A 72,089-nucleotide genomic window follows, 5' to 3' on the forward strand; every position below is an offset into this window, starting at 1 on the left:
CGAGTCTATCTTCTTTGTCTAAGACTAATATTTCAAAATCGCTAGACTCTAAAACAATATTCTCTAAAGAAACTCGTTCCTTTAAACCATTATTGGCTTTGTAATCAAAAGGAAATACTACATCGTCTAAAACGGGGGTATCTCTATTCAAATCCTCGTCTTTTTGAATAGGTGAATAATCATTAAAATTATTTGGATTTGAACTAGAAATAACATTATTTCCGTGAAGGTCGATATTTGAAGTAACACGTTCCTGATTATTATACCTACGTATTTCAGATTCTTCATCAACGCTATCCTCGTCATAATCATCTTAATAACATGAAAATGGTCAAACCTCGTCTAAACAAGTAGTATTACCAATTATAACCTCGTCATCTTGATTATGTGAATAACTATCTCCATTTTCAAGGGTACTATTAGAAACACTATATTGGAAATTAAGATTATTTCGAGCAGTTCTGTTCTGGGCCTCTAACAAAAGCTTCTGAGTTGACTCACATGACTTCCTTATAGTATCGTGTATAGAAGGTTCACTTATGGGTGCAGTTTTTTTATTCATTTCTAACACAAACCTATTTGTATTCTCAGTTAATTGTTTGAGAGACTCTTCAAGAGGAAGAATAGGAGCCTAAGGATCATAATAAGGACTAGTTTTAAACAGTTTTATTGTATTGTCCAAAGACAAGGAACTAGTACCATAACATTCCTTATTTTCTTGCTCGTATGACCGGTGCGCGTGTGGATAGTAATTGGGTTCACCATGGTATGAGCCATAACCTTGAAAAGGTTGATGTTCCCTACCACTATTCACACTATGGTCAAAGTAGCAATGTCCATTTCGAAACTCAGGCGGATATTCATTGTATTGGCTATTGTAATACCAACTCGACATTATATTGTGCACGTGCAAATGCAAGGTTGACTAAAATAGGTAAGCTCGGGTTACCACAGAAAAATATACCTACAGTCAAAGACTGGTCAAAGGTACAAGGCTGAGGTTTGTGGACTTTTAGCTGGTAACTCCCATAAGTCCCAAGGCACGCGTTCAGCTTAATAACCCACGAGTTTTCCTAAACTCAGTAGTCTGATGATGCAGTTGGTGTGTGCACGTGTTTGTGTGTGTTTCCACAAAATAAAACCCACTGACAGGGGATTCGTGGGTGGATAGAGTCTTACCTCCCGTAACAGACGGGGGATGAACCGTTGAAGTCGACTTAGGCCGACGACTCCTATATCAGTGTATGAAGCTGAGGGGCCAAGATAGTAGCGTAACTGTCGTCCTTCCCTGCAACAGTATTATTTAAATTAACCATTCTTTAGGGTTTAAAAATAATAAAGTCCAAAAGTCTCAAAAAAATAAAGTGCAAAAAGTGTCGAAAAATAAAAAGAAAAATTATAACAAACACAACAAACCAATGTAAAATCTTCTTCACTCCTTTTGGACTCCTTTTTTCTTTTCTTCTTTGACGATGCTTTCCTTTTATAGCGTTTTCCCTTTCCTTGTAGCTTCACTCCAAATCTGAAAAAGAATCGAAAAATACCAAAGGCGTAAAAGAGAATAAAAAATCTAAAAAAATAAATAAACCTAAAACCTAAAAACAAATCCCGTCGGCGGCGCCAAAAATTGATGTTGTTTTTATAATGGTAAGAAATATGTCGTTCACTCGGACTTGTTGAAATTGGTTTAAGACTTAATAAAAGAAACACTAAATATAAAAAATATATATATATATATATATACACAATATTGTCACAAAGTTGAGAGAAACTGGGACTCAAGATTCCACCATTAATCACATTCAATTGGTTCATATACTTATTCATAACAATTCTAACTCTTTTATAGACTCTATTTCTTTGTCAAAAGTAGATTTTATAAAGCGTTAGATGTAAATCACAAGCATGACGCATCTAGTGACACCATGTTGGAAAATTGGGTTAAACTATAGGATGAAAACAGAAACAGAAGAATGGTGTACCCCTGACTTCAAGGCTCTTTCGATTCTTTTAGACAATAATTCGACCTTTCCCAATTAATTTGGCGAGTACAACAGGTCTCTAGAATTATGCCTCCAGGATTCAATGAAGCCCTAACACCGTAATCGAATTCAAGGATTGTACTTTCTTGACCCCACCAAGAAACACATTGTATAAGGTTCTGATGATGCTATTAGAGAAGAAGAAAACAAATTGATTTGATGTGTTGGAATATGAGAAAATCTTCGCTATTTAAAGAGGATTTCATGTCTTTTGGAGATGTCTCTTGATTCTTCATCTCCAACGGACGCTTTCAACAGGCATCCATTAATGGTATATCTTCCGAGAAATTCTATGGGAAAAGACATGATTGTATAAATTTCTGAAAACCAGAAAAAAAAATTACAAGACGCTGTCACGCACATAGCCGGGATGGGTTATGCCCTCCGGACGCCCAAATAACGACAAACATTTATGAAAATATCCAACACCCGGATGGTTAACTTCATCTAGATCGAGTACCTCGGCAGTCGTGTTCTCGTTATTTCGTGTTTATGATTTCTTCCATCTTCCCATGATGTTAAGAACTTCACTCCTGTGCATTTAGAGGATAAATAAATCATTTAACCCAAACATCGAGCCGTATTGATGAGTCCATGTTATTTTAGGCTTTAAGTCATGTCAAATATTACTCCTGGGTTAGCAATATCTTTCTTTATACGGCGACCATACAGCGACACTCAATTTAGATATTTTAGATGCATATTAGAAGATGGATACAAGTGGTGTAGTCTCTAGACTCTATAGACAGACTCTAGAGATAGATATACATAGGAATTACTCTCCATCTTGTCAATGATTTTTACTTTTACACGTCAATCTTTTTCTTTATTCATCTCTCGGTTTCCGTTGCAGTTTAAACCTGGGAAAGAAAAGGTCTTCTTTCTACTGTTCATCCCCTCCCTTCTGCTTTAACTCTTGTCTTTATCTCTTCATATTCGTTGAATCAAATATCAATGCCTCATTTACTTTTGTAACTTTGCAAGTGTTTTATTGTTTCTCTTTATCTTTTGAATCATTAGGTGCTTTTATTTTTAGAAGCAAAATCATACATGAACATAATCCATGTTTTACATTTATCTTAGCCCCCGAAAGATATGCACATTTTCACGTCTTGACGAAATTCTTCACCCAAAAGGAAACAAAAAAAAAACAATAACAAACTAGATTTAGTTAGAAAAATTCGATTGAATATGGTCCCCCAAGTAAAATCCTTCACTAGGAGCGCCATTTGTAAACAACTGGTGAACCGTGAATTGGTCCCCTACACTTGAATGAAAGAATAAATTGATGAATGTGGTGTGCTAAGGAATGCGACGTTTGCTCATCCCTTCTTGATGAAAGGGCTGGCCATACTACTTACTAATTAGTGTGTGACTACGTTGTGTGTACCCTCTTGGCTTTTCTAACTTAAGGCAGTTTATCTCTCTGTCAGGTCTCTATGTTTTACATAGGTAGAACAAGAAAAACGTGATCCTTGACATAGGTTGCATAGCATTGACCAGCCGAGAACATCTTCGCCTCACCAAAATTGATATCTGACCGATTCTGCTTTGTGTAACATAAACTTATAGCAAGTTTAGATACAAATCTGCTTCTGACTCTGCTTTTTCAGAAGTAGAGAAGCAAAACAAATTTATTTTGTAAAAAGTCATATTTTTCGATTTTTAAAAGTCGTTTTAAAATTCGAAATCCGAATTAATTTCTGAATTTTCGACTTTTAGAAATCAATTATTCCTGATGTGCCATCCAAACAGTCTATTAGTTCCCCATTCACGTCAATTGGATGTCCCATGAGGCTGGCTCGACCTCACAATTTATCATAGGAAGCAAAAGTATAAGAACCAAGGTGCATGCCCTGAACTTGAACATTCGTACGGATAATATTTTCAACTAAGGTGGGTTATGGCTTAAACAGTACTTCGGGCTGGAACAGCTCGAAAACAATTAAGCATGCATAATTATTGAGAAAAGATATGATACTAGATTACCGTGTCTGTGCCCCCACAGCTTTGATTTTTTAAATACCATGCGAAATGGTTAAGTGCAGCCATCATCCTTCCTCATCATCTCACATTTTGATGTCCGCCGGACCTACCTTATCTGGAAAATAACTTCCTCCAACTCCCAAGGTGTTGTTGATTACTCATCGGGACTTTAAGACTGAACGAGTTTTTGAAGAATAGATCTCCAAAACACAGTCCATGTTTGGAGGTATATTCTCTTATCCAGGAGAAATCCACGAGAATTTCAAAATTGAATAACAAGGAATGTGGAGTGCATGCGTTTTCTTCCCTCGGGGCAAAAGTAGATCTGGATATAGACTTCCAGATTTTGTCTTATGTATATTTTTCATTTCATGAGGAACAAAAGTACATAGGATCTTGTTTTGATCATTGTACATGTGTGCAACACATTGTTGTGGATGACACATGGGCGAAAAGGAGTGATCAACATCCACTAACCATTAGCCCCTACCCACTTAAATGATGCTGCACAAAACCGAACCTAAACCGTGAATCGAACTGAAACCGTTGGATTATAAACCGAACCGAAGTGAAACCGAATCCAATGATTTAGGTTTTAGTTGTCAGTTTCACAAAACCGACACTCCCGGTTTCAGTTACGGTTTTCAATAAAAACCATACCGAGAAAACCGATGAAACCGAATCCAATATACGTTAACTAATCCTATCCATCTATGTTTATAAATCAATCATAGTCGTCAATTTTTAGGGTTATTAAGTCTTATTAAGTCCTTTCTTATCTTTCCAAAAGAAAAAAATCATTATCGTTCTTTCTCTTACGCTTCTTCTCCTTTCTCTTCTACACAGGGATTCACCGATCACGTTATTCTTGTTCTTCTTCAACTAATTCAACACCATTTGGTTTCATTAAAGGATTTGTGTTTCCTATTTTGTAAAGGGCGTCTCTCGATTTTGAAGGTGATTGTTCTAAAATCTAAAATCCGATCAAGTGTTAAGGTTCGGGATTATTCTAAAACTGTAAGTATCTTTCTCTTTTTCTTGGATATCACTGAATAGGTTTCTAGATATCATTGAATAGGTATTTGTATGATTTTCTCTCTTTATTTTTATTTGATTATGATGTTATTTGTTAGAGTGATACAAAATTGAAACTAGGGTTTATGAAATCGAAAATATATGGGTGTTTTTGTGTCGGAAATTCGGCTTAATCATGTTGATTCATAATCGAAAATGATATGTTAAATCGATGATCGCATGTTTGGGGGTTATTTTCGATAATTATGTTCTGATTGCATGTGTTGAATATGTAAAATGAGTATTGAACCTAGAAATCTAGGTTCATTAATCGCCATGTTATTTGACTATCTTAGTTATTTTTGGAGCAAGCTCTCTGTTTTGCAGTTAACTAATGCTTGTTTGATGTCATCAGGGAGTGGAATTTCGATGAAAATTGGCAGTTAACCAATGTATGTTTGTAGCCTGTATTGGTCTAGGTTTTGATGGGTTTGCCCTAATTTATTTGATTAAGTGTAATAAGTATGTGTCTATAATTTAGGGAAACATGGGAATTCTGGTATTATTATCAGTTCTTGAGTGTATTAATTAACATGAATCAATGGGTGAATAAGTTCAGATCTTTATGTGTATGCATGTAAACACTTGTCCATCTAATTTTGTTGCATAATACTTAAAGTGTTTCTAAAAATTGAAATTTAATAGGTCTGTTTGAACCTTATTTGACATGGTTTTCAGGCAATATTGAAGCAAATCAGATCATGTTCAAGTAACTCAACTAACTTTTGCGTACGTGTAGGTACTATTGAACCTTATATGGAAAACACAACACCACTTGGCAGGCAACGTCAAACTAGGGATGCAATATGGGATCAATTTAACATGGAAGAGTCACCTTCAAAACACGCAAAGTGTCGGTATTGTAACTCAAGATTCGCTGCTCATCCTGTGAAGAATGGAACCTCTGCTTTGACTAATCATCTAAAGAGATGTAGGTTCATGACTTAATGTTTACTTAGCACGAATGATGTGTGCTTTGTATTAGTATTAGTATATCTTTGATTTCTCAAGTTAAAGGAATGAATTTAGAGGTATGAACATATCTAGGTATTTTGTGTGTGTTTCAACTTTAAACAGTAAACAGTTCAACAAACAAATTTGAATTTCTTTTTTTCTGTTAAAATAGTGCCAGTTAATCGAAACCGGGAGGTTTTAAACCGAAACCGAGAGGTTAAAAACCGAATGAAACCGAGTAGGCTAAATGGTTTCATCGGTTTTCAATATTGGAAAACCGAGTACTTCGGTTTAGGTTGTTTTTTTGCCAAAAACCGTACCGAACCGAACCATGTGCAGCTCTAGTAGCATCCCTCATTAAGTATGTGATAACAGTGCCCAAGTTTAGGCGCCTCTAGCTTACCCATCATTCTAGTCTAATCACTAATGACTCTAATGCTCTTGAACACAATTATATGAGAGGTATTCTTTAGTTAGCAAAAACAAAATCAAATTTAATCTCAAATATATAATAATTTTTCTCACGAGGATAATTTATAGAAATTTGACTGTTTTTTTTTTGTGCTTTTCAAATTTAAGCCTTTTTTCTTTCTTATAAAACTAGATCTGTTTTGACGGTTTTTTGAAGAAAAAAAATATAATAAATGTTAGGCAAGTTAAGTGGACTTCAAAAGACATAATAGTCCTTTGAATCGGTGATTTAAATCTGTATCGCTAATTTGACTCTGCGCGCGTGGAATCAAATATGCCACGTCCACAATTACAATGTCATCATTTTAGACACGTGACACTTGATGTGACACTTCCTAAATGGTTCCTACCACAACTTTCATCTTAGATTCTTTTCCATGAATGATAACTTTCACCATCACAAAATCAACTTTTTTTTTTGACTTAAAAATGGGTGGTGATTTGAATTATTCAGCAAGTTCTAATATTAGAAGATCTATGATAATGTGTTCAATGTGTGACAAAGAAGATCATGACACAAAGGCTTGTCCCTGGATTTATTCAAGATGCAAACATGTATCTTGTAATGGAGTGAGAGCTTTGTTGAAATCTAAAATAGATGGAACTAATGGAAGGTTGTTCTTCAAATTCTTGAATCTCACCTGGAACTACTTTGAGTGGTTTGATCTTGCTTCTTCTCATACTTCTGCACTTCCAATCAAGCTTTCGTCACCACAGAGTTGTATTGCATGCGGAGGAGACAATCACAGTGTTAAAAAAATTTCACTAGACAATCAGCAATGCTTCAAAGACAATCGCAATCCTCAATTAGTACTGAAGGTATGTAAAAATCAACTTAATTTCAACATAGCCTACCTGGTGTGCGAGAAGAAAGGTTGTGATGCATTCAGATGGGCTTCAAATGAGTTTCAAATCACGACGTCGATATTTATAATATTTGCAGTTTAACTCGTATACATCTCGATGTTTGCAGAAACCCGAACATAACAACCATATCAAAAATGTAAAACCAATTTAAACATCGGTCCTAGAACCGATCCTGAATTCATATTTCAACAGCGAAACAAGTTTCACAACTCCACATCATGACACTATGTATTCTGAATTTACTTTCAAATATAATTCCAAGACTTGAATTCATCCGTAAATTCAACAGACTAAATAATAATAAATTACCAATTAGTGCAATGTCGATAACACGAAGTTCATAGATAAACTATACCTCGTAACTCCATATACTCAAGTTGTAAACATAACTAGTATATCAATCTTTATTGATACATTGATCATAATATAATATCCAAGTCACCAATACTAAAGTTATTTTCAACAAACCTCGCTTCATATGTTATGTTTTAATGAATATATACCTGAAAGAACAAAGGATAAAAATGAAACAAGTCAAGTATGTTTATTAATCTCGAACTGATTGGTGATGTCTTCATTACCTTCGGTACGTCTTCAGGTCATCGTGAGTAACCAGAGCAAGCCTCAGCATTTTCATGTTCCTAATCTAACCAAACAAAGTTTACTCTAGCAAATCAAGTGACTATGAGTTTTGGAACTAAACTTGACAACCAAACTTGACATACCAACGCTTGGTGGGTTCAACGGAACAATGCTCTAACACCATCTATCTACCATCAATGTCAAAATGAGCCAAAACGATATTTACTTATGTGTTTTCCTAGAGCCAACACTGTGAAACCTTATACTCACCCATCTATCCAATTACCCCGATTTTTTTAAACAATATTTGCATCAGAAATTGAATTCAGTAACCACCATCTCACAAATTCCCAGTCCAAAAATCCATTATTGATATATATATATATATATATATATATGTTTTCTCTTTTTAGTCTTTATTTTGGTCGGCTTCGAATTAATAGAAGGTTGGTCACCCTCGAATACAATCACATAGAAATGCATTTTGGACACTGATCGCAGAAGGGGAGAGATAAAACAACTTGAAAGACAAAGGGAAACTTAACTAGAAGTGACAATGAAACTATCAATTTTATGGTTTACATTTTTGATTTGGTTATTTTCCCGCTAATAAGTACCACGTAGAGAGGAAGACCAATGAAATTATATTTTATAGGGAACCGATTAATTCGTTGCGTTTTATTGGCGGTTATATTGTTATAAATTCTTTCATTCTAATCAGGAATTTTTTTTACTCTAACACTGCTAAATTATTTTAGATCTAGCAGCACAGTGGCCAAGTATCAAGTAGCCGGTGACATCACCTAACTGGTAAATCATAGTTGACTTTTTTTTCCTTTAAGTAGCCGCATGTTACAGATAACTTTATTATTCTTGCCGTAAAAATATAAGGATTTTCATTGTGAAAATCTTAAGGTATTATACTGATTAGGTTTGACAATGGTATCCAAATATGTGTTCTCTTAATATGAACAAGAAAAAAAAATTCTTTTACTTCTGGAAATTTGAAGAAACCATAGTTACTGCAAACTGTGTACTTTTTATACGATCCAAATCATAGAAGTTTGAAGCTGTTAGAAGTGTGTGGGCTTCCAATACAAAACCAATTGGCAGATATTTGATTGAATTTATGATGATGATTAAGAAGGATTTTGATCATGAAGGAGTGGGAAACTAATAGTTTCTACTCACTCCATTTTCTTTGATTTGTTTCTTCATAATAATTTCTCTCTCTACACATGGTCAATATAAGACCATAGAGATAAGATGACATGTGGACATCTATTGTCCATACAATTCTACTACTACTTATATTCTTACACTCCTATTACATCTGAACATTACATTAATACTCAACAATCTCCTCCTTAATGTGATGTTCTACAACTCCAAGTAATTCCCTAAAGTTTTGGAACTTGCCTTTGGGAAGTGCCTTGGTGAATATGTCCGCCAATTGGTCTTCCGTCTTGCAATACTTGAGTTCTGTCTCACCATCTTCAACCGCTTCTCGAATGAAGTGATACTTGAGTTTGATGTACCTTGCTCTACAATACTCAACCAAATTTTTGTACATAGCAATTGCGGATTTGTTGTCACAAAAAATTTCGGTGCATCCTTCTTGCTTCTCTTGAATATCTTCCATGATTCTTCTTGGCCATACAACATGAGATGTAGCTATTGATGCCGAAATGTACTCCGCTTTCGCCGTGGATAGAGATACGGTTTCTTGCTTCTTCGATGCCCAAGTAAATATGCCCGAACCAAGAGAAAAATCATACTCCGATGTACTCTTCATGTCATCAATACACCCTCCCAAATCGCTATCACAATAGCCAACTAATTTGGCATCCAAATTTCTTGAATACATGATTCCAAAATTCATTGTTTCTTATATGTACCTCAACAACCTCTTTGCCGCGCCAAGATGTAAATGACTAGGTGAACTCATGAACGTAGAAAGCATACTTGAAGCAAACATGATGGGGTCTTGTATGTGTAAGATACAACAAGTTTCCAATAAGACCTTTATAGTAAGTCTCTTCAACTTTTCTTACTCCATCATCTTTCTTGAGTTTCTCATTCACTACAAGTCGTGTAGATGTGGGGTTACAACCAAGCATACCAAATTTCTTGAACACCTTTTTGGCATACTTGCTTTGAGAAATGAACACTCCATCTTCACTCATGTATGGTCTTACGTCTCATACAGGACCTAGCTCTGATACCATGATAGAAGTGTGTGGGCTTCCAACTCAAAACCAATTGGAAATGAGTGGAGTGGCTCCACACCTTATATATTAAGATCTAGGCTAAGGAGTTAGCTATGTGGGACTATCTTATAGTTTCTCCAACAGAAACTATCTCAAATCCTGAAAGAAGACTATTTTTTCTTTGCAAACGTTTGATTTGATTGGGTGGGATTTTGGTGTCTTAACATTCTTTACAGTCATTCCTGATCATTTGAGTCTTTTGTCGAGGCATCAAACAAAAAAGGAGAAACGAAAGGCCTGAACAGGATGCGGACTGGCTTACAGGTTGAGATTGGTTGAGAGGTTGTAAAATGCTTAGCATGTCACATTTTATCAATTTATTTCCCCATAAACATTTAATTGTATATTAGTTTCAAATACAAAATATACGTAGACACTAAAGAAAAACAAACGTTAAAAAAAGTTAAATAGGGTTTGACTTTCAAGTTCTCTGAGACTCGAAACATGAAAATGAATCGCGTGGTGCAATTGGACCTTGGTGAAGAAGATTTTAGACTCTCTAAAATATACCAGCAACTTAAAAAATGGGTATAACAAAATCAACTAAAACCCGTAGGATCTCCTAGTTAGGAGACATCACCAATAGTTAAATGCTTGATTTTTTCCCCTTCAAATCACCACAAATGACCAAGGGAAGTTTCCAAACCCTCTTAGCTCTTATATTTCACGACAAAGACCTTACAAATAGTTAAACGAACCACAAAAACCCGTGAAGAGCCCTTCTAGATCTTCATTCATCATAGTTCCTTTCATATATGTAAAACTAAAGAATCAACAACCTTAAACTTTTTCCCATCCCAAAAACAGATACCACCACACCTTCTTTGCGAGGGAACATCACGCAACCTTATACTTCTTTTTTCCTGAAACTTGTTTAGCTATCTTATATTCTTAATTTTAATTTCAGTAATGCTTTACCCCATAAATAGTGATATTTGTTTTCTCAATAACAAATAATTTAGAATTTTCAAAACAACTAGCAAAACCCAAATAACGAAAAACCCACTAATTTGAAAACCTATATTCCATTGCAGAACGATAATGAAAATATGAACCAATTATTCTCATACTATCTCACAATTTTGACACTAATACTTTTATAAATTCCGGATGATAATGAAAATATGAAACTAGTTTTTGGTAATATGTTATTATTAGCATGTTTAACTTTGCTTCGAAAGAAAGAAAAAAAAATTACAAAAATTCATCATATATCAATTTTTTATTTCAAATGTTAATTTTAATGACTAGTTTCCAAAGCGATAGACAGACAAGGCTTTTATACGTCTCAGATTATGTTTATTTTTATTTTTTTTTGTAGAAACATAGAATAACGTAATAAATGTACTATCTAAAAAGTAACTTCAAATCTTTTATCGCTAATGTTTTACTAAAATAATTATGCCGAAACTGTAAAATAATGTAAAAGTAATCGTGTCAATGGATTCTTTTCCTGTTCTTATTAGTAACTTCAGACTTCGTTTCCTGTTCTTATTACTAACTACGTACTCCCGACATCGACAAACTTCAACGAAAAAAGAAGAAAAGAAGGGGACGACTGGATGAGTTGATGGCGCATTGAAATATCATATTTTACACAAGCCCCGTCATATGAACTAGCAATACTTTAATTCCTTTGGTATACATGCGCTTAGATTTATTGAGTGGCTCATCGTAATGAGAGTTCCATTGAATATCTGCACAATCGAAAGAATCCGGCCCATGGTGGGGTATTTGAGGTTTACTGGTGTATGCATCCATGTCATCATCCGCATAGATAATACTCCAATGGTAAGGAATTGTCCATTTTTCTTATATGGAGCAAATTGTGTGGATATAACTTGAACTATATGCTCATTTACACCGTGGGATAGTGGTCGTTGAAGTGCCATTGTTATGATCACTGCAAGGGACCCAAATGGATTCTACGTTTAGTGTTGTTAATTTTGCTTAAATGCACTAGTGACAAGTATATATATCCTTGTGTTTAGTGTTTGTAGCACTACCACTAGAATACACATCAAGACCCTAATGATTTGTTCATTATTCATCATTAAGCTAATCTCATCATGGCATTTTCTTTTTAAGAATGATATTGCTATAAAAGTGATATTCTTGATTTAAGTATCAGCTAGTTTTCAACTATCATCATCATTGTCCACTAAACTAGGCATGGGGAGTGAAAATGATTTCTTTCGAACTCGTGGCAGTGAATTTAATCTAACATTAGATGCGAGCAACTGCAGGTACTCTAGAATGATTGACATTTCTGACTATGGAGAAATTTAATAATAAAACATACTAATTAGAAATTGATGCACTAGACTAACTGGTTGCTACTATATAGACTATAGAATAGTACTAGACCTGCGAAACCCGCCGTCCATCTGTGTTAATCTTAATCCAATTCAAGTTTGGAGTGGACCATCCTACCGAAATTGTTGATATCTTTTTGGTCTTTCTTGAGTGGTTTGGTACCGGTGAATCTCATGGCAATACAAGAGGTAAGGATTCTATTACCACGAAATATTCCTGACCAACCATAAGGTCCAGAATAGAAAACAGCCAGAAGAGATGACATACACTGATGCTGATTGTAGTAGAATTCGGGAAAAGAGAATGTGTTATTGGAGACAGAAATCAAATTTCAAAGACATGACATGAAACATTTTTAAGAGTTTCAAATGAAAAAAAGAAAGTGAAAAGGAATCAATTCAGTTATTGTTATGCATGGAAGGAAGAGTAATAACAGTAGAGAAATAACGAATGATCACTCGAAAAAAAGAGAGCATACATTTTCAGAGCAATTTTCATTCTTTAAAGCTTCGCGCTGCTACAGCAAGCACTAGACACATTCCAAGTTTCTCTCTCACTCTATTTTAATACTAGTTCTACATTACCTCAATTCCCATCTTTATGTATAGTGCTAATGCTGGCTTGTTATCCCGACAGACATGTAAGTATAACTGCTTTGTACCTGAATCATCAAATTCAAGATAATCAGTTGCATTAATTTTCCACCTTACGGCTAAGCATGCAATTTAGATGAATGGAAGAGAACTTAAGCAGTACTCACCTTGTTGACGTGCACTTTTGGCAACAATCATGTTTGAGATTATGCCATGTTTCTGAGGTCCCCTTCTTTTGAAGGTGCTAAACATATTCACAGCTGGCTATAAAAATTCCTGGGAAAGATTCAAATCTTAATTAGGTGATTCTCAACATCAAAAAGCTAACTTAAATTAGATAAGTATCCATGTATAATGCACCTCAGGATAAGTCTCCCCCTGTAACATGTACTTGAAACGAAAATCAAGAGTTCCAATGACATTTTTAAGCATGCCACCAAGCGCATTCTCGCCTTCCTTTCTCACAGCAATGACGCGCACATGAACGGTTCTAAATAACGCATCGTACATCGCCTCATTATCACATTAAACTCCTACATCGATAGCATGTAAGACAATAAGCACCACCATTATCATGTGATGCATTATCATATATAATGCTCAGACTACTATTTCCATATGACAAGACAAAGATAAAAGAAAATACAGCTCAACAAAGAATCTTTAGGAACGAAATAATAGCTGGCCATAAGATGGAGGTTCACTACCCTGCCAAGGGAGTGAGGAAAGTATGCCCTATTAGCAAACAAACAAGCAATTGTCAGGATATTCAAGTACACTTAACAAGGGTAGACAAGTTGACCTCTTGGAATTAAAATTTCACTTCTGGAAAGGAAGATTAAGCTTTTAAACAGCAATATCACTGATTCCCATTCCATGAGAAAGGTTTAATGAGCAAAAACTTCATGATATCAGTATCTGTGAATGTAGTATGTATGCCTTTAGTACCTACACTAATTGTAATCTTTGGGTATGTACGAAACACTAATCGATTGTGAGATGTACTGCTTTACAAGGTTACTAAACTTAATGTTCATCAGCAAGATTATCTATCTCAAACTAATCTGCTAGGATCAGCTGCCTCTGTTTCTTCCTAGTTATCATAGTTCACTCTTCTGAAGACTGTTGATAATGATCCTAATTCATCAGACTCTCTTTTTTTAATCCAAAAATTTAAGGACCAGCTGCCCGAGCCAGCTAGTACCTCTCGCCTTTGTCTCTGATGATCAGTGACAATAATCTGGCAAGTGAAAAGGAAAGAAAACAAAGTTTCAAGGATAATATTGTCAGTTTTGTTAGGATTATTTTATAGACTTGTGATTTTTGGTCGGACAGGAATGGTGCAAATACCTGCTGAGCCTGCCTGGGAAGAGGGGAGACGTTTGTATTGTATGAGAAAACACAATCACTATACTCACTAGTTTCTCTTCACTACATTCCCAATTCCCACTTAGCCAGTCCCAGTGACTGTAAAAGTAACAACATATGGTGTGTTATTGTCAAGCTGTATACATGGCATTCTTTTCAAGGGCAAAGTTGTTGTTGATGGACTCCCTTAGCCATGCACTAAGATGCTGCTGCAAAGGAATAAAAATTACTATAAGAAAACAAAACTATGGTCTTTGGGATGGGGGAGACTTTAAGTACTTGGCTACACAACGGAGATCGATAAATCAGATATAGATATACCTCTTTTTCTCTTTATATGATCGATCTGAGGGCCTCTCTTTTTGCTTTTCTAGCAGTTCTTTTGCTTTTATCTTCACTTTGTCTAAATTGCCCTTAAATTCAAATCAAATCTACTCTCTTTTTTAGGGCCTTTAGTAAAACCAAATTAACATGGTTGGCAACTAAAAGTTGTTGTCAAAATACGAAAATTTTGTGTGGGTGAGGTAGATATCTTGCAGGTGGATAATTTGTACCACAGTTTCGCCAAAGGTTAAAACCTGTCCACCAAAAACTGTCTGCCAAATAAATTAGACCAAGCATTAAACCAATGAATCTATGAAATGACGGGATGTTTGCTAGTTACGATTCTTTTTCCTCAAACTCAATAAATTTGAAGCCGCCAGATCGCCATGTACCAATGGTCTACACTGCTTTATCCACTTTTTAGAATTGTTACACGTAAATTCACCACATGTTACTTGTTAACTGGGTTCGGTTGTACGATCTGTTTTTTACATCAACAGAGGCTCATGTCAATTCTTATGCAGTTCGCAAACTCCTCCCTCTGCCAATTTTTACCCATTATGGAATATGCAAAGTGGTAAACGTGATGGGTAAACATATAAATTTACAAAAATGATTGGTGCACCCTGGTGTACGTGCACCGTGTGAGAGGAGAGTGGGGCCCACTCCTGCCCCACTCCCTATCCCAATGTTGAGAGGGAATCCTGGACTGTCTGATTCCCTCTCGGTGCACATCATGATGCACAAGCTCGGTAAGTCTATCACGGCTGATAAATTTATAAGTTTACTCATCTTTCTTTTTTTCCTTACAGTAACTCTAATGGGACGTGTATATTTTGCTTATTATGTCCATGTGAACGGACAAATATTTTTTTTCGCTAGTAGGTCCGTGTATATATAAACAAATATTTATTTTGGTTTAATGGGACTGGTTAGATATAAAAATATATCAAAGTAATTAACATAACTAACTTAACTAACATTCGGGAGTTTTGTTATTATTTTTCCGCGGTGATATTTGAGACAGTCAGTGTAGATGGAATTGATCGTCTCAGATTGAGTCGATCCGACACACGATGAACAAAAACCTTTTAATTGGGGGTTTGCCTATCCGTTTTAGTGATTTGTCAGTCCCGTTGTAATGGTAAACTGGCAAATCTGCATATATACTAGTCCCACTGGACTTGCTCTTAAAAAAGACAAACCTGATGAAGTCGATTCGAGATAGAGAATAAAGTAAGTTTGATCAGAAATCTGATTACAGACATCATATCTAGGATAGCTCCACAAAATTATGAGAACAAATTCCCTAATTTACCATTACAATTGTTCTAACTGCCCTCAAAGAAAATAACAATTATGTATCAAGACTAAAATGTTATACTCCCTCAGTCCCTAAATAGACGACTTTAAATTTTGTCCCAGAATAGATGACCTATATGAGATATTTCTAAAATTACCCTTTTAATGGATTATTGTTATTTTTAAATTTTCCTAATAATTATCTATAAGGGTGTAATTGTAAAACATACTTAAAAAATCTCCTCTCTCCTCCTTACCTTAAGAATTGTGCAAACTTGAACTACGTCATCTATTTAGTGACGGAGGGAGTATTTGTTTTGTTGGATATAAATTTGCACAATGGTGAGATTGTCAAAAATCCAACCAGAGTTTTAACAAAGGATTTTAAATCACTTGGTAATGAAGGGTTTGAATCCACCAAGGTTTTTGTAACACTAACAATAACAAAGGTTTTTGATCAACCAAAGGTTTTCAGTCGCTCGGAGATAAAAGTAATAAAAGTAACGGATATTTGTCAAAATCGCTAGAGATCGTTCGGAATAGTTAGCGAATCTTGAGAACAATTATTGTGGGAGTAGATGATATTGTTGACAACGATCTTCATCTTGGTATTGTGATAGTTGTATTTGTTTTGTCGATGATGATGACGTTGTTTCGTTATTGTTGTAGCATTAGTAAAGCTTTTTACACGACCATGTATCAATTGCATACATGCTAATGGAATAAACTACTTTATTTACCTTTTAGAATTTTTTTACACATAAATTAAACATGAGTTACATATCAACTATTTTTTTTATTTATTGTACTATCTATTTCCTAAAAGAACAGAGTGTAAGGACAATTATTATGGAGTTGGCGAACTCCTCATTCTACTAATTTTTACTAACTATGGAGTGGAAAAAGTGGTAAATTCGATGTGCAAACATGTAAATTACAAGTTTGCTCATCGTGGTCAAGTTCTACCGGGAGCGAAAGACTCGACCGCTTGGTCAGGTTTCTATCGCCAACGCCATAAATTATGTCGCTCGATTTTACCTAAACGGCCATATGGCTTTCCACTTCTCATAATTTCATTTTGAAACATTGTACTTTATTAACACCAACAAAATGGTGGCTCACTTCACTTGAGAAGAAAATTTGGGTCTTGTTCATGCCTGAATATCATTTGCAATTGATGTTGGTAATAGTGAGATCAATCATAATTACTGAGACATGGTATATCTAAGCTTCGTGGTGTTAGTCAGTAACAATCAAAATGCAAGAACAAGTAGCATCTTAAGTTAGATTTTGTTACCTCAAGAGTGAGGTGAGAACTTATATTGCCATGTTGTACAAGGTTAACCAAGATCCCCATGGATTCCCCATTGAAGAACAAGTGAGCATTATATTAACTTTTAAATCATATTGGACGACTAATCATATACTAATTTGTTATTCGTTTGTATTCTCATAAAACTATGGCTCCTACCCAATGTTTTGCAGTCAAGAACAAATTGTTCAGTCAAGGAAAGTGCTTCATGATTCAATGTTAATTAAATATTTGAACCTGAAGTGTGGTTCTTCAATGTAATTCTATGTTATGTAACGTTATGTTACATACTAGATTATGTCGTTGTGTTTTCTTTCAATTAAGTGTTAGTTTATGTGGTTAAAATCGTTCCTCGGGGCTGAATTAATAGAATGTTCGTCTATGTGATTTCTATTAACACGAGTTACATGTTACACTATTGATATTCTATCCAAGAAGGTAATCGCTAGGTTGCCGAGTTAATATTCAATTCCTTACCGGTTTCGAGTTTTGGCGAGTTCTAAGTCTGATATTTGAATTTTATAGTACGATTTTTCCAAGTTTTGATTAACACGGCCGATTTTTCTAGTTTAAATATTAGTATATATAAGTAGCGAGACTCTAAGTCTAAATAAGTATACTCGGATATTGTAAAATTCCAATCTTGAACTCACGACTCCTCGTTCCCCAACCGATTAGATCCAAGGAGAGAATTAACCATTTTTCTTTTAGTCAAAATCAAAATTTAATTAAATGTAAAACTTATTTGGATTTTAACTTTAATTATAAAAATAATTTTCATTAATTAGAAGCCGAGGAACATGGAAGAATCCCCATACTCTTCTTCTCATTGCAAAAGATGAAAAACTTAAACCAAAAAAAAAAAGTAATTATAACAACTCGATCAATGCATTCAATGAGATATATTTAGTGGAGAAACTTGTAATAGAAAAGGGTTGAATTTTATCAATTCCTTAAGGACATATAAATGAGCTCCACAACAAATATTTGATCCTTGAAAAATTCCTTCATCCCTCTCGAGATCTGGCTACAACTTCAGGATCAGTTTTACCCTCAATTAGAACTCGATCAAAGTTAGCGGTTAAATATACAAATTGGTTAAATTATTTTCTTATTGCTACATATCAACAGATTAACCCACCTACATCATGGTTATTCGGGGTACTGGTGTTAGTGTAGAAGTTTTCATGAACGTTCTTCCAATAATTCACACTGGGCCGCCGTTATTTTCCCCTTGATGGATAATACACTACAAAATTTCTGCAAAGAGATAAATCTTCATCCAGCATAAACTTAATGCTCGGTTGGACCATTATTCAAGAGATTGGGATGAGAATAAAAAGTTTGTTGGAAATAATTGGTGTAAAATGTGTGATTTCGAAATGGGGATGAATGGCATATAAGGGCAATAGAAGCAGTCGATGGAAACTAAGGCTTGGCCCTCAAATATGGATTCCCCGCCAACGAATATTTTATATCCCTGGAAACATATCCGTCCAATTGTATCATCTTTAATCTAATTTGAATGTTTTCGATTAAGTGATAATTTGTTATTACTTTAATGTGATTGTGGTTTCTTTTAATTCAAATTGATTTGGATTTGATATTTAATTATAAAATAAATTAAATATATAAAATATAACTCATACAATGAATAACAATAACAAAATTATATATAATACACTGTTGTTGATGAGCAAAGTCTCATACTGGTAAGTATGCGTAATTTTTGTTTAATAACTGAGAGATACCAATTGGTTGAGTATGATGAGTACCCGGTAGGATGGAAATTCCAACTTCATCTCCATATATCCTACGATTGTGAGTTGTGCGGTAAATATAGTTTGATGTCAAGTTGTTGTTAAATTCTAGGTCTTGTACTGCTTGACTATCTCGCGTTTCAGAAGTAGACAATTCTGAAGTCATGTCAAATAACACAATATTAACCCTCAATTAATTTGTTCATCCCTTCCACTTGGAATGAATGAAATTTCTACATGGATGGTGCTAATGTTACACATAGCATGTCATTCCATATCAGTACCTTGTACCCCCTATTCCAATAGAGACTGTCCAAAGATAATGGAACTGTAGTAAGATCCCCTTATGAAGGTATACTTTGCATCTTCCAATGAAATGGCAACATAAATGATGATGATGAACCTCTTTGACTGGGATACATGCATGTATAAGCTACGGGTTTCTCAAATTGGTTGGAAAGGAAGAAAATCGGGATAAAGTGTCATCCATCCAAATGGTGTTTTGAGTCCATATCCATGGTGGGATTCACAATTGTATGGAACCAAACCAAATATTCACTTTTTGGTTAATGTTTTTGACTAGTTTTTCATCGGCTTACCAAGGTTGACCATTTTGTAACAATTCTAAAGTTGGCATATGAAACCTGGCCTTGCGGAAGTAGGTTGATGGCTTTCACTATTTTGTTTTATAGCAGAAGCATTCTACTAAAGTACCAACCCCTTTATCCTGTCATAAGATTGAATAACACATGTCGAGTCAAGCTTTGTCTAAGATCCTCACGGCTTTAGGAGTTCCATACTCTTTAAATTCACTAAACGATATGGTTGCAAGATTGTGACTACTTCTACAAAGTTATTGAATTCTATGACTCATGGAAGATTTGTGACCATCATGCATAAACTTAACCAGACTGTTAAATTTCTGTTTCAGAGTTTTATATTACTAGAAAAACAAAACCATTATTGAAAAGGTTGGTGCACCATTATGGAAGTAACTATACAACGAATACTGAAAGTAGTAACTGTTTTTTAGTATATTACTATTTTTAACATAAAAACATCGATAATGCGATGGATTGTGGTTTTTCCCTCCATGATACCCTAAAAACCATTGAAACTTCTTTCTTTAAAAGTGCAATCATTGAGAGCTATGTGTAGTTTGGCTAAAAGTGCATACCCCAATCATAAATTTGTGTTTTTCTCAAATCTTTCGACGCTTCGAGCCAAGCAATTTTTGGCATTTCCGGGAAATGCAATCCATAACACAAACACTCTTTCGAGATCACCAAAATAATTTGGTGTGTTGTCATGACTTTATAGCGTCTTAGAAAAATTCTTTAACCCAGAAACATATAATTTATTGGACTTCAAAATTTCATGAAATGGGAGCACTCATTCAAATTCTTATTACAAGACAATTAGGCATTTTTTCCATCACTAACCTGACAAACAATTCACATTGGTCGAATAGAACTATATCTCCCTCACAAAGTATTCTTGTAAGAATTACAATCTAATAGTGTAACTCCTATAAGGAACAAGTTGATAATTTAAATTGTGCACATTGTAAAATGTATATAAAGTATAAATTTGAATCCAAAAATTGAGTTAGAAAATAAACAAATTTTTTGCATTCAAGATTCTTGAAACTGATAATATCTGTAGTACTCTATTAACGTTCCAATATTACTTGAACACCTTTTTACCTATAATTCGTATGACGTATTAAATTGAAACTACACTAAAGATATTTTCAGACCATTTCTTGGCAACTTCAGAAGGTCTCGCATACCTCAAGCATTTCTGACCACCCAACTCTTACTTTGGTATAATAACTCATGCTTCAATTCGAGATATATGATCATGGAATATAACTTCGCCATCCACTTTTTTAATATTACGGAACTCCTAAACTCGATTCTGGGTCCAATTTAACTGATTTCAGGGTTTCCCGATGATATCCAACTCTTTTTCTTTTTTACATTGTGAGAAAATTTTAGAGAAAGAATTGTGTAGAGTTTTGAAAGAACCTGTTTATATAGAGGAAATGAGAAAGAGCCCTTGTGAATTTGAAAACTAGTCGGTAAAAAAATAGTCTCGCATAGAAACTCCTACAGTAAATGGCTAATACCACAGTGCAAGAACACAATTTCCCGTCCACTTTGCTAGGAAAATTGATGTTTTTTTCTTTCTTTCTAATGCTCGTAGGAATTGGCGTTACTCACTCGAATTGCAAGGTCGTCACTTTAGCTTGAGAATAAAAGACTTTTAAAATCTCAAGCTAAAAAAAAGTTGTTTGGTGAGAATAAACGACTTAGGTTTAAGCCCGTTCTATTTCTTCCCCTTCTCCATATCACCGCCAATAATGTATGACATTTGTTATCGTATTAAGTTATACTCATGTTCAAAAAATTAAAAAATCTAGATAGAGCATGATATGCGAAAATGCTAATTATCTTTTATTTTCTTCCCTAAAATAGGTATGATACAACCATTAGTGGTCATGATATTCAAGTGGAACCTCCCACTTCCAGAACTCTCAAATTTAGGATTTGAATGGATGCTACTCAATGGGGGGAAAATTTAGAGAGGAAATCGGGGAACACCAAGCAAAGTCGGTACAAATGAACATTCCAAAGATTATCTTTCCATTTTGAGATTTTTTGTGCATCTCACTTCCATGTTTTTTTTATCTTTAATTTTCCATATGATTAGTGACATCTGTGTGTAAGTTTATTAATTTCTTAGTTAGAGATTTGGGTTTGGGAGGAATTTTCTTCGGTGTTTATTTAGAGGGACTTTTCAACGAAAATTTTGTTTCACATTAATTTAAGTTAGTTTTTCAGATCAATTTTTTCCTCTTAGGTTTATATTTTTTAATTTTTTGTTTTAACAAATTCTATAAGACACACGATAATGCAAATGGGAGAATAAACATATGTGGTTTTGGTGTCATGTTATTAGTTATATCACATAAAATAACGTGGTATAATTTTATTGGCTGCTATAAAGGATTACTAAATTCTACATGAACAAAAACCACCCTTCAATCACCTGGAGTTTGAATTTATGTGGAATCTGACAACCTCCTGTATAACTTTGTAATTTTATTTTATCGTTAAAGTAAGCACAAGTCTTCATATGATTAGGCCTAGATTATATGTCAAGTGGTATTCAAGGCAAACCAAGTGGACACTTCACAATCAATTAATATAAGATACAAGAAGGATTGGAAACAAAGATACAAGCGTACAACCAGAAAATCTGCCGATCTTGCACTAAAATTTCATAAAGACATTTTTATGATACGCGCATGGTAATGATTTAATTCCACCGTAACGCCTGAGCTTATCGTTCATCCACTGACGGACCTACAGCTGGGCTAAAAAGGGCTTTAACCCGGATAGCCTTCCCAATCCACAAGCCAAAAAAATAAATTCTGCTCGACCAAGGCTTCTAGCTCAAGACTTACATGCAAATCTATCCTTCCTGAGCCCGTCCCTGTGTTCATCCAATAAGCAAAGAGGTATACAAATATCCAAACAAAAACACATTATGTGAAATCATTCTTTACTTTACATCCTTAATGATTAGTTCTCTCCTTCTGTAAACATTTGTGGTATAACCTTTTCAATCCAATCCAATCCAATCCAATGCTGCTTCAACGGCACTAGCTTAACTAAAACCAAGGTAGTCAATTTCGGATTTCGGATTGTCTCGGTTGACACCGAGATACTGGTACAACTTTGTCTTGGGGAAATTCTGTTTTAAAATCTCGGTTTCATATTTTATATCCTCGTATCGATAATCACTTAAAAGAAACATAGTATTAGTAAATCTGGTTGCTCACCTTCTTCATCATCAACACAAATAATAATTTTAGCTCAAGAAATTCAAACACAACAACAAGCAATAATACTAGTGAGTGAATTAATCTTTTTAATTTTTGTACAGGAGATTAGTCCACTCAATTTAAAAAGAAAAGAAAAATCCGGCCAAGACAAATCAATTCCGACCGAAAAACGCGTTTCCGGCCAAAATTTTCGCAAAGATTTCGTCCGACCGAAATTAACAAAATCGTGTCTTCTTGGACCGAAATCCGGAATTTCGCCGAAATGACCGAAATCGACTACATAGACTAAAACCCAACCGGAATCAACAAGCCTTGGTATGCATGCAAGTTGTATGCATCTTGACACTCCAAGCCTTGGTTGTTGAATGATGTACGTTTTTGAGATGAACGCAATAAGCTCCCATATATGTCTAGCAGCAACACATAATTAAATTCAATGCTTAAACTGCGATTAATCTAAAGACCAATTAAGAAGCATAATCAATAATGATATTTGGATATGGATATTATTGTGGCACAGTGGCAGTAGTGAAAATTATGAAAAAGTATGTACAGAAAACCGTCTAAATCAAGAGTCGTATAGAGTCAATATTTTTTCTTCACAAAATCCTTAGACTGACATTCCGGCCGATTTTGTCCCTCTCCACCACTCCATCTCCAAGTCCCAACTCTAGTCTCTCCCTCTAAAACCCACACACTCTTCCTCTTCTTCTTCTTCTTCTTCTCTTCCTGCCTCTATAAAATCGCCACCCTTCACCTACCTCTTCCCTCTTAAACCACTTATCCTGCGCACTCATCACACTCTCTCACGCTTCCTTTCTCTCTGTACAAAACCCCATCACTCAGTTTACACAACTCTAGACTGTGATAGTAGTAGAAATGGAAGAAATTGTTGGGTGTACTTGGAGACCGGAATCAGTATCACTAACTGGATTCCGACCACCTGAAACCCCAAAGGAACCCATGGAGTTTCTTTCACGTTCTTGGAGTGCTTCAGCTATGGAAGTTTCTAAAGCTGTTACTCCTTCTCCTAATACTCCTAGTTCTCTTTTGAAATCCTTTAATGGTTGTTCTATTGTTAATGGTGGTGGCGGTGGGGGTGGGGGTTGTGCTATTCCTGAAGAAGAAGATATTGGTATTGAGTTAGAAGCTGCTATTGTTTCTGGAAATCCTTTCTCTTTTGCTTCTTCTGCTACTTCTCAACTCGTCATGGAACGCATCATGTCTCAATCCGTAAGTGAATGGGTTTTCCTCTGTTTTTCTTAATCAAATTTGAAGAACAGGGGGGAATTCATTTGGAATTCTTCTTAGTAGTGTTTTTCTGATTAATAATTTATTTGTCTTTTTATGAATAAGAACAGAAATTTCCAAAAAGCAGACTTGTCTCTCTCAAATAATTTAATTTTTTTTTAATATTCGTTTATTGTGTTTCTTCTACTAGGTGAAAAAAATAAATCAGACAATGTTTTTGTAGTAAGGTTATTTCAACATTTCTCTGTACTGAAAACAGAGAGAAGGATTCTACACTATTGATCTTACAAATCATTGACTTCACAAAGTTTATACTGTTCTTTACTGTTACTTTCTTTTGTCATACCATGACTATTGAACAACGGAATTGAAATTTTCATGTTATAATTTCTTACTTAAATGGGTTTGTTTGATTTGTTTTTCAGCAAGATGTATCTCCTCGTACTTCTGGTAGGCTATCTCACAGTAGCGGTCCATTAACTGGTCCTCAAAGTTGTGGCTCTTTAACTGATAGTCCTCCTGTTTCTCCCACAGATATTGATGATTCTAAGGTAAAAAAACAATGAACCCTCTCTTTTGGTTTTGCAATTTGGGTTTGTTTTTTGTTTTGGACTCTTGGTTTTCTCTGATTTTTTTGGTTTCTTTCTTTCATTCACTGTTAAATTTCAGTTCCCAAAGAAGAAACCCATTGTTTTCCATGCCTAATCACATTAATGAACTACTTAGTAAATAGTGTAAATTTATTACTGGTACTCTGTTTTTCGTTTCCGGATTTCCATGGGAAGGGAGGAAGAGCATTCAATTTTTTGTTATTTACACAACTTACGACAATAGCTAAAGTTTACATTAAATGGACTGAACTATCCTTACAGAAAACTTAGAAAGACCCATTTTTGTCCCATCATATTCAAAGCTTAGTTTCATCTGGATGAAACCCAAGTACCAAATTTGGTTTTGGTTATGGATTTTTATTTTTCTGTTTGTTTCTTTGTTCTCAAGATTAGTATCTTTTGACAAATTTGTAAATTTTTACTGAAGTAAAGAAAAAGTGTGAAAGTCTTGAAACAGAGTTTCTGTTGGTAGCTTGCTGTTGGATGTCGTCAGTAGTCATGTCTCTTTAAAATCACTGCAATGTTTTCTTTTTTTAGCTTTAAAACAGTGACTGATTTATCACAGTAATAAATGTGGACTGAAAGGAATCCCTCAGTGATATGGCCTATGGGTGTGAAATGTGAACTGTACTCTTTCTACCCTCTCTTGTCTTTTTACTCTTTTGAAGTACCAAAGGGTATTATCGTCATTAGATTTTACTTTTTAGGATATTGTTCTTGGTTTAATAAACAAACTGCTTAGTTTAGACAAAATCTTACTTTACCTACTATATAATACACTTAGTTGTTATGCATACCTAACTCTGTTCAACTGTATGTCTGTGTCTGTATCTTTGTTATTACTAAATTATTACTGTTCCTCCACTGAATTTGCCGGAAAGAATCTTCTTCTCTTGTCTTGGACGCAGTGCTTTCTGCACCTGATTGCAGTTTAGAATTTCCATATGCCAGTTTAGGAGTCTTTGATTCTTTTGATTAGTAACTAATCCCCGCATCCTATGCTTGTTTGCATTGACCGTGGTGCAGAATGCTGTATGCCTTCTGTATTCATTAGTATTTATCATTCACATAATAATATATGTTTCTGTACGTTTCTCAAGTTTGCCGTATGAAGTATGCCACAACATTGTTTAAAATATATGTTTGTATTGATTTTCGTGTAAAAAAATATCCGTTCTTCTACGCCTTCTCAGTTGTTGCCGTAGGAACAATGCTATGACATTGTTTAATGGTACTATTTTATTGATCATTGTGTTATGATGTTTGTTTTACAGTTCTACCGTACAAACAACGCTATGCCATCACATTATAGAAATAGCAATGGTGGTGGTAGTAATGCTGGAGGTGTTGAAAGAGGAGTCGGTGGTGGTGGAAGTAAGACGGTGGGAAGGTGGTTGAAAGATAGAAAGGAGAAAAAGAAAGAAGAAACCCGAGCTCACAGTGCCCAACTTCATGCTGCGGTTTCCGTTGCTGCCGTTGCTGCTGCAGTTGCCGCTATAGCTGCAGCCACAGCAGCATCTTCGGGTTCAGGAAAAGATGAGCAAATGGCCAAAACAGATACGGCAGTGGCTTCAGCTGCGACATTAGTGGCTGCACAATGTGTAGAGGCTGCCGAAGTCATGGGTGCAGAACGTGAACACCTTGCCTCTGTAGTTAGCTCTGCTGTTAATGTGCGATCACCTGGAGATATAATGACACTAACAGCTGCTGCCGCCACTGGTGAGTGATTACCACTAAAGGTTATTAGGTAATCTAGATATAGACATTTTTGTCAACGACTGGCTTGCTTGATAACTATTGGAGACAATTTTTGACTCGTGGTTTCTTTGTGTAGCTTTGCGTGGGGCTGCAACGTTAAAGGCAAGGGCATTAAAGGAAGTATGGAATGTAGCTGCAGTAATACCATTAGAGAGAGGCATGGGTATGGGGATAAGTAATGGTAATAATACTTGTCATTCTAGTGGTAGTTACAGTGGCGAGCTTGTTCCAGAGGAAACTTTTCTTGGTACTTGCAGTCAAGAACTTCTTGCCAAGGGCTGTGAACTTCTCAAACGTACTCGTAAAGGTACACTTTTGTTATAGCTAAGCATGTGGCACACATTCTAGCTTTAGTGTGATGTAAATCGACTATAGTAGCTCTTTAACTAATCCATATTTGATTTGAAAACTTCTTGTCATTTTTGTTTACTTATGAATTTTCGATATGTTTTGCAGGGGATCTTCACTGGAAAATTGTCTCTGTTTATATCAATCGGTTGGGTCAGGTTGGTAGTTCTAAAATCCCTTGAGTTCTTTTCGGTTAGCTAGAGATACAATTGTCTGTAAAACTTCCTGTTTCCAAACATGCCTGATAATGTTTTTGAAAATTGATGTGTGGGGACAATGTATAAGAGCATTGCAATCATAATTCTAACTTTTTCTTTTTGCAGGTAATGCTGAAAATGAAGAGTAGACATGTTGCAGGGACCATCACCAAAAAGAAAAAGAGTAAAAATCTTCAAACTTACTCTTTAATACTCTTAATGTGAATACTAAAGAATGAAGTGTTCCTTTGCTTCCTAGGGATCAGTGAAAGCGGGAAAAAAAAAAGTAAAGTAGAAAACTGAAAAGAAAAAGAAGTGGTGTTGATCACTCATTTATGTTTCGTGATTTGTGCAGATATGGTGTTGGAGGTTTGCAAAGATATGCCAGCTTGGCCGGGTCGTCATTTGCTCGAGGGTGGAGAATATAGACGGTATTTCGGGTTGAGGACTGCGCAGCGAGGCTTAGTAGAATTCGAGTGCAGGAACCAAAGGGAGTATGACATTTGGACTCAAGGTGTATCTAGGCTTCTCTCCATCGCCACAGAGAGGAAAACTAGACATCGATGATTCTAGCTCTGTTGCACTTATGGAAAATTTGCTGTTCAGGCATTTTCTTTTGTGTGCCCATAGGGCTCTTGAGTCTTGACAATATATCTTTTGTGAACTTGGTGGGGGGGAGTTCTTTTTGGCTGTTATCTATTGTAAAAAGGAAATGGAGGGCAACAAAGTATATGATAAATCATCTATAGAGGTAGTTTAGAGCTACCTTTAAGTAGTACTCTTGGAATATTTCGGGTTTTTATTTTGTACAATGAGGGAAGAAGAAAAGTGAACCCAGGGTAGCCTAAAAAAGAAGAAAAACCATGTGGGTTTGGACAAGAAATGGAGAATCTTGGACTGCTATGGTCAAAAGGAGGAGCAAGGAAAACCGATTAAGGTTTAGAAAATGCAAACTAAAAAGAAGTATTTTGTTTATTTAATGTGATATTTGAAATCCTTAATGTAGAGTTTGTCTCTGTTTGTCTCTTCTAAAGGGTTTATAACCTAGTGGGGGTTGAGCTTTAGAATCTTGAAAGTGAAGACATCAATAATATATTGCAGGCATGATGATTGTTTTTGGATAACAAAGGGTTCACTTAAACATGCTTATCGTTACTTTCTTTGAATAAGTGATTGCTTTTCTAAGAGCAACTGCAGTGGTGCGATCAAAACCAAAGATCAAAGATCAAAAAAAAGACCAAAATTTGGGTTTAGTCCGTGTTGTGACGCAACGGTACATGATTAAAATTTCGTCAAGCGGACTTTAAAAGTCCGCCCCACTTTTATTTTGTAAAATTTCATCAGACGGATTTTAAAAGTCCGCCCCATTTTTTGTAAATTTCATCAGGCGGACTTTAAAAGTCCGCCCCATTAAAATTTCATCAGGCGGACTTTAAAAGTCCGCCCCATTCTTTGTAAATTTTAACAGGCGGACTTTAAAAGTCCGCCTCATTCTTTTTTTTTTATTTAATTAAAATTTCATCGGGCGTAATTTAAATCTCCGCCCGTTAACAAGCGTACTTTAAATTTACGCCCAGCAACAAGCGTACTTTAAATTTACGCCCGACTATATTAGAATTTGGGATTTGGTCGCGACCATATTTGGTCTGGAATTTGATCTTTGGTTGGGATTTGATCTTTACTCCGTCCCACTGTGTTACGATCTCATCCCAAATTTTTGGTTATACTCGCCCACTGTGGATGCTCTAAAGGGAATATATGATTAAGGCCTGAAACCTAGATTCTTTCTTAAGAAAAAGTGATTGTTTTCTGATCCAGGTTTCATTTCCAACTTCGATCATGTTACATATTCAAGGGTTCAAAACCAATACTAATATCTAACATCAAAAGAAAACTAAGCATGTTAGTAAGATACATTTGAATTTTTAATCTTAGGGTAAGTTACCTTTCTATAAGTTTGGAGTTTGTTAAAGAATGAAATAAAATATTGTTTTCTGCCATCAACCGTCGGCAGCGCCCAAGATGGTAAGTAAAGCCGTGAAGAGGTTGATGATGTCCAGATAAAGCGAGACTGAAGCCCAAATGTAGTCGTCATACGTGAAGCGCTTAATAAGGTTGTCTGTGTCGTAGATGATATACCCAGAGAAAATAATGGCAGCCAAGCAACCGTATATCATGACGGACAACTTTCCCAAGGGAAATAAGAACTGTCACATTACAATTATTAGCCAAATTTGAAATTAAAATCAAGAAATTGAGTAGAAAGATAAAAGTAAAAGAAAGGTGATGTTGGGTCTTTTACGCAGTACCTGAATGAGACCAAAGACCATGAGAACTAAGAAAGGCCCAAGGAAATTGAAATCATGCCCTCTTTTTGCTGCCCAAAAGGTGTAGAGCGTAAGACTTACGGCCACCACAGCAGTCAGAATTGCTGCCTCCAATATAACCTCGCCTGTAATTGACATCAAAACAACAGCAGGTTAGGGTCTGGAATGAAGACAATGCTGCAGTTGTACTAAGACATTGCATTAAAGTAAAATTTAAGGGATCTGTTTTCTAAAAACATATTTTGGCCTGATAAATGACAAGCAGTATCCCGTAACATCTCATTTTAAAGTTTCTCAGACAAACCTTTTAGGTGTTAAATATCCTCGCGTTTTTAGGGGCCACTCAAAAGGATTTAGGGACCAACAATAAAACCAAAAAGGTCACCCAAAGGGAAAATGTAGCCAGCCCTTATCTCGCGTAATTCGTAATGGCGAAATTACCCTTATATATTCGGAGGATATGATAACATTATTACCCTCCGAATGCAATCGGAAACCAAAATATTTCCCAAACTTCCGATTGTAGTCGGTGCAGTATTTCTTGGTTCGTGTTTTGGATTCAGCGTTAATCGGGAGTTAAATAAATTACAAAACCTACCGATTATAAGTTGCCGCAAATTCAAATTTTGAAAGCTACCATAATCGGTAGATATGCTAAATCCAATACCTATCGATTATTGGTTTCTCCACATTCAACTTTCGTCAAATTAGCCGTTGGAGTTTTTGGGAAAAACAAAAAGAGCCGTTGGACCCTAAACCTATATGAAGAAACTCATATCTATCACCCCAATTGCACCAAACTCTTTCCTCTCTTCAGTTTTAATTTTCATAACAAAAAACATGGATATTGCTTTTGCCGAAGAAGAAGATTGTGCTATTTATAGAGCGTGGGTTGTGGTAACTACTCATGATCGTGTTCACAAGCTCCACAAATCGGAATCCGAATAGCAGATATGGAACCGTATCTTAATGGTATTTGAGGCCTTAGATGGTAATCGAATTCGAAGATCATCCAATGACATTAAGATGAGAAAGAATGCGCTCTACAAGGAGATTGACAAAATTGAAGATGAAGAACGGTTTGTTAGGAACGCTTTTCCTTGGTGGACGTATGAAAAACGAGTAAGTATCTCTGTAACTCCAACTCACATTAACAAAAGTTAGTACTAACTTGTTACTCATTCGTAATTTCAGAGAAATCTTGCGGATCGCCGGTATGTGGACCTCTACGGGAAACGATTTGAACATGAAGGATGCTACAAAATCAAGAGGGACAATTTCTATGGTCAGTGGAAGTTATGATCTGTTTTAATACTTTTATGGTCAATTAGGAGTATGGATTTAGGTGCTTTTGACGAAATTGTAAGGTTAAGGCCGTTTGAATTTTATGTAATGGATGTAATCGGAGTATTATTAATATAAAAACTAGCCGATTATACGAAATCGGTAGATTATTTTGTTAAACAAACTACCGATTGTAATATTCGGTTATGTTATGAGTCAACTTTCTTTCCGATTATGGTGTTGTTTGGTTCCGATTGTAATATTCGGTTAGAATAATCGAAAGGGTAATAAAAACTAAACTTCCGATTATGGTTTGTTTTGAACTTGTAATATTCGGAGGATAGGTTTTTTGTAAAGTTCCGAATGTACGATGACCCAAAAATCAGAATTTGGGAAAAACTGATACTTTTCAAATTTTGAAATTGAAATAATCGGAAGTTAAACAGTTACCCAAACTTCCGAATATGGGATGTCTAACCTTCTATATTGGCCCTTGGAACCACCTAGAGCCATGGCGTGGTTTGTTTTGAACTTGTAATATTCGGAGGATAAATTTTTTTGTAAAGTTCCGATTGTACGATGGCCCAAAAATCAGAATTTGGGAAAAACTGATACTTTTCAAATTTTGAAATTGAAATAATCGGAAGTTAAACAGTTACCCAAACTTCCGAATATGGGCTGTCTAACCTTCTATATTGGCCCTTGGAAATCAAGTTTTAGTAAATAGATTGTGTATATTCGGTAGTAATTTCCAAACATAATTTCCGATTATATATAATCGGAAACAAAACTGAGTACCTATCTACCGAATACCCAACATTCAGAAATAGATATGGATCATTTCCTACCGAATATGCGTCATTTGGAGTTCAGTAACCTATAGTTTTTCTGGCCTGTATATTCGGTAGTAATATCAAAAAAATATTTCCGATTATATATAATCGGAAATAAAACTAAGTACCTAGCCACCGAATAACAAACATTCGAAAAATAAGATGGATCAATTCCTACCGAATATGCGTCCTTTGGAGTTCAGTAACCTCTAGTTTTTCTGGCCTGTATATTTGGTGGTAATATCAAAAACATATTTCCGATTATATATAATCGGAAATAAAACTAAGTACCTAGCCACCGAATAACAAACATTCAAAAAATAAGATGGATCAATTCCTACCGAATATGCGTCCTTTGGAGTTATGAATATGCGTCCTTTGGAGTTATGAATATGCATCATATGTATTGTCTACCGAATAACTATAGAGTGAGTTATAGAGTTAAAGAAAAAACCTGCAATAGAGCCACGTTCCCGGCAACTTGGCAGGTTCCTAGCCTCGACGCCTTTCTCAACTCTTCCATCAAGAATGCTAGGCATGCCGTGCCCCAAGAATAGTCACCGACTTCATGGAGAGGATCCAAAAGTTGTATAAGGTTGGCGTCGATCCGGTTGCCAGAAGTATTGGGGAATATGACACATCCCAATACACAGAGGAGATATGCAGTGGCAGCGTGGTTCACTTGCTCATCAGTTAACGTTCCATTCTTTTCCTTCTCCAAGGTGCCTCGGAACATATTCATCAAAGCTGTAATGTTGATCTGTCTTGTTCTATAACTGGCATGCCTCCTAAACTCTGTTGTTGTTGTCTCTTCATCCCAACCTAAGCACTTGTTAGTTAGAGAATAGAGTTGTGCCCAACTTAACTGCTTTGTGTAGTTAAACTTCACAGCTGTGCCTTGGTCGGGAAGGTTAAGAATCTGCACAACATCATCCGAGGTGATCGTCATCTCCTCAAACGGCATATGGAAAGTATCGGTCTCAGGATACATTCTCTCCACGAACGCCGATATGGCCACACGATCATGTTCCAACAATGAATTCTCAGCGGCATTAGCTAATCCCGAGTTGGCAACAATTGTCTTGAACCTTTCACATTCACCGGATAAAGGCCACACAAGCATTTTTGTTGGTGCGGCGGTAGGTTTGAGTAGACGGACCGCATCTTGATGATCCTATTAAAGTACATAAAAAAATCCTTAATACAAGTATTACGATATAACACATAGACAATACATTAATAAAAAATAGTAATTTTATTACCTCGGTTTCATATATTTCTCTGGCCCATGAGTCTTTGTATCCAAATAGAAATTTTCCTCCATTCGCTGGTAGTCCAAGGATTGTGCCTGCTGGAATACCCTTCTTCTTCAAGTGCTGAGGGACAAGATGTGATGCTTTCTTAGCAATATCCTTCCTTACAACATCTTTTCCTTTTTTGGTTTTTTGGGTACCACTTGGTTGTCCTTCTTCTTCTACTCTTGCCACTGGATCAACTGGTTCAACACTTGGTCCTGCACTTTGTTGAGCGGCTTGTTCAACACTTGGTCGCACCCCTTGTTCACTGCCTTGTTGTTCAACAGTTGGTTGCACTCCTTGTTGACTGCTTTGTTCTTGTTCGCTTTGTCGAGCACTTGAATTATCTTTGGCACTCCTTTCCCTCCTAACACTAGATGTCACTTTCTTCCTCCCTTCTCGACTTTTTCTAAACAACAAAGAAAGGAACAATATTTACAAACTATACAATCGGAAGACAAAGTATGGAAATATAACCCGAATGTACACATTCGGACGTAAGAAGACACATATTGTTCCCGAATACAAAACAATCGGAAGCTAACTAAACATATTTGCAACCGAATATACATCAATTGGAGTTCAGAAGCTGTAAATTTTTCATCCTACACAATCGGAAGACAAAGTGCACATCTATTACCCAAATGTACAAATTCGGAAGTAAGAAGACACATATTTTTTCCGAATAAAAAACAATCGGAATATAACTAAACATGTTTACAACCGAATATTCATCAACTGGAGTTCAGAAACTCTAAAATTTTATCCTACACAATCGGAGGTATAAAACATTATATTGTCTTCCGAATAAATACTGGCCCCAAAATGGGATTTTTCCTATATCAAAAATTTTGAGATTTTTTCAATATATACATTCGGTAGTGAGTGTTCTTCCGAATACTTTGTGTCTACTTAAATATATTCGGTAGCCAAAAAATTCATTAAACTACCGATTATTAGCAGTTTGTATCGAGGAAGATATGGCCACCAATATTCGGCAGATAATCATCAAATTGTTCTCCCGAATACTGTCGATGTTCTTGAAAAATGAAGAACACGACTACATTCGGAAGTAAATGAGCATGCATATCGTCCGAATATGGATAAATAACCGAAAACCCTAGAATTTTTTTTTCTCGATTCGACGAATTAAAGCGAAATAAACTCCAAAAATGATAGATTCTTACCTAATTGGGGCCATTTGAAGTTGACGAAGTGTTTGAGTCTCGGAATCGCCACCACCGACTACATTGCCGGGTACTTCTTCTTCGCGTTCTTCTTCATTTGCAGCAAGAATTTCTTTATTTCTTGCTAAAATTCCAATGTTTGGATCGATACCCCGAGCAACATTTTTGGTTCTAGGTATGTGGGTTTCATTTCTCTTATCCATTGTTTTATAATCGAATCGACGATGTTTTGATTTTACGATTCGCGGCGATGTTTCGGTTGAACGAGGAAAATTTTTTTTTCTTCCACAATCGGAAGATAATATGAAACTGGAAGAAGAAGAGTTGAAATAAGTAGAATTGTTTTTGATTTGGTTTTTATACAGTTTTACCAGAAGGGCATTTATGTAACTTCAATATCATATAGGGTACCCCTTAACTAGAGTCTTTGGCTGGGTATAAATTGATGGCCCCTAAATCCTTTGGGGTGGACCCTAAAAACGCCAGGTTAAATATGTACAACCTGACACTTTGATTATATGAACCAGCCTAATATGAGTATATTTTTAAAACTTATAAGAAGGGGGATTTAGTTTTTGTCATACCACTCCTGAACGAGCATGCTAGCCCGAGCGTGAACGAAATGGAAATTGTGAACAAACCAAGGAGCAATAAGTTCACAGGATGTTTCTTTTGATAGAAATACAAAAGACACAAAACTGCACAATTGTTCAAACAAACAAAAAACATTCAGAAACAAATATCCTTTAGAAAAAGAAAGAATCACAATGATATTCTATATTGAACCATAAAGACTTACTTATAAATGGCAAGATGGCCAGAACAATATAAATAGCTAATCCAGCCGTAGTCGAAACAATGAATTCTGCAATAGGGTGAACCGCAACGACGACGGCGGCAACAGCAACCCGTTAAAAGTAATTGGAGCGATAAGATCACGTAGACTTTCCGGATGAATGCCCATCGTAGCTGTGGGTTTACAAGCATGTTTGGATAAAGTTGTGAATTACCGGCTTCAATATCACCATTCTTTCCGAACGGTGGTGGTTGCATATTCATAGTTGCGAGTCGAAAGAATTACCCCCAAAAAAGTTGACGTTTGAAAAGTATGAATCGGTGTAAAACTGTTATTGAATTAGATATCTTGGGGTTGCTCTTTGCTTTCCTCTTGTTTGCACGCAACAATAACGATTGTTGTTCTTTGTACGCAGAGCAAATATGACTAGGGTTTTTTTATTTCGGAAGAGAAAGGAGAGGTTTGAATAGAAAAATATCTGGCTTGGCGGTTATGTAACAGAAAATAAAGCCGATCTTTTGGGAGATTTTCAGTCTATGTTTGGTCATGAGGAACATGTAGTACTAATATTTTTGTGATGCCAAAGGCACCACAGACTTCTAGAAGGGATAGTAGCAGGCATTCTTGGAGGGACAACAAAGAAGTTAGGCCATCTCTAGTGCCCATGAGCTTGCTAAACTAGAAAGCATAAGATGAAAACAGTTGTAGGTAGTAATCATTGTTTTTTTTTTCCCAATAGATAAAAACGGTTGAGGTTACGATGTAGTCGGACCACATGAAGTATGTGGTCAATTTTTATATAATGACACGACGACATGAAGTATGTGGTCCATTTTTATATACTGACACGTTTTGTGAAGTTAGAAATATAAATAATCCAACGTGTTTTTTTTTCTTTTAGTTGATAATGGCATTAGATATCATTTATAATTTTGTGTTGAATTAGGATTCGTACACAAATCAGGTTGGTAACACAGCAACAAGCTGGGCTAAGTTTTTTTTTTTCTTTTTTTCTCTTGCGTTCTTTCTTTCTGAATCACACGAATTTTATTAATTAAATTAAAGTAATACAACCACCAAAGAAGAGGATAGAAAATAAAAGATTAGAAAACTAAAAGCCTAAAAGGACAAGCCCAATAACAAAGCCTAACTGAGCCCAATAACAAAATCAAACTTTTCCCAAGTAACTCTTTTGTTTTTCAGCTGAATCTATAGTAATCAATGCCTGGCATTTCAATTCTAGCAAGAAGAGGAGGCCTTCCCATAAAAATCTGTTTTTCACCTGCACTGAGTTGAGCTCCTTTCTTCGCAACAACATCAACAAAAAAATTAGTCTCCCTGTAACAGTGACAATACCTAATAGACATCAATTTTCCAGCTACTCTTCTCCATCTCATTTTGATGAACTAAGGAATATTATCAGAAGCAAATTCATCTATGACTGTTTGAGAGTCAGAGTTGATGATTATGTGTTCTAGCTTCCATTCAACATCTAATTCAACAACACAAGTAACAACAAAAACTTCTGCAATGTAGTTTGTGGTGATTCCTAAACCTCCAATGAAAGTGCATATTACCTGACATAAATGGTCTCTGACAACCACTCCAAATCCTTCTAGGCCTGGTTTTCCAAAGGAAGCCCCATCACAACATAATAAGGTTGCACCAATACTGGGAGGTAGCCAATGACATAATTTGATCCCTTGAAATCTAATGCTCCTTGTACCAAGATTATAGAAAGAAATGATGTCTTGATCATAATTCTAGGCCCATTTGTTTTCTTTAATTCTCAACCCTCCTTCATAAACCATCTTCATTATTCTGCTTTTGAAGTCCTGTGTATTTGGAGCTATATCATCAAAGTATTTTCTATTTTTTTAAACCACAATTCTTTCACTATAGAACAATCCATACTTCTTTAATCAAAGGGCTTCTATTCCTTGCACTTTTTTGTATGTCTTCAAAAGATTCTGGACAGTTAAATTAAAAAATGGAACATATCGATTTCAGAACTGAAACTACAGTTCCATAAAAGATGATCCATGCTGTCTTGGTCCTTTCCACAAATACAACACCTAGAAACAATTTCATATCCTTTTTTCACCATCATCAAGTCATCCACATATATTGTTTGTATTATCTTCCACACATTACTGGCAGTTCTTGGATAAAGGAAGGAATGCCAGATTTTCTTAGGCCACTGCAGTTTTGGCTTCTTAATTCTTAGTATTTTTATTGCTGAAAAAGTAGTAAACTTGCCTTTGAGATTACCAATCCAGACCAATTCATCATTACCACCTCCTACATCTGGCAGCCTCAAGGATGATAAAAATTATTTGATTTCATTAGGAATTATTCACTCATTCTCTACCAAAATATCAGAAACATTAAGATGAATGTTATCTTTTACAAAAGCAGTGAAGCCTAAAGTTTCTATAAGAGGAGAGTCTCCAATCCACTGATCAAACCATAGAGAAATTATTTTTCTATCCCCGATACACCACCTGATATTTTCTTTTAAAGACTCCCAAGCCCATTTTAAGCCTGTCCATATGGAAGACATATGCCAATTTGTACTCCATTGATTGTATCTATCTTTGAATTTAGCTTTAATAAAAAGAGCCCATTCATCATTGGAGTTGAGAATCTTCCACAACATTTTCATTAGTAGTGCTTCTAATCTTTGAATGCCCAAACATCCTTCACTGTGTGGAGTACAAACATTTTCCCAAGCTAAAGTAATGTATTTTCTTGTTTCACTATCACCAGCCCAAAGGAAGTTCCTTATTATTCTTTCACAAGTCTTTATAACAGATGATGACCACTTATAGATTGCCATGTTGTAAATGGGAATACTGCATAAAACTGACTTAACAAGCACTAATCTTTCTTGGAACGACAACAGTTTTCCCTTCCATGCTGCAAGCTTCTTTTGCATCATTTCTACCATTGGCCATATAGTAGAAGCTTTGACTCTGCCAGGATGTTAAATAACACCAAGATATTTGTCTGGAAACTTACTTAGCTCCATCTGCATCATTTGTTGAATTTGATTTTTCCTAACAGGTGAAGTACCTTCAATAAAAAGCTTGCTCTTTGCTGTGTTGATAAGTTGACCTTCAATCCAACGTTTCATTACCTAAATGTTTGTCTTTTTTGTTTGTTTGTTAACTTTCTATTTTTTTTCTTAAAAAAGTAAAGCAGTTAATGGGGTTTGGAGGAGGCATATTTTTAAGTTAACCACGTGTCAAAATATAAAGACCACATCTTAGACGGAGGAACAAAAAACTTAAGTTACATTGAAATAACTGAAACTTAAGCGACAAAAACTTTTTAGCATGACAGAGGCTCTGTGATTCCATCTCTAACAACTATTTTCTCCCCTATTCATACATCCCATTATTTTCAATTTACTCACACCACTTTTTACACAAAACTTATTTCTTTCATAAATTCCTCAATTTATTCACATTTTATTTCAAATTCAATGGATTTTTTCTGATGAAATATGCAAGTTCATATGAGTCGGTTTAAATCACAACAAAGAAAGTATGTGCCGTTACGACAACTTGATGATGAGTCAGATGAAGATAGAAAATTAACCAATACAATGATGCTGAAACATTCAGGGCAGATACCTAGAGCTCCATAACCAAAATAAATATTTACAAGAAAGTATATCGAGGGAGGGATGAGTTACAATGGAAGCTGATGCACGATTATTTCGATGCCGATTGTGTGTACCATACTATGATGGAGATTTTTGACGTCGATTCGCCTGCTTAGGTACTTGGTGATAAAGATTATTAATGAGCATTTTCAGGTACAACCTCAATTTAATTATCGTTTGCACTGAATATTAGAGGTCCATAATCCTGAACAAAATATTACTTCAGCTCCAAAGATTCTAAGTTACAGACGTCCAACATTTTCTAACGATGAGTACTTTTTTATGTTCAAAACAACTTTGTACAAGTATCTTTAATTTATTGTTTTGCGAAATAATGATTTTGCGAAAACATCATTTTGGTACAACGCATTTATGAGAACAAACCGAGGCATATGTTAGAGAAATATTAAAGCAAAACCAGGATAAGGGATTTCCCAGGAAAGTTATATATTCTTGACTGTATGCGTTGGTTATGGCTGAGATGCGCTACCTGAAAAGGAGAGGGTGCATTGTAAACCATCAAATTTTTTGTTCGAAAACCTGTATGGAAAAACCTAATACAACTGCAAGTAGATCTAAATTAAAGATCCTTGAATAAATTGTACGCAGAGTTTTTCTCTTATCTCTTCCTAGGGTTACATATGGTAATGGTTATCCGCAAAAACCGGACCAAGACGAACCGATAAGAAGAAAACCGGACCGAGCCATTTATTAATAGGATGGTAATGGTATGGAAGGCTAAAACCCTATAGTAATGGAATGGTAATTGTTTGGCTCAAAAACCGAACCGAACACAACGGAAAACCGATTATCCTTTTGTACTTAATTCCTACCGTCGATTTTAGATATATTAGATCATAAACATTGATTTAAAGTATAAAATCACCCAACCCTAATCCTTCTCCTATTTTCTCTTTCTCCCTCTCTCAATATCATCGCCTCCCCACTCCAACTACTTCACTTTCTTCTTCATGTCTTCTTTCTTTCTTTGTAAATATTGTACGTCTTTTTCAGAGATATACAACAGTTGATTTGTATTTTGATTTTGGATATGATACTTATTGATGTGATGATGTATTAGAACATGATGGAGAAGATGATAAGATCACATCTTGAAATTTCTTCTCTTAGATGAACGAAGACAAGTTATCTCTTTTTCGCCTCAAACAACCAATCTAAGGTTAGGGTTTGCATCCATTTTTACGTTAAAGCTTGGATTCTTCTAATAATAATAATAACACTAATGTTTTCTGATTTATTTCACAGAATTAGATCTAAATATTCAACCGAAAATATGTCTAGATATATGTGTATATTCATTCACTTGTGTTTGATTTTTATTTTCATTGTTGTTATGATGATGATTTCTTTGTTTTTGTAGTATGAATCATGTAAGATTATATCAAGGCTGAGAAGCTTGAGAAAGTGTTGAGATCTTTTGCTTCGATTTGAATCATCTATGCACCTTTTTTTGTATCTAAACCAATCCTTTAGCTGTACATGTATTCCACGATCTGAAGCAGGCTTTTCTATTTCGTCAGTTGATTCGCGTCCTTGTAGTTTTACTTCTAATATCGGGCATTTTTTCTTTTATTTTTGTTTACCACATACTCTGTGACTACAGTGGTATTTCGGTATCAACATGTTCTTTTGAAAACCATCATTGTTTCTGACAAAGATAGTCATGGAATCTATTTTTCTATATAATAATTGTGTGTTTATTACAATGGAGCACTGCTCCTTGATTGAGTTTCTTTTTTCATTTTTGGTCACCATTTCTGTATAGTTATGTTGGATATTCAAGCTTAAGTATATTATCGATGTGATTAAAATTCGGGGAAATAATCGTTTGGTACTTTGGGAAAACGTACTGTTTGGTCCATAATTATTTGAAAATATAAAACGGATAAAAATACCCTTTTGTGTTAATTCCTACTTATTTTCGTACAGGAGTTCATTCTGTTTAATGAACTTCGGAGTTCATTCTTTCAGATGAACACCTAATAAAACCAAACTAAATCACATATGAACACAAAGTTCATTCTGTAAAATGAACACAATGCAAAACTTCATTATTATGACAAAAACACAGAGTGCATTCTTTCTAATGAGCACATAACAAGAACATACGAAATTCAAACTAGAATAGAGTTCATTCTTTAAAATGAATACGTAACAAAAATTTCGTTATTATGAATAAAAAACAGAGTTCATTTTTCAAATGGATACCTAATAAAAACTTATACGAAAACAGAGTTCATTATTTCAAATGAACACCTAATAAAACCTATCTGAAAAACAGAGTTCAGTCTTTCAAATAGTCGGCTGATATCCCGCATCCAAAGCCTGTATACACGGCATGTAGAGAGTCATTTCCTTTCCCGGATCTTGTATATTTGCTTAATATAAAACGAAGCACTTAGGTCATTCTTCTCACACCGATCATCACAAAGTTGTACTTTTCTCCTTTCTTCCATTGGAAGGTAATTACTTCATCTCCTTTTGTATTTTTTTTACATCATCCGCCGCGTTGGTTGTTGACATAACCGTGATCTTATTCTTTCTGTAGTATATAATGGGAACCCCTAATTATTCCTCCAACTCTCCAGAAAAGAATTTTGAAGTCGATGAATCCAGGATGACCGAGGTATTGGCTAAAATAGATCGTCCGTTTCGTGAAGATGGACAAGCTGTACAGGGTATGTCCCTCACACATCTGATCATCGTTCGAGAACGTGTCAAAGCTTTCTTGACTTCGGTTAGCATGGAGGAAAGTGGATACGCGATGAGGCATATCAGCCAAAGAGCGCCAGGGCTGAGAGATTTACTGCTCGGCTAAAGCGACAAAGGGTTGAGCATAAGCAACTTCCAAGTGAACATGAACATGATGAACCTATTCATAACATCATCATAATTATCGACTCTGATGTGGACGAAACATATCATGGTAAATACCCTCAAAAGGCTGTTGAAGCAGTTTCCGAAGAGGATGTAGGAGCGGCTTCTGAAGAAGATGTTGAAGCGACTTCCAAAGAGGATGGAGGAGTGGCTTCTGAAGAAGATGTTGAAGCGGCTTCCAAAGAGGTTGGAGGAGCGGCTTCTGAAGAAGATGTTGAAGCGGCTTCCAAAGAGGGCTCCGGTGAAGGAGACATTAGTTCTGGTGTTAATGCCGATAACTAGATTTCCCACTCAGTGATTTCTTTTATAGATAAGCATCTTTTTCATAGTTTGCAGATGCTCATTTGATATTTAGTAGTTTTGCTTCATATTGCCGAAACCAGGACTTCTTTGAATAATAATTCTTCATTCAGGTTTCTTTCATGAGTTTATATTTCCAGTTGGATGAATGAAACCTTCACAACTAAGAAATCTGAATTTCCCGAAAAATTTAGATGTAACACTTTTCGGTAGGGTTACAGTATAATCTCCACACGTAATATTCATTATTCGAATGTCACGATCAATATCTTTATTTTGCAATTCAATCCCTTCCCAATTTATTGAGCGATGTGACATACAGAAGATGACACATAAATGACGATGGTCGAATAAGACTGGGATCACCATGCTTTCTTTCCATGAGAAGGGATATCACTTCCACGATGGTATTTAACCCATATGACCTTAGTGACCGAAACTCTAAAGTAGGGAAAATAATAACGGTTAAGGATTCAACCGTGAACCTATAATTTTCCATCGACATTCTCATGCGTCGCTTGGAAATTTTAGCGTGCCAGCGTTTCTAAAAAGTAGTTGCACACGTATTATTGAGACATGTGTGTTAATTTCAGATTCAACGCTCCTTGGATCTGTGAGGGGATCTCCACAATCCAAAAATTGCAGACTAAAATGGATGAAACTCCTTCCACGGATCCTATCAGTAAGAGAGAGGCGGGAGTTGAGAGGTTGTCTCAGGATTTGAAGTTGAAGCAGGCTGCTCTTCAGGGAATGAAGGATGCTTTCTCCAAGCAGAATGCGCTGCTGCTGGATGATTTCCCTTGAATATTTTGTTCTTTCCTTTTCCTTTACATATTCCCTTCTTAGGTATTTTTTGAAAGATATAAGATGTTTCTTTCATGTTTTGATTTTTTTTTTTGGTTTTGAACTAGTGGGTTATGGTTCCGTAAGGATTTTGAGATTTTGTCTTGAAATGATTCAGGAGTAATTTTTCTGAAAGGAAATGATGCTTTGATTAACTGATAAATGAAATCCTAATTATGAATGCAAGCAGTGCAATCATTTTGGAGGACATTACAAATATTGCATGAAAAGGGAAAATGCTAGAGGAAATATTAAAAGAAATTTTGGAGGAAAAGGCAGAATGATATCTTAGGTATTGAAAGGTTTGAGCAACCGGGCGTGTATTACTACGCCTTATAGCCTGTCAGCATTGATGAGCTTGCAGTAGCCTCCCAAGATAGCTTCTGCTACTAGGTACGGCTCATCTTTTCCTTCTGGGGTATTGGGTGGAGTAGGATGAGCAGCAATCCTTACTACCATATCTCCAACTTGAAAGGGATTCGGGTGTTGTGTAGATATTTGACTCTTAGACTCATTATCCTTGACTAAGACATCTTCTAAACACTTGATAAAATATTTGAAACAACCGGCATCCCACTCACATCGCCTAGTGGCATTTGGGTTGATCGCTGGATCAAGTCCCCAGATCTTGACGGAATGAGAAGTGACTGGTTGCAGAAAAGGTTATTCAATAAGACTTACTTGTGTTCGGAATTTGCGAACAAATATTTCTACACTGTCTCTCCAAGTAATTGTGTCACGTTTGCGAGTTGTCCATACGGTAGCAAATAATCTTCAGGATTGGACGGCTTGTTGGAGACCCTCTCAGGTATAAACACTAGCAAGGGGCATACTCATAGCTTCGCTTTATTGTTATGTATCCATGAGTGCTCCGGAACCATATCATAATTTGGGCATTCCTTAACAATATGAAAGTTGGCGTGTGTTAGGGCATCTCCTACCTTTATTTCGAGATTGATATACCCATAAGCATTCTTGGGATCTCCTTATATGAGTTTTTGATCATAGTTGGGCAGTGAACAGCTTCTTGTTTTGAGATCCCTGCAGCTCTCAGAGTCTTAATGGTGACAACGTTGAAGTCAGAGGCCGCATCGATCAATGTGCTATCGAACTCCACACAATTTAGATAAGCAATGGATAGGAATCCCCAGTTACATTTACCAGTCGTACCTTCCAGGAGAGGTTGGTATTTAGGGGAAGCTTCTCCGACTGAAAACAACCGCTTGTCTGATACAACATGGTTGAGGGCTGTGAATATGTCTTGACGCTGCGCCTTGGAGAAATAAAGAATCTCACATAAATGCTCCATCATAGATTGCCCGGTTTTGTGGATGGAGTCCCCAGAGAGCATGGAGCTCCCAATAGGAAGAGGATCTCTGTGAACTCCCTCAGTGCCCAGTTGAAGCTCCCCTGCATCCTCCTTCTCCTTGAAAATTCATTTCAATTTTTTGTAGTCACTGGTGGGGTGATTGACGAATCTATGGTAACGACAATATTTGGGATCTTCCATTTCTTTCTCGGTTGGTGGTCGTCTGATAGGAGGTAGCTTGATAGCATCATCTTGAATCCATGCCTCTGGGAGCTCAATTACCTCCTCAATTGGAAATGGGAAGTTTGGAGTAGCCTCTCAGTTTCTTGTTGTTGTGAAGGAGTCTTAGTCGCAGCCTTCCGGGGTTGAGTTGTCTGTTGCGCTAGTGCTACACGTTTGGTTTGTTGTTCCGCAGCTGAAGCCTTTATCTTTCCTCCTTCACCCACCACACTTACATAAGATTGAGTATTGTATTGTTTGTTTACGAGACGTCTGCTTCCTCGAGTCTCACGCGCATATTCATTCTTGGCGTGTCTGGTTCTTTCCATCAAGGCTGGTGTTGTTGTAGCCTATCGCTTAGCAGCTTCAAGGAGTTTAGAGAATGTTTGACAGCACAAGTTCTCCAGCAAAGCGCGATAGACAGGTACCATACCGTTAATGCACAACTCCACCAATTGTTGTTCAGTTACATTTGGATCGTGAAAGTCCAGTGCCTGAATTCTGAACCTCTTGACATAATCATTTGGATGTTCATTATTTCGCTGAAACATTCTTCCTAAGTCTGAAAGAATGATTTTCTCAGACACAAAGAAATATTTCTTTATAAAGCGGTAACCATCTCACACCAATTGGTTATATTTTTTGGTTCAATGTTGTTGTACCAATTGTACGCTCTTCCAGTGAGTGATTTTGAGAATTTTTTCAGGCAAAAGACATGGTTGTATTCATGCTCTCCTAATGATTCCAAAAAATGAGAGATGTGTTCACGAGCGTTACCAGTACCGTCATAAAGGGAAAACTAAGGAGAGGAATATCCTCTTGTAAGAGAAACTCTTTGCACATCATGAGGGTAAGGAGGTTAGTGCTGATGAATGGTTGCCGGGTTTTCTTTGCCTCGATTCTGGAGAAGTCGTTCCATGTCTTCACGTATGATAAAATTGGATTGTTGATTCCTTTCTGACGGACGTTCAGGAGCAACGCGAGCCTCTTCATCTATAAAGGCACGTCCGGTCGAAGTGCTTGCGCCAGGAGTCATGAAAGCATTCGTTGTCTGCTCCACTTGAGGTTTACGCGGCTTTGGTGGTAGCCGCTCTGTTAGCGTCTTGAGGAAAGTGAATACTTTTCTCTGAGTTGTAACCATGTCTGTCTGAGCCTTAGTAAGAACTTTCTATCTCTCAATTAAATCGATAACGATAATGGGAGGTGTCACGCTCGAAGTAGTAGCTGCTCCATCCTCTCGTCCTGATGAAGAAGTAGTAGCAGCTCTGGTGGTGATTGGAGGTGTCACGCTCAAAGGAATATTAGGAAGAGTAGCAGCTGCTCCGGCTCTGGTGATAGGAGGTGTCACGTCAAAGGGAATGTTTCTGGCACCGCTGGTGTTGGTGGTAGATGATGTAACGCCATGAGATGTATTGACAGTGCTGACAGGCGGAACTGATGTACTCCCATTATCATGTGCTTATTTTTTTTTTTTTTATCATGTATATTCATGATCCAGTTGATATAGAGTAAAATGTGTACTTCCTCTTTCTTAAAATATGAAAAAGCTAATTTAGAATCACGCACATGCGCCAAAAATTCACGAAAATACTTACGGTTTCAAAAGGCCGACAGGTAATTTATTAGTTCCCGTGTAAAGAATTTTAACACACTCTTAAGGCTGAGGTTCTTATGGAGACAAGTAACAAAACCTTATCCTAGATCAGTAAAGAGTTACATGAAATATAAATTGCAGGAGTACACTGTTACTAAAGCATAGAACTAGGTATTAATCATGTCCTCTCCCTCTTCTTCCACCAGAAATATTTTCAAATCGGGAAGGTACACAGTGTGTGTTCTTCAAGTCGATCCCAAAAGTTGTACAAGAACGACATCTACAACTCTTTCTATTCACAGCTTATCCAACACATTGCTTCACATGGTTTCATCGTTGTTGCCCCTCAGGTAAGTTTAAGTAATCATCACTTGATTTGTATAGGTATTCTTATTAAGGGAATTGCAAATACATGTTCATATGAATGAATTACATCTGCAAACTCTGATGCAACTCCTTTTTGCTAATTTGCTTGTTTGGTATATGCAGTTATACAATTGTGGAGGGCCAGATTCTAGTGATGAAATTAAGTCAGCTGCAGCAATAACGGAATGGTTATCAGATGGACTCACTAGCGTACTTCCACCGACAGTTCTACCAAATCTAACAAAAGCAGCACTTGCTGGTCATAGCAGGGGTGGTAAAGTTGCATTTGCGCTGGCCTTATCGTACAGTTCAACTAATAAATCAGCTAGTAATGGTACTAATTCAACAATCAAGTATTCAGCTCTAATGGGTATAGATCCAGTAGATGGAATGGACAAAGGAAAACAAACTCCTCCGCCAGTTCTTACCTATGTTCCTCAGTCTTTTGATCTAGACATGGCAGTTTTAGTTGTTGGTTCTGGACTTGGAGAAATCAAGAGAAACCGATTTTTCCCTCCTTGTGCTCCCAAAGGTGTAAACCATGAAGATTTTTATAATGAATGTCAAGCACCGGCTTGTTATCTTGTTGTGAAAGATTATGGACATACCGACATGCTTGATGATGAAACTAAAGGCATAAGAGGGAAACTCAGTTATTGTACTTGTAAAAATGGGAAAACTAGAGAACCTATGAGGCAACTTGTAGGGGGAATTATGGTTGCTTTTATGAAAGCTTATCTTGAAGATGATCCTAGTTACTTGAATGCTATCAAGGGTGGCAAGGAAACTAGGATTCCTGTCGATCTTCAAACTGTTGAGTTTTTCATGTGAAATTGTAAATAACATAACCAAGTAGTGGGCATTTTGAATGTGTGTCCCTCATCGTATTTTAGAAAATGTATGTGTATTAAAACCTAAGACTAATTTGTTTTGTTATGCATAATACCATCTTACAAGCCACTATGTAATATGGATGAGCTTCAAAGAAACAACAATTTGCAAATGAAACATCTCAAGTTGGTAAAGATGATCCAGCAGCTCCTGCAATAAGCAAAATCGTAAAAAAAAAATGAACTTATGGAAAAACAAATAAAATTATAATCGCACTACATAAGTTCTCTACTGTTTTTTTTTTTTTCTCATTCTTTCAGTAAACAATGAATCCCACCTCCAAAGAGTAGCTAGCTGCAGGACAGCAGGAAGAAGTGAAGTGTTTCTTTCTCTCGGCAACAATCTGTTCACCAAGGTATGTTCTCTCCCAACCCTCGTCTCTATCAATTTCTCGTTCATCTTGGCAATTTGATTTCCCTGGATTTTGGTTTTACTTAATCTGAAAAAAAGTTGCACTAGTTACTCCAGGGTTTGCTGATTTCTGATTGCTAAGAGCCCCGATTAAGTACCGATCAAAAAAAAGAGCCCCGATTAAGATATGATCCACTATGGTATAAAATTAATTCGCATTTAGGTTTGTATAATAGTGTTATGGTATTGTTAGGGTTTTCAAGTTAGTATTTGAGCAAAAATTTAAAACAAATATAGGTGATTTTGAATAATGTTTTGTTATATGCGTATAGATTATCTAGATGGAGACTTGTTTTGTGTACTCCTTTTACTCAAGTTTTGGATACTTTGGCCTCTACATCAAGTGCTAATAAGCTGGATTGGTTCATGAAGGCAGTATTTCTGTTGGGGAATGTCTCTTTTCCTCGACAAATGGATCCCAAGACATATTGAGTAACTTAAATTCAAGTCCAATAAATGTTCAAGAAGTTACAGAACCATTTTCATTATTAATGCATAACTGGCTATAGTAGTTCATTACATATTCTCTGTTGGATAAAATTTCTCGTAGGTTTTTACTTTTTATTGCAAAACCTCTTCTACATTTGCCGTGCTTGTATCAGTCTATTGTATTTATCATTATTGTACACACATTTTGTGGGCGATATGAGCATCAGACTGGAGATCCTAGATTACAGTTTAAAGTTTAAGGTTGCTTTAGAAGGATTATTAAGAGGTGCAGTACTAGAAATCATACGTAACTGTGATGAGGAAAAGGGATTAGGAAGCACCCTGCATGTTGGGATGTCAATGCTAGGCCCTGGTGTTGCCAGGAAGAAAGTACCCAGGAATCATGTGGATGGTTGGGACCATGATTGTGGGCTTAGGGTGGTGTGAGTCTGACGATGCAAATGAATTTCTGGTATGCATTTTATATTGTAGGGTTTATCCAAACCAGAATCAAAAAGTACTACTATTTTTCAGCCTAACTTGATATCAGTTTAATTAGGGTTCTGGTTTCAAATCTTTTGCTTCCCTGCTATACAATAGTAGCTCTTGAAAGTTCCTCGTTAGCTTGTCTTGTGGGTATGCTGTCTCATTGACCATCTCTGGATTTGCCACATGGCACATTGTAAGTGTCAAATTTTCGACCCTTATTCTATTTTTTGTTCTTTTAAATTGATTGCCAGTCTGATTGTCCCTTTTAGGCGGGGTGATACCATTACATATCCTGACCGTCGGATCGTTCAAATGGTATTACCCTCGCTAATGTTGGTGTCCCCTTTTATAAAGCATGCCCATTTTTTCCATATTATCACCTGTCATTACAATGTCATCCACATAGACGATAAGCAAGATGATTTTTCCATTCCGTGAATGTTTGAGGAACAAGGTATGATCTGCCTGACTTTGACGATATCCATATCTTAACATACTTTGGGTAGACCTATCAAAGCATGCTCTTGGAGACTGCTTTAAACCATAAACTGATTTCTTCAACTTGCATAATTTTCCTTCACTAGAATCTGTTTGAAATCCTGGAGGAATGTTCATGTATACTTCCTCTTCCAAATACCATTAAGAAAAGTATCTATTACATTGAACTGTTGAAGTGACCAATCCTTGTTTGCTGCCAAAGATAACAAGACATGATGTTCATCTTAGCAACAGGTACAAAGGTTTCTTGATAGTCAATTCTATAAGTCCGAGTATAGCCCTTGGCTACTAATCTTGCTTTGTATCTTTGAATAGTTCCATCGGACTTGTACTTTATAGTGAATACCCACTTGCAACCAACAGTCTTCTTTCTTTCTGGTAGCTCAACCTTATCCCCATGTAAAACTCCCTTTTAGAGCTTTATTTTCTTCCAACATAGCTTGCTTCCATTTTGGATCAGCAAGAGCGTCTTCAATCCTTGTGGGAATTGTCACAAATGATAATTGATTTGCAAGCAGCATAAGAGGGTGACAGACGATGAGAAGATACAAAGTTCGAAATTGAACCATATCGAGTAAGATATCTATCTTCCACAACTTTTGTGGACTCACCAGCAGAAACATCATCTTCACTAGCTCTTAAAGTTGTTTCAGCAGGAATTGTAGAAGGTTCTTGTTCAGAGTTACTTGCTACCTAGGGGGTCTTGTCTCTTCGTTTGTAAACCTGAAGCTGCGGAATAACTTGAGATTGAGGAGTAGCCTGAAGCTAAGGAGCCATAACTACTGAAGTACCCCTCTCTTTAGGTACTGAACGAGGAATATCAAACCAAGGCTAATCTTCACGATATATTCTATTCTCTCCTTGAAGAGAAGCCTCTGAATACCCTGAGAAGTAGGCTTGGTTTTCACAAAAGTTACATCCATAAATACATAGATCTTTCCCGTAGGAGAGTGACAACACCTGTAGTCTTTTTGAGTAGCTGGATATCCTAAGAAAACACACTTGAGAGCTCTTGGATCCAATTTACTCAAATCTTGTTTATGGACATGAACATAACAAACACACCCAAAATATTTTACCGGAGCAAGTGCATGAGGTTGATATGAGAGACCAAGAGAAAGGACAACACTAGGTGTTTGAAAACTCAAAACTCGACTGTGCTGCAGTAAGGACAGCATCACCCCAATACTTTTTTTGGCTCATTCATTTGGAACAACAAGCACCTAGTGATTTCTAATAGGTCGCAACGATTTTTTCACTCAGCAACTCCATTTTGATGAGGGGTATCAGGGCAGGAAGTTTGGTGGATAATCCCATGATCCAAGAAGTAAGAGGAAAGACCTTGCTTTAGATACTCACTACCCCTATCAGATCTTAACACTTGAATTTTTCTGTTAAACTGGTAAGAACAAACTTATGAAAGTTCTTAAAGACAACGTGGCATCGCTTTTATCTTTCAATTAGTAACCCAGGAAACTTGAGTGTAACCACCAATACAAGTAGCAAACCAACTAAAACCACAAGCAATAATGACACGTGAAGGACCCCAGACATCACTATGTACAACAGCAAGTACACTTCTATTCATGCTTAACAAATATGGGACTCGGTGATGTTTAGCTAACTCACATGCTTCACAATGAAATTTAGATATATCAAGTTCTGAAAACAACTTAGGAATATTCTTTGCAAATACCCAAAAATGAATGTCCTAATCGTTTATGTCACAGCGAGACTTAAACTTCACAACTAGAACCACTTGTTGATCTATAAGCTGTTGTGCTGCTCTCTTGTTCCGTCTCTTGCAATTCCAGGTAGTATAGGCCTCCTGTCTTGTTACCTAAACTAATGGTCTTCCCTGTACGAAGATCCTAAAAAATACAATGTCTGTCAAAGAAGGTAACACTAACTTTAATGCTTTAGTTATCTGATTGATGGAGAGGATATTTAAAAGAGATCTGGGACATGTAACACCTTATACAGCTAGTTATTGTGATATTTTCTTCACAAGAAACAATAGTTGGAGACCCATCAGTTATTAAGACACATGATTTCCTGGGTTTGGGATTATAGGTGCGAAACATGTTAAACTTGGTAGACATGTGGTCAATTGCTCCACTATCGACAATCCAAGGATCCTTAGGTTTATCACACGTAAATCTAGCTACATTACCGAAAGTTCCTTTGTTACCTGATTGAGCCATAGAAGTAGACCGGACAAAATTCTCCTTCGTTGACAACATTCGAGCATACTCTTTTATCATTTGTTCTATTTGGGCTTGAGATGGTTGAGGAAATGGTTGCGGAGAAGCGCTGGTTGAGGTAGGTTGAAACTCCTCATCAGTTGTGTAGTACGTTCTTGGGCCACCATTGCGACCTCCTCTTCTTCCTCCAACACTGCCACTTGATTAACCCCCTCTCCTATTACCATTACCGTTCTCCCATTCTGGACGACCATTGAGTTTGAAGCATGTCTCCCTGGTATGTCTTCTCTAGTTACAATAGTCACAATATAGATAGTCTTTCTCGTCAGGCTTTCAGTTGTTTTCTGGTGTGACTGTTGAAGCATGAATAGAGGTGGTTACAGCCTCCAGCGCTGAACTTTCTTGAGAATTGGAGATGTCATAGCAGTTCTGCGAAGTTCTTCGGACCTCATAATTCCATAAACTCCCAGAAGTGTCGGCAATGGATCCTTTCCCAACATTTGAATCCTAATGGGTCAAAATCAGTGTCTAGACCAGCAAGGAACTTAATGATTCAACCCTTTTCAATTCTCTTCTGTAATTTGATGGTGTCAGCTAGCTAGAGGAAATCAAGTTCTTGCCACAGAGTTTGAGGAGCATTATAGTAGACCAATTAGGGTCTATTATTCTGTCGTGTCTATTCAGATCATAGATCTGTGTAGCATCACCACTCACCATATCCCGGACTTCTTATGCAGTGGCAAGGCGCATAAAATTACACCTTCGATCAGGAGCCATTTAATCTAATAACCAACTCATTATTACAGCATTTTCTTCCACCCAAATCTCGTATGTAGGGTCCGTGGTTGCTGGACATACTTTGCTTCCAGTTAAATACCTAATCTTTTCTTTACCAAAGATGTAAAGTTTCACCTAGAAGAACCAAACGAGGTAGTTGGTGTCATCCAACTTACACGATGTCATCTTGACATTCATACTATCATTATGAGAAAAGTCTAGAGATACTAAACTCCTAGAACGAGATAAGCTATTTCTTAGAAGTACTAGCCATAGATCTACTTTCAACTCAACAACAAAGACAAACTTCAAAAGAAAAACCAACTTACAAACAGCCGCAGGTTCTTCAAGAACAACTTAAGGATCTAACTCACAAATTTGAATTTCAGATGAAGCTACTTAAGGATCTGACTCACAAATTTGAATTTCAGATGAAGCTACAATAGATCTAGGTTGGGTTTTCTCTTCTCTCTCTTGAGCTCTGGTACCATGTAAAAATCAAGACAGGGTGAATAGAAAAGTGTGTTCCACTCAGAGTAGAAAGTCCTCCCTTTTATAAATTGATGATACACAGTTACAAGTATATCCTTAATGGGCAAAAAATTTAGGCTACACTGTTCACGAAACATTGTACACTATTCCTACATTACACAAACATATATACAAAGATTAGACTTGCCACAACCTTGTGCACACACACTATATTGCACCATCTCATGTAACCTGACCTTGAGGCTTATATTTCAGCAAACAGATCCCACAAGGGTAATTGCTCTTGTTTCTCCTCCAGAGAACAAGGTAAGACCTGCTTTGATGTGGGATTAAATATTAACATACAGAGCAAGTAGGAGACCTCATATTCATTCAATGTTTTTAGGTTCATGATTATTTGCTGAAAACTGACACTTATAATCAAACACTAGAGAGTGTTGATCAGTTCTTGAAGAGCTGTGAGAAATATGAACTTGCGAAAGCGGAGAAGCTAAATATCATTAATATTAGGCCGTCAACTCAAGTGGAAACTGACCCAGTAATGCTTACTTGTAGAATCCTTTTTCAGTTCCAGTTGAATCCTTTTTCAGTTCCAATTGTATGTTTATACATCATTATAATGTTCTATTGCACACTCATCTTTGTATGTTTATACATCATTATAATGTTCTATTGCACACTCATCTTTACGTATTAGCACGCCATAAATGTTATCATACTTGTTTTCATTTTCCTTGCATTTTAAAAATATTTCTTATGCATTTCGTAATTGCCAGATCAAAATAAATGAGTGAAAATTCTTAGGATTGTTTTCAATTTTAATTATTTCAAGATTTACCATAGCTATCTCCGAATTGCTGTATAGACACTTCTAATGCCTCTCATATGTGTCTGAAAGACCTTGTTCCTTAATTAGGCTATAGTTTAAATGTGAGTATCATCTGAATCTTAGTTAACCATATTAGATTTGTTAACTATTCTTGACGTCTTCACCAGTCCTTGGGGTCTTTATATATATTACTTGAATTTGACTTAGTGCAAGATAGTCTGAACCCTTGCATTGTAAAAAAATGGCAAAAATTGGGAGATACATAAGACTCATCTGTTTCGTAGAGTGAAAATATTGGTGATGGCCTCTTAATTGCGGAATCACAATTCCTCATCATGTGTAGGTTAAACATTTGTTACACCTGATTTCTAAATACCTCAGAGCTTCCCATATTCCTCTGTTTCAGTTTCATTTTTATTTAGCTTCTTTAAGTACCTTAAAGCTTCCCATGTTCCTCTGCTTCATTTTTATTTAGCTTCTTAAGTACCTTAAAGCTTCCCATATTCATCAGTTTCATTTTTATTTAGCTTCTTCAACTGTTATGGACTAGCAAAATGTTTTCTATAAAAAATCATGGACTTATTATCTTTTTCTGTTACTGTGCCCATGTGGGCAGATCATTGAAAAGTGTCAGAAACTTTTAGCAGGAAGCTTTTGGTGGAGCTGATAGCAAACTTATTTCCTCCAACACCAAAGCCTGAAGGTGCAGATGAGGATGAGGAAGGGATTTCTGATGGTTCGCCAATGGAAGGTACAGATGATGTGAAAGAAGGAACTGATGGGTTAACGCTGGACGATACAGATGAGGATAAAGAAGGAACAGATGGATTTACAAGGGATGATGCAGGTGAGGATAAAGAAGGGTTTGCTGACGGTTTACTGCCAGAAGATACAGATGAGGTTATTGAAGGAACCACATATGGTTTAACACTGGCCAATGAGTCAATAACATGTTCGTTACCTATATAACTGCACGTAAAAATGTAACTCTTAACCATTTGTTATCTGTATATTATTGGTGCTTCATTTTTGCTAAACAACATTGAAGTACTTCGCACTAACAAGCAACAAACTCAAAAAAAAAAAAGCCTGCTTATTACCTACTGAGTCATCTACGTTTAGCACTTTCAGTATCAGAAAATTCAGCGGGATAATTTTTATAGCAAGTTCAGATCAAGTCTATTTTGGAATAAACTAGTTGCTTGTTTTCATTTCACCTGCGATGGTGGCTTTCATTTTCATTTATTTTTCCTAACTTCGTCTCTTTTAGGGTGCGATTTGCGAAGAATATGATTTCAAGACAGTTTCTTCAAGCAGTAGCATTTTATAGAAGTGGAGTTTATGAGCAGCCTCTCAATTGTTTGTAACTTTGAAGGATAATAGATAGATCTTCCTTACCAACAAGGCCAACACCCTAAATCATGGTTGAGGTTGTATGTTTTTCTTTGACTAGAATGTTAGTTTTTTACCAGTGTAATCGAAATCACCTTTGTGACATTGTTTAATCTCTCCCTGGATGTTGATGTAAATGTCCTAGAAGTATCTGACGTTAGGTGTAAATGTTTGCCGGTTTTGCACAGTAAAAAGTCAACTGCCAGTTTGATTTCGAGCGAGCTTATACAGCACAACTGCACAAGTCATGGAAGAACTTGCTGAAAGAGCTTCCCTTTCGGAGTATGAAAATAACGGAGTTGACCATTGGCTTAATCATGCTGATTAGTTTACCCTACCTAATTCTAGTTTAAGTTGTAGGGTTAGTATTGATTAGGTGCGGTGAGGATTAATGAGTGTGGTTTTAAAGCGAGTATTTTTGAGAGTTTTGTGATTTTCAGTGTTTGATTTTACGGAGAATAAGAGGATGGGTTTTGTGAATTTCAGTGTATTCTTCCAGCAAAAATGAAAATGTGTGGAGTATTTAATTGTTTAATGTTTGTTTTCTTATCATTAGTTCATGGTCTCTTCACCTTTTCCTGTCTCTTGTTTTGTGGACCTTTTGACTAGAGACGCATGGGTTCTTCACAGGTTCGAAGCTACTGCAAATTTACATGACATTAACTTCAAACCTTTTGACTATGTCATCCATCTAGAATTTTAAATGTAGGAATGTTAAATCTTTGGATTTCTCATAAACAATCATGAACCATTAACTAAACAACACGTAGCGGGTAATTAAAACTTTGAGGAAAAGGATGGCGATATGAAAAGTGTTAACATTTATAATAAGCTAGTGTTGTACCGGTATCTACTACTAGTGGTGCGGGGTATTCTAGGTGAATTCTTGTTGTATTATCTTTCCTAGTTGAATTCTTGTTGCACCTCAACTGCAGTTTGCACAATTTTTATCACATGTTGTGGTTTTTGATAATTGATAAACTCGTTTATGACGATCCATCATGACATGAAGAAAAATAGATCAAAGTGGTAATGTAACTAAGATATTTTATCTGGAGGAGTTAGAGGATGGTGATTAAAGATTAAGAGGATGAGATAAGTTTTACATACGAAAATTTAGTAATAATAATCAAATCCAACCCCGAATAACTCAAAAAAAGATTTTGTACTTTTCTTAAAAATTAGTATTGACTCTTTACATATGTACAAGTTCAAATTTATTATGTTGTTTGCAAAATGCTTGGCATACATGTTACGGGTATAGAATTTGAAAATAAAGACTCCGGGATAAAATTGTCTTTGTGAAAACGCGGGTGTACCAAAATACACCACCAACTTTTTCTTAGGAAACCTGTATGGACTAAACTCAAATAAAATTTCGAGAGTTTAACTTAATGAATCTCAATCAAGAAATATATGAAGAGCTTATATCTACTTCTCTCATAATCATAATGGACTTATCTACTTGAATTGATTTTACGTAAAACCCATGATATTTCAATTATAAAGATAAACAATGTAATGCGGAAAATAAATAACACAGACACTAGAAGTTTTGTTAACGAGGAAACCATAAATGCAGAAAAAACTCGGGACCTAGTCCAGATTTGAACACCAAACTGTATTAAGCCACTACAGACTCTAGCCTACTATCAGAACTTCTGACTAGAATGTAGTTGAGACCGATTTGAATCGTCACAACATATAAGGCTATAGTTAAGACTCTAGCCTACGCTTCAATTACAATTGCACTCCTTACGCCTCTTGAATCCCAGCAGGACTCCGCGCAATTGATTCTCTTAGCTGACATCCTTTACAGCCTAAGACTTGATTCAACTCAATTGAAGACTTTAAACCAATCCTTCCTCCCACAGATAAGTCTATATGTGATTTCCTTTCTGATCAAAGATCAAGGTGAGCTAGGAAATCTATTGCAATAGACAAAGTCTAGCAAACCTCAAATACGGTTTTATAACTCCCAAAGAGCATCCTAGATTATTATTCACCTCACAAGTATAAACTTGTGGAATGACAAAGTCTGAGATGAAAAAACTTTGTATTTCTATCTATCTTGTTTGTTGGCACAAGGCTCGACAATCAAAATAAGATCAGGATACACGAACTATCAAGGTAAAGATAGTTGGACCCGGCTTCACGAATCCCTAGCTGAAGTATTTTTAGTCGCTAAACATAAAAAGGTTTAAAGGATAGGATGACTCCAATTTACAACTAGGACACACAAGAATAGTGTCAGGGATTCACATATCCCAGTTGTTTAAGGTTCTCTTATATAGACTTTCAAGATCAAGGTTGTTTTAGATTTAATCTAAGGTAGATTTGGAATCAAGCAATCAATAATCACCGTTAGATGAAAAACTTGACTTGAGATTAACATAGCAGAATAAACACTCTGGTTAAGATGAACCGTAATCGAGCCGTGTATAATGCCTGGTCATAAATGATTAGCCGAAACTATCCAATTGAACAACAAGCTTAACCATTTTCATATAACACTCTAAGACTTTTCCTTGAGTCACAAATGTGATCAAACATGTCTAAATAGTGTTTTCAAAGAGTTATTCAAATGCCGATTATCTCATGGAAATAATTATGATGCATCTGAAAATATTCGACAGGGTAAGTACGTGTACTGTACCTATTCGTGAATATTTTTGTCATAGTACATGTACCGGGTATGTGTACCCTTAAGACAAAAATGGGTTCAGGAACTCACAGATCTTTTATTGTTTGCATACTGGGTATGTGTACCTTTTCGGTTAAGAAACCAACAGATCTTTTCTGGTTTGCATACAAGGTATGTGTACCTTCCTGGTTCACGAGTGAACAGACTTCTTATGGTATGGATACCGGATATGCATACCAAAAAGCCACTGTCGAACTACAGCTACGCCGGTACGTGTACATGGTACATGTACTGCAGATCTGGACTTATAACAGTTCTCCCAGTATGCGAACTGGTATGCATATTGTCCTTTATCCAGATATATAGTAGTTTTATATCTCTCTCATAATAGATTTGAAACATTCCCGAATAACATCAATGAAAATATCATTGTTCTAGGCCATTTTCAAATGATTAAATCTTGAATCATAATTAGGTCATAAACAATAAATTGTTCTTTACCAAATTCATCAAGTATGAACAAATGTTCTTAAGCTTAGCATATTTCGAGAACGATTGATCAAGATAAACTTGACTCGAAATTTATATTATGCATGTGTTGTCTAATTTAGTTTTAAGACAATATCTCATAGATATAAATGTGAGAAATAGGTGGTTCAGTCTTCACTTACCTTTTGTTGAAGAAGTTCTCTAGAGCTCCTGTTGATCTTCGCTTTCAAACGGTAGAACGCAGTGATATCCGATACTCAACTACAGAGTTTGAAATACTTAACGCTCATCTAGGATATTTAAGATACACCATCCCCTTTAAATTCCACATCCACTCTTCCCACAAAGATATAGCAATTAAGCACAAGTTCAATTAAGAACTCTCCCCCATTTGATGTCATTCCCAAGAGAACAACATGAGTAACCTTGCTTTAATAAAAAGAAGGATTTTGTCGGATATTAACAAATCGCATGGATTTGTACCCTAAACATTGAATTAAATTAATCTCAATGCCAGTTACAAATAAGGAGATGATTTTAATCGATATGACTCAACATAAGAAAATATTACAGAGTGGATAGTGCAGTAATTTCACAAGAGTTTGATCACGAATAAATTAATACTACGAAAAATTCTAACAATGCTTGTTATATTTTTAGTTCATATAACTTAATAGATTCAACTTTTGAGCATATATGAGATATCAGTTCGATTCACAAAAAGTAAAGGACACATATATCTCATAAGATTTTGCAATACATTAAACCAGTAATGATTAGATAGTGCAAGTTCAACCTCCAAAAACTCTAGAATTTAAATAAATAAATATAAAAACATGCAAGATCAAAATCGTTGGAAATAGCTTGTGTACTCACAATATTTGTTGTACTAAACCCTATCTATCCTTATTGAACACAAGAATAAATTTGCACAAGAAGTTTCCTAGTATAGATAGTACATAGACGAAGACAAAATAATCTAGATTTTTCTAGACTCTTCATCGGTATTGAGACCTTTGAATTTGTCATCAACTGTATCCACGAACTCTCTAGGTAAAATATCCACATTGAGAAGATCACGAACATGAGATTTCATGAGAACAAGGTCAACAGAAACCTTTTTCGACTCAGTTCATAAAATTTCTATGCCTTTTACTGTTTAAACAAGTTTTAGCTTTTCTTCCTCAAATTGTTTAAGAAAATCATAAAAAACATTAACATAGATCATATCTTTATGCTCAATATCTTGATGATCATAGGAGAAATAAAAATTCACACCAGGAAGATCTTCAGATGATTCAACCACTTCGTCATCAACCAGAGTTCTCTTCTTTCCTCTTGTTTCAATACCACCGGAAATAGCTTCTTTCATGTTTTCAAGGATACGTGACATAAAATACATGCTTGGTTGTGAAACTCCTTGGATGAGAATTTCTCAACACAAGTTAGGGTATATAAACGAGTTTGTAAGAGGTATTCTCTGGGTACAGGGTCGGTTCCTGAATTTTTATAGCAAATAGGGTTTTATATGGAAACTCTAACAATAGGTGATTACCTAGGGTACGTAAACCGGTGTCCCACAACTGTTTTAAAACAGGGGCTTCTTTTTCTTTTGAGAGGTAAACAAGAATATCTTCTTAGAGAGCATAATATTTTTTTCAGTATTGCAATTTTCTACATTTTTCTATGAAATATTGAATCTAAAATGATTCTTAGCTCAATAAACAATGAGTTTAGAGCACAAGAGTACTAATATTCATGAGATAAAATCATTGAATGGTTATCTTTTCTGGATCATGGATCAACAGGAAATTTTAGCAATCTTGTCTGATAGGAATATTCATAGAAATACGTAAAAGTTGCAATATGAAAAAGATTATAGCTCATCACTCAAAGCACTATTTGACTAATAGTACACCTGTTACACATCAATTCCTTATCTAGCAGGATTTTATGATAAGGTTCCAAGACTTGTGACTAGTTTGCACAAGGGTGGGCTGAACTCTCACCAGAGGGACTATGCTGGTGTTTCCTTTTGTCTTAACCTCTTCCATTCACTGAGAAAATTCTTTTTGGACATGAAAAGTGATCATAGAAATTATTATCATCATGGAAAGAGACAAGATAAAAATCCTTACATGAGGATGATTTTCTGGAAGATAATGAAAGTTTATCAATAAGATGTTTGTATCCTGCAATGATCAAATTCATGTTAGCTTGTTGAATCATTTCATTGATGAAAACGCCAATTTTCTCAGGAGGAGTATGAGTATCCTTAGATCCCATATTTGTGACGTATTTTCTAAGTTCTTCTTTAACCGATTTTGCATACTACCTTTTTGACTTGTTCGAATATTCGTGGACCAAACAGAATTAGTATTCCTAGAAGCAAATTTGCTTGAATTGTGGTTTCACCCCAAGTGGTTTAGACATTTGAATATCAGTTACTCCCTTTAGAATTAAATCTAAGGTGTTTTGGAGACGGTCAAATTAATAGTTTTCCAACCCCATCTTACACTTTGTTTGAACATGTCCTTTAGTGTTGCAATAAAGGCACACTTCTGAGTTTTAATGAAATCAGAATTGGTAGTTTTATCATATCGTTTTGTGAAGAACTCTTCTCCTTAGAGACACAGTCTTTTCTTGGCCGGAGAAATTTAACTGATCATCTCTTGACAATATAATACGGAAAAGAAATAACACAGACACCATAAAAAATTTAACGAGGAAACCGCAAATGAAAAAAAATCTTGGGACCTAGTCCAGATTTGAACACCAAACTGTATTAAGATGCTACAGATTCTATCTTACTATCAGAACTTTGGTCTGGAATGTAGTTGATACCGAATTAAACCGTCAAAATAATTCAGTTACAATCTCGCTCCTTACGCCTATTGAATCCCAACAGGACTTGATAGGTTTGGGAAACCTACAATAATAATACTGCAAGTGCACATCGTCTAACTAGTATACAATGGCAAGTACAGGTCGTTCCCACGAGGAGTATGAAATACTCTACCAACTAATATCGAAAGTAACTAATCAACAGGATAATGTTTTAACGATTTTTAGAAATTTGGAAAAAAATGAAATAATAATAATTTTAGCAATAAAAAGAAAATGGAAATGAGTTATTAGGATTTTTTGGTTTCCACCAATTAATTATGCAAACTCTACTAATCGTTAAAAACATATTTCATGCCTTTTCAAATATTGTTTCTCCGCTGTAATTTTCTTCGCTTTATGGGTAGTGATTCTAAAGCATTACCTATCAATCCTAAAGCATATCACGTCAAGGGATTTAACCAAAGAATGCCATATCAATTGAAAAGCATAAATAATAAATGAAGTCACATGAACAATAAAATACCAATCTATATGAAGAAAAATTACTAGTCATTCAAATCATTATTGAGCATATAAATATAGAGTTTACACAATTTATTGGTTTCTACCTAAACCCTAACATAACACTAGCTAGAAATGGCTTTCTCAAAAGCCATAAACATATTAAAATTAAACTCTATCTAATGAAAATCGAAAACAAAACTTCAAAACCCTTCTATACTTACGGCCCTGTGGCCGGGCTCTCCTCTCAAATAGTCGACACCCCTTCTTATAACCTTCCCTTTCTTTTATTTCATTAATCAAAGAATCAAAATAAATTATTCTATGAAAATATCTTGCATGCAGGTTGATGTCGTCATCAGTATCTTTCCCCAAATAGTATGCCACCTCGTTCTTCCAATGAAATAATAATCTCTCCTTATTTACAAAATCTCCCAAACGAAGAAAGAGTTACTTTATTTCCAAAATAATCTCATGTGTAAATATTCCTCAATTAATTCTTCACATGGAAAATAAATTATCTTTCCCGGTGGAATATATTTGTAATAAAGTAAGAAAGATAAAATACTTCCATTTTCAGTTTGCATGTGCCAACTCCACTTTGATTTCAATTCATTTGTTGCGTTTGTGCCTCGCCTATGAAACAATTTTATGCTGCTGATATAAATGGAGATACCAGGCCAGCTACATTTTGTCATTTTTTTTCATTGTGGTTGATGATATATGGAAATACCAGGCCAACCTCATTTCATCATTGTGGTTGCTGATATATGGAAATACCAGGCCAACCCCATTTCATAATTGTGGTTACCGATACATAGAAATACCAGGCCAACCCGACTGCTGATACATGGAAATACCAGGCCAACCCCATTTCATCATTGTGGTTGCTGATATATGGAAGTACCGGGCCAACCACATTTTTCCATTTTCGTCGCAAACACCATTAAGTCTCACATTTTGCTGTTTATTCGCTGGATGATCGAATTCACTTGTACTTTCTACAAAAGCACTAAAATAGTATTAGTAACTAAAATATTGTATCATAGCTAATATAAATATGGGTATAAAATGTAGCATATACATGCTTATCAGGACTCCACGCAATTGATTCCCTTAGATGACGTCCCTAACAGCTAAGAGTTGCTTCAACTCAATTAAAGACTTTAGACCAATTTTCCTCCCACATATAAGCCTATATGTGATTTCCGTTCGGATGAAAGATCAAGGTGAGGTAGGAAATCGATTGTATTAGAAAAAGTTTAGCAAACCTCAAAATCCAATCTTATGACTCCCAAAGAGCAACCTAGAATATTATTCACCTCTCAAGTATAAACTTGTGGAATCACAAAGTCTGGGACGACGAAACTTTGTAATTTCTATCTACCTTGTTTGTTAGAGGAAGGCTCGACAATCAAAACAAGATCAAGATACACGAACCATCAAGATAAAGATAGTTAGACCTGGCTTCACGAATCTCTAGGTGAAGTCTTTTTAATCTCTAAACCTAAAAAGGTTTAAAGGAGAGGACGACTCTGGTTTACAACTAGGACACAGAAGAATAGTGTTAGGCATTCAATGATCCCAGTTGTTTGAGGTTCTCCATATATGGACTTTCAAGATCAATGTTTCTTTAGATTTAAGCTATGGTAGCTTTGGAATAAAGCAATAAATAATCATCATTAGATGAAAAACATGACTTGAGATTAACATAGAAGAATATACACTCTGGTAGGATGAACCATAACTGAACCTTGTATAATGCCTGGTTCATAAAAGGTTAGCTGAAACTAGCCAATTGAAAAATACGCTTAACCATTTTCATATAACACTTTAAGACTTTTCCTTGAGTCACAAATGTGATCAAACATGTATATATCTTGTTTTTTAGAGAGTTGTTCAATTGCTTATTATCTCATAGAAATAATTCTGATGCATACGAAAATATTCGACAGGGTAAGTACATGTACTTGGTACGTGTACTTCACCTATTCGTGAATATTTTTGTCATAGTACATGTACCTTTAAGTCAAAAACGGGTTAAGAAACTCACAGATCTTTTATGGTTTGCATACTGGGTATGCTACCTTTTCGGTTAAGAAACCAACAGATCTTTTCTAGTTTGCATGCTAGGTATGCGTACCTTTCTGGTTCACGAGTCAACATATTTCTTATGGTATGGATACCGAGTATGCCTTACAAAAAGTCCCTGCCGAACTATAGCTGCGCCGGTACGTGTACATGGTATATATACTGCGGATCTGGGCTTATAGCAGTTCTCCCAGTATGTGAACTGGTATGCATATTGTCATGTATCCAGATTTACAGTAGTTCAATATCTCTCTAATAATCGATTTGAAACGTTCTCGAATAACATCAACAACATATATCATTGTTCCTGGATATTTTCAAATGATTAAATCCTGAATCATAATTAGGTCAATAAACAATAAATTATTCTTAACCAAATTCATCAAGTATGAACAAATATTTTTAAGCTTAGCATATTTTGAGAACGATTAAACAAGATAAACTTGACTCGAATTTCTGCTATGCATGTACTGTATAATTTAGTCTTGCAACAATGTCTCATAGATAGAAAGGTGAAAACTTCAGAAATAGGTGGTTTAGTCTTCACTTACCTTTTGTTGAAGAAGTTCTCCAAAGCTCCTGTTAATCTTCACCTTCAAACGGTAGAACGCATTGATATCCGATACTTAACTATACACTTCTATCCTAATCCGAGACTTGATTAAATGTAAACTACAAATCAAGATATAGTTTTGACAACTAAATTTGACAACAAGCTTGAGATGGAAACACTTGTGAGTTCAACCGAGCAATGCTCTAACACTTAGTGCCTTAGTCTGAATGGAGATCCAAGGTTAAGAAAATTGTTCTGAAATAGCCGAGCCGAGAGGTTAGCTGATATTTGTGATAAGAGGAGATGCCAAGGTGCCAAGGACACCTGGTAGTGTATAAAAAGATACACTGTAGTTTTCGAAGATATGTACTATTTGGGAAGAGATTAGTATTAGTGAAACGATTCGGTGGAGGATGGTGACGGTCGGTAAGCCTTCATTTAGTACTTTCCATAAGAAAAATTTATTGTGGACAAGGTAGTTTCCAGACAAAATTTGGTGGGTCATAGCGGATTTTGTTAAATTTGGTGGTGTTGATGGTGGTTTTTAGTGCAGGGTCAAAATTGTAAAACCTTGTATTTAATGCGCTGTCATCCTGCAAAGGAACAAAATCTATTTAAAGTGATGAGTGTTCAAACCTCCTTACTTATATATATATTGAGTAATTCGACATATTTATGAAATTTATCAGAATGGTGCATCGATCCCAGATATTCTATAAAATTCAACCTATCGCATTAGTTTGGCGTGCCGGATATTTTCCTATGCTATGTTCTCAGCCGAACTCTCGTTATTGACATGACATGACGATGAAGTGTTCACTCTCACCAGAGTAGCATGAATCTCCCGAAGTGCCAGTATTGAGATATGCATGAAAATGCCCACACAAGGTTGCATCACTCTCTGACAAAGAGAATCTCGTATCGGCGCACTTTTAAGTTAGCTCGATCACGCTTGAATTCCTTAAAGGAAAATCTAGACTGCTAATACCGGTCTTAGAAACGATCACGGCCACACAACCTTGCCTAGACCACTCCTGACAGAACTAGGAAATCATCACATCGACTGGAGGAGGGCCCACTAATGCCCTAACTGGTCGAACTTTATTTAGCATACCCCGATGTCGTCAAACGCCACACCAAGCGTGAGTGGTCACGCTGTCGAAAGAAAGCTCAAACGAGCTAGAATGTTCAAAACGGTCTTATAAGCATCACGAACGTCCAACTTTGCCGGCCTGGTTGGACGGCGGATCATCCCACTAACAATTAAGGAAGTGCCATCATGATTATCGGCGGGCCCACTAGTGCCCTAGTCGATCGACTTGCCTGCGGCAAGCCTATAAAGTGCTCAATCGCTTACCCAAATTCGAGCATGCACGCTGTATTCGAAACCCTAAATTTGGATTGCGGCAGTTTACAACTGTCACAAATCGATCATGTTCGTCCAACTTGGCTAGCCTAATTAGACGGCCTAGATCGTGTTTCAGACAGTCAAGGGAGTGCGCATGGGTCCACCACCGACCCAATTTTATCCTCACTTGATCGACTTGCTCGAGGGAAGTCAGTGACATGCCAAATCGTTTGATCGAACAACCCTGGATGTGGCCGTTTAAAAACCCTAATTGGGGTTTACGACAACACACTTCTGTCACAAAGTGATCACATCCCTCCATCTTCGCCAGCCTAAACGAGCGGCATAGATTTAGATTCAGTCGATCTCGAAGATATTAATGTGATCACCGTCGACCCACCTTTCTACATGACCGACCTATTCAAACTAGGGATCGAGTCCTCGAAACGCTCACCCAAAGAGGGGTGGGCCACACGGTTTTTAAACCCTAAGTTACGTCAATGACAATATATAACTACCGCAATTCATCTCGTCCATCCGACTTTGCCATCCTAGTTTGATGATGTAGATTTATTTCCAGCAAACCAACAAACCACCATGACGATGACCGGCCATCTCTCTTTCAAGGGGAGCGATCGACCAAGTGATGGGTCACCCATGCGGCCTTCAAACGATCACCCTAAGATGACCGGTCATGCTACCTCCTTTAAGACGCTTATCCGCGACTTACTCAATCAAGCTCTAAAAAACGATGCTTCATACACATCGATTAGTTTGAGCTACTTAAAAGCGATGCTTCACATGCATCGAATACATACGTATTTTATATTGGCCTCATAAACAACTTAGTTGTTTCACCTAATAGCACCATGCTATTCTTCGCGGCAGGTCCCACGACTTGACCCACTTATTCGAGACATCAAACATGTCACAAACTGGGGGATGATTACTGGGGTATTGGTCTGGCGGTTTACAGCGTGCGGCGTGCAACGCGTCCATTACGAGAACGTGTCAAGAAAGACGGACGGTTATCAGTAATGATATTAGTGGGAGAATGTGTGATCAGTCATCCCTCGTAACGGAGACACGATGATTACTACTTTTCGTACAAAACACACTTCTCCACTTCCTAAGTGATCAGGGTTGCGCTCAAATGACTTGTATAAATAGGTTCAACCTATTTTCGATAGGACACAAGTGTTATCAACACAAGTATCCAGAAACCATTTTCTGATACACAAGTCATAAACAACCACACCTTCATAATTCAACACTCTGATCTCAAACACCTTCTCCGCTTCCCTCCCTAAGATCAATCCTTCTCCTTCACCTTGTGACCGAATTGAATCTGGAACGGCCATTTCTTGGTATAGGCCAGAGTTTTACAGATTGATTTCTCGAACCTAAAAGCATTCCCGTGCAGTGCATTTGTTTAGGGTTTGAACTCGTTTCTCATCAACACACCCCAAATTACCAAAACAACAGAATCAATTTTTATCCCAAAACAACTGGCGACCATAGCGGGAGGTTAATCTCTCGGTTGCAAGATCAATTTTCATTTTTACTACAATTTTCTCAAATTCAGAATGGTTGGTCTTAGGATCAATTCAACTTCGAACTCCGAGCGGGATCCTTCAAATGGTGATGTCCATACTTCTAGTGCTCTATCTGATCGCACAGCCAATGGAGAAATTCCGACCCTGATAGAATTGGCTCGAGTACAGGAAATATACACGAGGAACATGGACCTGATAAAAGAGACAATAGAGGAAAATTAAATTTCCTTGTCAAGCTCACATCGGATCTAAGCGGCTTCCCCGCTCCGGAGATTCCAACGATGAGGACTAACTCTTCAACCGATGACCCTCCTCAAATCAATAGCTTCACCACCAACCAACGGCCAGTGGATCAGGAGGCGTCTTCTCTAGTGGAAATTTTGTGTGAGCTTTTATACCTCTCAAAGGATCAACGAGCGGAGACGTTTGCGGCAAACAATCAGATAGATCTAGACGCACGTTTGGCTCCTTCACACAATCAAGCCCCAAAAACATCAGAAACGTCCATAAATAATGTTACGTTTACTGAAGATGAAATGATGGCAGAAGAAGGTCACAACAGAAACCTACATGTTACTGCACGCATCAAGGATTCATAATTTAAAAGAGCTCTTATTGACACGGGAGCATCCTCGAATGTCATTACTCTTAAAACCCTCAGGACAACCAGGATTCGACCAGACAAAGTCATATGACAGCCTACCACGATGACCGACTTCGAAGGAAACCAAAAAAATACATACGAGTATGTTAATTTGAATATATCAGTAGCACCTGATTACCATATGATACTATGGAGACCATGGCTTCATGATAATAAGATCATCCCCTTAACATATCACAAGTGCCTGAAAACCATGCTGAATGAAGAAGTTATTCGCATCCACGCGTCATTGTCTCCATATGCACCGATTTGCGGCGTGGGACTGTTCGACCCAAAGAACAATCCACACGGTTCATCAAGAAAGGTTTACTGCACTCCACTCCCAGCATGGACGTCAATCGAAGAAGAAGATCGGCTCGCATCACTGAGTGTGGAAACCAGGTTTTGTGGTGCACTTCCGCTAACAAGACGCGTTAACTCTTCTTCATCAAACGAAGGCTCGACTCATCTCCATACCAAGAGAGAACGGACCTTTATGGCGAGCCGAGATCAGAGAGGGAAAACTATATATCGTCGCCGTTGTTAGCAATTAGCAGGGGAGACTATTACTCAGTCTCTCCGCCCAATAGAATGCAACAACAACGGCAGGCCGCAAGAAGAAATTCCAGATGCTCCGCGACATTTACAGGACGACATTGACTCCACAACTGAGGAACTCGAAGTCATCAACATTGGGGATGGAGAATCTCCAAGACCTATCTCCATCAGTTCGACTCTATGTACAGACGAACACACAAAACTCGTGGATCTTCTCAAAGAGTATCAAGACATATTTGCATGGACATACGAAGAGATGCCTGTCTTAGATGAAAAATTGGTCACTTATCATTTATATATAATACCTGGATCCAAACCGATCAAACAATCTCCAAGGCAGTTCAGGCACGATGTTGAGGAACATATCAAGACCGAGATTCAAAAGTTGCTGACTGCTGGCTTCATCAAGCCCATTCACCATCCTACCTGGCTAGCCAACGTGGTTCCTGTAAAGAATAAAAGTGGCCAATCAGGTGTTGTATTGATTTCAGAGATCTGAAGAAATGCTGCACAAAGGACGATTTTCCCCTTCCCAACATTGACATGCTAGTAGACGCCACCAGCGGACATGGCATGTTCTCTTTCATGGATGGATACAACGACTACAACCAGATAAAGATGTATGAACACGACGCAAGTAAGACAGCCTTTCAAACTCCTCTCGAAAACTTTTACTATACTGTGATTCCTTTCATTTTGAAAAATACTAGTGCTACTTACCAACGCGCCAAGACTGCAATTTTTCACGATATGATGCACAAGCAAGTTGAAGATTATATAGATGACATAGTGGTCAAGTCGAAGACTCGAGAAGCCCATACGGACATCCTACACCAAGTGTTCGAAAGGTGCCGCGAGTACAAATTGAAGATGAACCCTCTAAAATGTTCTTTCGGGGTCTCTTCCGGCAAATTCTTAGGATTCCAGGTCACCTGTGAAGGAATCAAGGTCGACCCGACCAAAACCCAAGCTATTCTCACGATGCCGCCTCCGCGAACTGTAAAAGAACTCCAGAGCTTCATGGGCAAAGTAAACTATATCTGACGTTTTATACCTGGTTTGGTTCAGCTTATCGCTTCATGCACTCCCTTGCTGAAGAAAGGAGCAAGTTTCATTTGGAGCACAAAGAAACAAGAGGCATTTCAAAAGATCCAGATATTATCATCACCCGATGTTATGAAATCTCCCATGCAAGGAAGACCGTTATGCCTCTACACTGCCTCTAGCGAGGCTGCTGTCAGGGCCCTCCTTGCCCAGGAAGATGATGATGGGATTGAACACCCCATATACTACTTCAGCCGTACTTTGAGGGATGCTGAACTCAGATAACCCAAAGCGGAGAAAGCATGCTTATCCCTAGTTCACGCTGTGCATAAATTCAGACATTACTTGTTGTCGAACAAGGTGGTGTTAATATCCAGAGCTGATCCTATCAAGTTCTTATTCTCAAAATCGGCCTTGATAGGAAGACCGGCCAAGTGGCTGCTCCAAACATCAGAGTTTGATATAACGTGTGCTCCTCCAAAGCTATCAAAGGGCAAGCAGTGGCAGACTTGCTAGCAGCATTCCCAGGAGAAGGAACTACCGCACTGCATGAAGACCTTCCTGCGGAATTTCCAGAAATTTATTTTATCAAAGAGGAGGCGTGGCTATTATATTTCAACGGCTCTGCTACTCCTAGTAATAATACTGGGGGAGCGGGTATAGTTCTAGTGTCTCCAACAGGAGAAGTCTTCTCACATTCCTTCAAGTTGGACTTTTAGTGCACCAACAATTCGGCAGAATACGAAGATTTCCTCATAGGATTGTCACTAGCCAAACAAGCAGGAGACACACACCTGGAAGTAAGAGGCGACTCTAAGTTGCTGGTCAATCACATGAATGGGGTCTACTCACTCAAGGAGGTAACGCTGGCCCCCTATAGATCCGAGGCGCAAAAGCTATTGAACTACTTTGCCGATGAGACCATAACCCATATTGGATGCAATAACAACAAACACGCCGATTGCCTAGCCACATTGGCCTCGAAGTTGCAATTCTAAGGTTTGGAAGAGACTTTGATCGTGAGGAGACTGACTGTAGCGTCAACATGGCTCGCACAATCTAAAGATGCTGAAACTAACGACTGGAGGAATCCAATCGTTCAAGAGCTAAACAGTTCTCTCTCCCAAGGAAAGGTCAGTCTCAAAACCCTGCAAAGCTTTTTCATGCTTCATGGAGTGTTGTACCACCGGAATCCATATGGGTCTCTGTCAAGATGTCCTGGAGACGAGGAAGCGCAACTACAACTTAACCGCATTCACAACGAGATTTGCGGACAAATGTTGGTAGTGACTATTTACCGACGTCTTCAACGCCTTGGATTCTACTGGCCAGATATGGAGACTCGATCTCGATCACTCCAAGGGTCTTGCTCCAATTATCAAATACCACCATATCAATTGGAGGTTTTCACCGTGAGCCACACTGGGGACTGGCGAGAGTCGTATGTCTGTTACCTTCGTGATGGAGTACTCCCTGCCAGCAAGAAGGACGCATCCAAAATGAAGCAACGAGCCAAGAGATTCGTATTTCATGAAGGAATCCTGTACCGAAAAAGCTTTGGGGTGACCTATTACGGTGCCTGTCCGAAGTGGAAATCCAGATTCTGATGAAAGAAATGCATGAAGGGAACACCAGGGGAAGAAAAAGCTATTTCTCCAGATACATGAGAAATACTACTGGCCAACCATGGAGGACGATGCAGATGCGTTTGTTCAAATATGCAACGAATGTCAAATTCACGGAAATCTTATTCATGCACCTTCGACTCCTTTACACTCGGTAAGTAGTCCGTGGCCGTTTTACAGCTGGGGATTTGACATCATTGGGAAGATCAACCCGCCATCGTCAAAACAACACGAGTATATCATAACCGCAATGGAGTATTTTACCAAGTGAGTTGAAGCCATTCCTCTACGAGGGACTAATGGAGCAACAATCGCGGCGTTCATTAAGGAACACATCATTTGTCGGTTTGGCGTGCCTAAACACATCATTACTGATAATGGCACTCCTTTCGCCAACAAACAGGTATGAGAGTTTCTCGAAGAATATGGAATTAAGCAGGTCTTCTCCACCATCTACTACCCCAGGGGAATGGGCAAGCCGAAAGCACCAAGAAAACCTTAATTTGGATTCTCAGTCGAACAGTGCATGATCATCCTAGGACATGGCATGAACAACTACCAATGGCATTGTGGGTGTATCGGACGACACCTAGGAGTTCTACCGGTGTTTCTCCTTACTCACTCGTCTACGGTGCGAACGCGATTCTCCCAGCAGAGATTAAAATTTCGTCAGCCAGAACTGCAGCAGCAAGTGGGGTCCACTGGAATGAAGCCGAAGCATCGAGCTCAAGAATTGCCGAGTTGGACACCCTAGACTCCAGGAGAGATAAAGCAGAGGAACGTACTCAAACATACAGAAGCGGGGTCTCCAGAGCGTACGACAAAGCTGTAACCACAAGTTTTCAAAGTGGGAGATTCAGTTTTGAAGACTTCCAAGCACATTCACAAGACATGTCCGCACCAAAATTCTCTCCAAAATGGGAAGGTCCCTGTGTGATCACCAAGGCTTACAACACTGGCTACTACAAGATTATTAAAGTGGATGGAGGAAAACTAGAAGCAGTCATCAACGGAAAATGGCTCAAGGAATACTACGCTTGATAATTGTTCCGCCTCCCGCTGTCTTACGACACGACAACACAGGCATTTTCCATACTTTACACATCTAAGTTATCAGTTTCTTCAAAAAATATTAATGTAAAATTCCATTCAACTACCAAAACCAATGAAATTCATTTCTTAAGAACAATGTTCAAAATCAAGAAAGTGAGAGACGATCAAACGTCATGGTGCCTACTTAATACAATAAGTACGGCTCAGAAAAGGCCATCCAACAAGTTGTAGTTCCTTGAAAGTATCATTTTCAGTCTCTCCTGATACCTTTCAGTCTTACTCTTAAAATTTTGGATGGCCTGTTCCACCTTCCCAGATTCTGCAGCCAGAGCTTTTTCCTCTTCCAAGATAGCTTTCGTAGCAGGAATGACGTTGGCGATGATACCTGCTCGATCAATTTTGATAATATCAAGACGCTGCTGCAACCAGCCAACGTTGAAATCCATGGATTCACAGGTAGATATCATATCTTCCCACTTTTCAATAGTTGATTCAGCAACATCACGAATGGACGCGCCTTCCATCTTGGCAATCATGGGTAGAAGACAGTTCACTATGGTAACTA

General features: G+C 36.8%; 3 protein-coding genes, 1 long non-coding RNA gene and 1 pseudogene across 4 annotated transcripts; 3 read left to right on the plus strand and 2 right to left on the minus strand.

Annotated features, from left to right (window-relative positions):
- Nucleotides 1-13,170: 13,170 nt before the first annotated feature.
- LOC113353053 lies at nt 13,171-13,623 on the minus strand. The gene is made up of 3 exons (XR_003361054.1): nt 13,516-13,623; nt 13,323-13,431; nt 13,171-13,223 (listed from the first exon to the last, which is right to left on the minus strand). It is a non-coding gene; the product is annotated as an uncharacterized LOC113353053 (long non-coding RNA).
- Nucleotides 13,624-23,696: 10,073 nt separating this feature from the next.
- LOC113347168 (VAN3-binding protein-like) lies at nt 23,697-28,363 on the plus strand. Its single transcript, XM_026590771.1, has 7 exons — nt 23,697-24,307; nt 24,751-24,876; nt 26,211-26,655; nt 26,771-27,001; nt 27,151-27,200; nt 27,366-27,423; nt 27,595-28,363. The coding sequence occupies exons 1-7, from the start codon at nt 23,954-23,956 to the stop codon at nt 27,804-27,806; spliced, it is 1,476 nt and encodes a 491-aa protein (XP_026446556.1). The 5' UTR covers nt 23,697-23,953; the 3' UTR covers nt 27,807-28,363.
- A 719-nt stretch (nt 28,364-29,082) lies between these two features.
- LOC113353054 lies at nt 29,083-35,393 on the minus strand (annotated as a pseudogene).
- Nucleotides 35,394-45,396: 10,003 nt separating this feature from the next.
- LOC113350749 (chlorophyllase-2, chloroplastic-like) lies at nt 45,397-47,120 on the plus strand. Its single transcript, XM_026594872.1, has 3 exons — nt 45,397-45,578; nt 45,955-46,144; nt 46,284-47,120. The coding sequence occupies exons 1-3, from the start codon at nt 45,397-45,399 to the stop codon at nt 46,989-46,991; spliced, it is 1,080 nt and encodes a 359-aa protein (XP_026450657.1). The 3' UTR covers nt 46,992-47,120.
- Nucleotides 47,121-47,129: 9 nt separating this feature from the next.
- On the plus strand, nt 47,130-54,291 carry LOC113350750. The gene is made up of 3 exons (XM_026594873.1): nt 47,130-47,180; nt 47,342-47,406; nt 53,828-54,291. The coding sequence occupies exons 1-3, from the start codon at nt 47,130-47,132 to the stop codon at nt 54,147-54,149; spliced, it is 438 nt and encodes a 145-aa protein (XP_026450658.1). The 3' UTR covers nt 54,150-54,291.
- The last annotated feature ends 17,798 nt before the right edge of the window (nt 54,292-72,089 follow it).

Source organism: Papaver somniferum, chromosome 2, assembly GCF_003573695.1.
Source record: "Papaver somniferum cultivar HN1 chromosome 2, ASM357369v1, whole genome shotgun sequence".
Taxonomy (NCBI): domain Eukaryota; kingdom Viridiplantae; phylum Streptophyta; class Magnoliopsida; order Ranunculales; family Papaveraceae; genus Papaver; species Papaver somniferum.

Coding starts and splice junctions, on each gene's coding strand:
- LOC113347168 (XM_026590771.1), top strand. CDS start 23,954: ATGGAAGAAATTGTTGGGTGTACTTGGAGACCGGAATCAGTATCACTA. Junction 24,308..24,750: donor AACGCATCATGTCTCAATCC/GTAAGTGAATGG, acceptor TTTGTTTTTCAG/CAAGATGTATCTCCTCGTAC. Junction 26,656..26,770: donor AACAGCTGCTGCCGCCACTG/GTGAGTGATTAC, acceptor TTCTTTGTGTAG/CTTTGCGTGGGGCTGCAACG.
- LOC113350749 (XM_026594872.1), top strand. CDS start 45,397: ATGGGAGGTGTCACGCTCGAAGTAGTAGCTGCTCCATCCTCTCGTCCT. Junction 45,579..45,954: donor ATGTTTCTGGCACCGCTGGT/GTTGGTGGTAGA, acceptor CTGTTACTAAAG/CATAGAACTAGGTATTAATC. Junction 46,145..46,283: donor TCATCGTTGTTGCCCCTCAG/GTAAGTTTAAGT, acceptor TGGTATATGCAG/TTATACAATTGTGGAGGGCC.
- LOC113350750 (XM_026594873.1), top strand. CDS start 47,130: ATGGATGAGCTTCAAAGAAACAACAATTTGCAAATGAAACATCTCAAG. Junction 47,181..47,341: donor AAATGAAACATCTCAAGTTG/GTAAAGATGATC, acceptor TCCAAAGAGTAG/CTAGCTGCAGGACAGCAGGA. Junction 47,407..53,827: donor GCAACAATCTGTTCACCAAG/GTATGTTCTCTC, acceptor AACTTTTAGCAG/GAAGCTTTTGGTGGAGCTGA.